Consider the following 72,089-nt stretch of genomic DNA (forward strand, 5'->3'; position numbering starts at 1 on the left):
GGGAATGTGCACGCGTGGATAGCAACAGTTCTAACTTTTGCACAGACATTAGATAGGGACGGCCATCATATGCCATCTTAAGCCCACATGTCCAGGCAATAATATGCCAAATGCAGCCTCAAGTGCCCCAGTAGTGCCATCTTATACCTGTTATGGACATCTTAAGTAAGGGTGCTCACACCTCTCTAAAACAGTGCAGCGGGGAAGCAAACCACTTTTTTGTGTGCTTTCCAATGGGGCAAACACCGTCTTTGATTTAGGGGCAGGATTCAATTCCTGTGGCGCAATCGAGATGCTCGAAAATCAAAAAGGGAGTTTGACCAGCAAACTATCTAAAAAAAAAAAAAAAGCCCCAGATCACTTCCGGTTCATGTTCAAGAGTGGCCACGACAAGCTCACACACGAGATCGCTTTTGGGGGAGGTTTGGTGTGTTATTGGATACGTTTGGCGTGTTTGTGGCTTTTGCTAGTGGGTTTAGTTGTTTGCCATGTTGAATGACCCTCCTTTTAAACCCCTTTGTTTGTGTGCATTTTTATAGGCCCCCGATCTAATCTTAAATTTTTAACTCTTATATAAAAATAAAATGAAAACAAAATCCTCTCGTACTTTCCTCTTCTTTTTCCCTTTCTGTCAAGCTTAAAACACAAAAATTGATTGTTCCTGTAATGTTGGCTCTTTGTATAAAAAAACATGGGTCACTAACCCCGTTCCATTTTACCCAACCCGTGAATTACTAGAAATCTTTTGTGAGCCTGAGAATCCTTACTCTGTGGTGTGTGTGTGTTTCTTATATGAATCCCTTTGTTTGTCTTGGATACGTGTCTTTTTTTGGGCGTCGTTTGCCGCCATGTTCTTTTACGTGGTGCGTGAGCAGAGGGTTACATGAGGTGCTGGACTACTCCATGTGAGAGTAAGAAGTACATCCTTGTGTATTCATCCTAGTTTGTGAAAAGGGGGAATAGTGAGTTGAAGGAGGTGGAGGGAATTGAGAAAGGCAGGGAGAAGGTGCCTTTGGAGGGTGCCATCGAGGAGAAAAAGAAGTAGAAGAGTCAGGCACCTTGGTGTGAATCATGTCGGCAATGAGCCCTCCTGGGCCTGTTAGGCACACCATGTGAAACCATTGTGCGGCAGCACTTCACTTACCTGGCGGGCCTTGGTGCCTGTACCGCGCTGGCGGCTCCTCCAGTGGGTGGCTGCCCTGGGGCGACAAGGCAGAGCACAGCAGCCCCACGACCATCGGGGTGGCAGGCTTGGCGGGCAGTGCAGGTGCCGCCATGATAGTTAGGTCATGGTATGGTGGAGGCCCTGTCCCTCAGTTACGGGAAATGCAACTCAACTCCTTCCAGATGTTATGGAAATGTTTCCCGTGTTAGGACGTGGAGAGAACCTCTTTTGGATATAAAAGCCATGTCAGAGGTGGAGGTGGGTGTGTCTTAACGGTGACTGCCGGCCCAGTGATTTCCTTGTGCCTGCTCTGTTTTCTCTTCTCTCCTTGCCCGTCTCCATTCCTGCCTGGTCCTAGTCAGCATCCTGCCTCTGTTCTGGGCTTTTCCGGGCGTGTTCTTCCATTTCTCCTTTGGGGTTCCATTGGTCTTCCATTCCTTTCTGGCCACATTCTTTTCCGCCTTCCTCACCTTTCCAGCCTTCTACCCCTATTGGTGTCTGCTTCTCCTTTTGCAGCATCATTTGGGCTCCTGCTGTTAGAGGTCCCTGTGCCTCTAAGGCACAGCAGGGACGTAAGGCAGGAAGCAGGAGGAAAAAGGAAGGGGAGGAGTTAGATAGAAGAAGGGCAGTCCCTGTATGATACGCAAAGAGGAGAGTAATAAAATATATTCCTCCTTCCTACCGGTGTCACGTCCTTACTTGGGGGATGCCCAACAACTGGTGATGAGGTTACTGATCCCGCACACCTGCCCCAGACTGCTTTCCAGGGCAGTGATCCCACCGTGCCCATCTCTTCCAAGGTGTTCCCGCCTACAATGCTCCTTACACCAGAACAGACCTGCGATCCCGCTGCATACACACTATGAGGCTCTCCGCCTCCTCCAACAGTGCAGCGATCCTGCCTGCAGCTGTCCCTCCTCCACAGCATTCAATAAGATGAAGTGAACAGGGCCAGAGATACCTCGACAAACACACTCAACTCAGACATGAAACGAAATACTCAATGATTGTAAGTTATATTCACAATTTACTATACATCATAGCAGGGTGCTCTGTGTTTATACAGAATGAACCACAAAAGAAACCGTTAGTACATATCCAGATTGATATGTCATCTGGTTAAATGGCAGGTACATACCCTGAAACGACTCACAAGGGTCACATGGGAAATACAATATCACACAGTACAAAGTGCTTAAGTGCAATCACAATTGAAACCAGTGTGGAAAGAGCACTGAGTCACATGGTCTACACAGCAGTGTTTCGGCCTAATAGTGTTCTATTGGCAGCTGATCTTGGGTCCGCCTTCATCAGGACGGGATAAGGTGCGTGGGAGAGCTTCCTGCGGGTTCTGTCAAGAAAATGAGACAGAAGGGGGTATTAAGAGTGTGTGTGGGCATCTCAGTTAGAGGTATTATTATTTATTTACAGACAATCAATGCATTACTGTTCAGAAAACTCCATAGGAGTAGAGATCTGCGATTTCTTACCGTGATGTGGAAATACCATGATGGGTGGTGGCAGATTAATGGGACTATCTCAATGTGTCCTCGACCGTAGCATGGTGTGAATCCATGACATGGGTCATATCTGTTGGAAAAGACCACTGCTGTTACTACAGCTGGATTGGGTCTAATGTAAAAGCTACAAACAATATATGCCGGGACATTCTAGGTAGTCTTACCTAGTCGGCTCACATCAATCTTATGTGGGTCAAATGGCGGAGTGAATAATCTTCACCGTTGACAAAATATTCAGAGGTTTCAATAGAAGTCGCAACACCTGCGAGATGTTGCCTGTAAGAGAAAGACCCTCTATCAAAGAAATGGTCTGGGTGCGTTTAACAATATGCGGAATGATAACAATGGATACCATGGTGTCAGATTCCATATTACCTACTCGAGCGGCAATGCTTCTTGTAGCCAAATTCTTTTGCAGTGGGGTTGAAGCAACGCGGCACCGCATATGTAGTAAGCGTATGTCCGCGAAAAAAGAGCCTATGAGATGGAGACAGGAAACAGAATGACAACACCATAAGGCTGGGATCAAAGGGAAATGATTGTATGCCAGACGTAATACTGGCGTGTTAGTGAGCCAAGACCTTTCCAAGTTTGCGTGTAAACCAACGTGCATCTATATGAGCGTGTATCTTACCTCGCAATGAGAACAGGCAATCGTGTCTACTTGGGTCGAGAGCCTACGGCTGACTGAGCTGTAGAAAGTAGCATTGTCATGACAACCGCTGTGTTTATAGCAGGATCCATTTTGCTGACTGCTTACGTGGCAGTCAATCGGAGCGTGCTGGATCTGCAAAAAGTCTATGCTGAGGTATCATACTATTGAATAATTATGCTGATAACTCGGTAGCAGACCCTAATGCTAAATATTAAATAAAATTATTTTAGGAGAAATGTGTATAAGGACCCGGGCCTGTTGTCATGGCAATGCTGTGAAGCATCGGGGGGAGGGATTAATGAAGACATGCCTATATCTATGTAAAAATGCACAGTAGAACGTGTAAGTCTAATGGAAAGTCATGCAAAACATCTTGAGATTCTCATCCATGACTATTGGTACAGCCAATGAGTCATAATACAATTAGCCAATACAAGTCTCATGTGTACCTATGGGAAGCACACATAGTTGATTTCTTCACTGATTCCCCCTGGTTTCGAGGAGTCCAGTCGATCGATCCACTATAACAACGAGCCCCCATCTCTGGCCATGAGGGATGAGAAGCCAAGACTCACTGCCAATTATGATTTTTATGACTTTTCGGATAACACTGATACAGGGTTAATTGTAACGATTGGACGCGAGATAAAGGTGACTTTGCTTCAGATCTATTGAGAATCTAGGTAACATCTCTCCGGTGCTTATTTGGGTACACTATCAACGGCAGGCTTCCCGCAGACGTGCCTCCTTTGACCCTGCGGGCCAGGAGACAAGGGCGACACTTGTGCCGCCACTTGTCCCGTTCTGCCTCCTATGATATTGACACAGACTTGAGACTGATATCACACATTATGATTATTTGCAGTAAGCATCATAATTTCCATCACATAGAACAACGAATGACACATTTATTGAATAGGTAAACATGTTCGAGCGGCTGTCTAGCAACACCACGAGGAATGGCTTCCCGACGGCGACCTTCCGTGGATTTCATAACACTTTGGTATAACGTCCAACACCAAATCATCATTACCATTAACATCAGCTAGATTTTGCACACAATACAATGTTTCACATTGCACATACAAGCACGCACGCCCGGTTGCTTAGCAACACTACATGGCATTGCTTCCCGTTGCAGACGGTGACTTTCTGATGATTCCATAACGCTTTTGATACATACTCAATATACTATTGTTAATTAAAACATATAGGTCTGGATCCAGACCAATAGAATGGAAAACAGTACATCAGTAACTCAGACTGGCACGTACGCAAACCCGAGAGCGCATGCGTAGGTTGCTTGGCGACCAGCGTACACGGATATAAGAACGCCCGATGCCAAAGAAGCCGGCGTCTTTGGCATCGGGCGTTCTTATATCCGTGTTACATTTACATTTTTAAAGCGGGAGATCAGGTAGGTCCCGATTAAGCATAATGGACAAACAGTCTTATGCGGAATATGGTTAGATGAATGACAGGCTATTATGTCCATTTACTTTACAGAACTACCGCTATATTAGCTGATGCTGGTCTCCCAGGTATGCACCAGCCTTGAATTATTTTATTATTATAATTGTGGCACTGAGCACGGGGTGTGCAACACTCATTTGAACTTATTAATGTACTTTTTGACAATCTTAGGTGTTTGACGCCCTTAAGACCACACGCTACGGTCACATATTGTGACATTCATACAGGTACTGATCTACATGCTACTTAGGAAACAGAAATACGTTAATTTAGATTACACCTGAACATACATGTGCATACTTTGTTTATGTTGTTCTCTCTTAACTTTTCTTCACAATAAACACCTATCACTTGTGGACTTATGGTATGTTGAGTACGTAATTCTTGTTTAATTTATTTCATGACTGAACAATGTTTACTGATCACGCACTGTTGGTTTATTGGTGACTTGCTTGAATTGATTGCTTATATGTGATTCTGATTGAATAATGAATATGATGATGATCTTTATGAATTATGAATAGTGCCTTGAAGTCCTGATGACGGACCATGTCCGAAATGCATTGGCACACATAGATATTGGCACTGAATAGTCAGGCGTACTTCAATGCCTCTGGAATACATTTTGGAAAGTGGTTATACCACTTATAACAGACTTTCTTGACTCAGACCGTTATTCTGAAGGTTTAACAACATCCATATTTTTTTGTGTGCAACTCTGTATGAAGGGCGTCCAGTGAGCGCACTTAGAATCAGATTCATTTCTGATTTTCTCTTTTTTCTAGTAGACCAATAAACACGAATAAAGTCATCATTTGTTTACTCGTATTGTTTTGGTCCATTGTCAAAAAAGGGATTGGCAAAGTAAATATGTCACTGACAACGTGAAGGAATGAATCCCAGGCCTTATGAGACAGAGATGGACGTGTGTGATAGGTTTTGACTTGAGGATGGGATTCAGTTTCCTTTGAGGCACAGTGATGCATGGCAGACAGTAGAATCCATGCCTTGTCCATTTCATATCCCAATGTCTTTCAAATATGTCCCTCTTTCGAACGTTCTCTCTACTTCTAACTGCACCCCACTATGTCGCTGTAAATGTCTTTCTCCACTGTCCTATCTCTCTCCACACTGTCATGTTGTCACATGATTAGTTGTGTTCTGTGCTCTTCCTACATTGCTATGTGGGAGGCGGGGTTTGGGCGGGGGCAGGAGCTGTGGGGAAGGAAGTGATGGGTGTGGGGAGAGGAAGAGTTAGTCAAGTTAATAAAGGAGTTGAGACCGGTACTGCTGTGTGGGCCTCCTCATTGTGTGAATGCTGCATGGGTGCTGATACGGCTACGAGCCGTTTACGTGCAAGCACCTTTCATATTTGACAATGGCGACGAGGAAGAGGGACCCTGTGCGGTCCTCCGGAGACTTAATTTCCCTGATCTGAGCATAAGCAGGAGGCGCGGGCCGCCTCCACCAGCCACGTGGACCCAGGGCAGCAGTGGTGATTCCACTCCTATGGTGCGGCCGCAATTATAAGCGGTCCGCACAGCAGGCCCTCAACCCGGGCCACAGCAGTGATTACCGATGCAACATGGCCAGTGCAGTTCCCCCAGTGGCCACGCTGAGATAAGAGTGCACTCACAATTCACGAGGAGGGGAAGAGCCTGGGCCTGAAAAGCTCCCCCTCCCCCGGAGAGCATGCATCGCAGAGCAGGGCAAGCAGGTCCGGGATGCCCAACTGTTTGGAACATTGGGATGAGGCCCACTCACACGTGCTACCAGCGCACATCAGCACTCCACGCAGCAAGTAGAAGCGCAGTGTGATCAACAATGTCGGAGGAGGACATCCCGGCCACTGTGCCTGCAAGACTTTCAGAGGCTTTTCCACATGACCAGGGCGACATTACCCTGTGACAACTACCCCAGGCATTCAACCTCAGAGACACAGGTAACCTGGGCCCCAGTGGGTCTGATGGACGAAAGATTTCAAGGTGTATCTGGGGGTGATGGGCCCATGGATGAAGGAAGAAGAAAAAACATTCTTACCTTAGCAGTGGAGGCCGCTATCAGAGACATGCTCTACGAGTTGGTTGACGAGGAAAAGGCGACGTATCAGGAAATTCAAGAAGCGCTTGGCACCTACTTTTCCCCACACACCAACGTGGACTACGAGAGACATATCTTTCATACGACCATGCAGGAGAAAGGGTAAACCATGGACAACTAAGTCAGGCGGCTGCGCATCCGCATGAAGCACTGTGCCTTCCATCAGTACTGAAATGACAAAGCCCTGCGATCCAAAGTCATCGTGGGGTGTCAATCTGCAGACTTCAAACAGAATTTCTCAATAAACAGAGGACCCTCGACGAAATCCTAGTGATGGCCCGCACCGACTCAGAAGTCATGCAGCAGATGGTCAGTTTAGGAAGAGTAAAGATCTCGTCAGACACCAGGGACCAGGAGGTCATCAAGAAACTAATGCCAACCATACCCGACAAACCCAGCCAGTCAGTGACCTCATGCTACAGATGCGGCTATGAATTCCCCCATGAGGGCACGTGCCTGGCAATTGGCCAGAAGTGCGCAGCATGCGTGGTTGACAACCACTTCAGGGCAGAAATGCACCAGCGCCCGTTATCCAGGCTGCCTCCCCGAGAAGCAGCAGACGAAACTCTAATTACAGACCAGATGACAGAGGATCAAGCCGTGAACACAGGAGATACCGCGGAAGGTGAAAGCAGCCGTCAACAGTCCAGAAAATCGCTCCGATCCCCAGACAGGAGAACTACCTACAGACCCCAAAGGAACATCCGCTATGTGGAGATACGATGACCGTCAGGCAGCAATTCCTCGTTCTCGCTCGACAGCCAGAGTAGAAAAGAATACATGTGGGTGCTTGGCAATGAGACGGCAAAGGAACACAGCCACATTCATACACTTCAGGTACACAGCATACCAACAGAATTTCTCATTGGCACAAGGGCTACTGTCAACGTACTGAGCGAAGAAGCAAACAATCGCATCCCACACCCGCCAAAACTGCGGCCCTCGCAGGTTGACATTTTCCTGTAGGGCTCGAACACTCCACTGCCGTGCAAGGGTACTTTTACCACAGTCTGTGCATGCAAATCGCACACGGCCCGCATACGGCGGCATGTCCTCACTACAGAAGCCAACAGCGGATGCACCTTGAGCTTCAAAATGGCCATCGACATGGGACTAGTCCATATCTTATACAACCTGATGGCCGACAAATATCTGGCCCCAGAAGGTGACATCATAAAGCATTTCTGAACCTCTTCAAGGGCCGAGGCAAGCTCTGTGACTGCAAAGTGAGACTACACATCGATCCAGAAATCAAACCCGCTGCCCAGCAGTATAGACGCATCTCGATCAATATTCTAAAACAGGTGCAGGAAGAACTAAGGCACCTACTAGACCTCCATATCATTGAGCCTGCAGAGGGACCCACCCCCTGTGTCTCTCCGATCGTACCAGTTCCCAAGAAATCGGCAGAAGGCTCCATCTGCCTGTGCGTAGACATGCATCGCCCCAACATGGCCATCCAGCGTGAACATCATCAAGCCCCGAGAATAACGGACATGATCCACCTCCTCAATGGGGCAACCGTATTCTCGAAGCTCGACCTCAGGAAGTGCTACTATCAACTGGAGCTAGCCCGGGAGTCCAGGTACATCACCACCTTTGCGACTCACATGAGGCTATATCGTTACAAGCACCTGAATGTTGGCATATCTTCGGTGGCGGATATTTTCCAGGAGGAGATCCACCAAGTGATCAAGCACATCCCAGGGTGTCTGAACTACAGCAACGACATCCTGGTGTTTGGCAAGTCGACCCAAGAACACAAAAAACCCTTTCACAAGGTGTGCAGGGCCCTAGAGGCTACAAATGTCACACTCAACAAGGACAAGTGTGAGTTGTGAGTTTCGCAAGCAAACTCTCAAATTCTTTGCCTGCATATTTTCAGACCAAGGGATGCGGCCGGATCCAGAAAAGGTCAAAGCACTACAGGAAGCTCTCCACCCAACAGATGTATCAGACCTCAGGACATTCCTGGGGCTCGCAAGCTACTGCTCGTGTTACCTGGAAAACTTCACGACAGTGAGTGCCCCGCTCAGAGAGTTGACCAAGAATGGACAAGACTTTATCTGGTCTGAGGAATGTGAGGCTGCTTTCCTCGCTTTGCCTTTTCCTCAGACATGGCATATTTTAGCTCGGCCAAAGATACCAAAGATACCAAAGTGACCGTGGAGGCCAGCCCGGTATGACCAGGTGCTATACTGGCACAATACGACCCTGCACATTAAGAAGGTTGTATCTTACACAAGTCACAGGCTATCTGCCATGGAGCAGAAGTATTTGCAAGCAGAAAAAGAAAGCCTGGCGGTTGTCTGGGCCTGCAAGCACTTCCATCTATTTCTATTTGAAAATGATTTACGGTGGTCACCGACCATTAAGCTCTTCTCACCATTTACTGCAACCCTCAAGCTAGGATACCGCTGAGAATAGAAAGACGGGGCTTTTGTCTGCAGGACTATACATTCGCCATTCGTCACAGGCCAGACAAGGACAAGAACCCTGCCGACTACCTCACCCGTCATCCCACAAGGTCATCCCTTCCAGGACACTCCATCGCAGATGCATATTTGCAGTATGTCATCCACCAACTAAAACTATTCCCAATAGCATGGAAGACGCTTCAGCAAGAGTCAGAAAGCGATCCATTACTGGCCATCATATCACAATGCATCAACCAAGGCAAGTTGAAACACGCAAGGGATAGAGCTCAACACCTATAGGAGACATTACAGAGTGGTGTCAAGGTGATGGTGCTGGTGCAAGAAGACCAAATAGTCATGAAAGGCTGCAGAATTGTCTTGCCCAAGTCGTTATGCCAACAGGTAGTTCACCTAGCCCACGAAGGCCACAGAGGAGTGACATCAACAAAGAAACTACTGAGACAGAAGATCTGGTTCCCCGGGCTGGAAAAGAAGTTGAGGACACCTTAAAGAATTGCACAATCTGCAGCGCCATAGCAACAACCCAAAACCCAAACTCTCTGATGATGTCCCCACTCCTTGGTGGCGTATGGGAGGAACTGTTGGTTGACTTCTTTGGGCCCTTTTGAGATGGCGCCTACTCTCTGGTCGTAATTGACAAATACTCGAGGTACCCCGAGGTCCAAATAGTGATGTCTACCGTGGCCACAGCGGTCATTCCAGATTTGGACCTCATACTCACGGCATATGGCATTCCCCAGACGATCAAATCCGACAATGGCCCACCGCTTACCAATCTTGTCTGCGCCAACTTCACCCAGTACATGGGTTTCAAGCACTGTAAAATTGCGCCTCTCTGGCCCCAGGGCAATGGCATGGCTGAGCGCTTTATGGGGAACTTCAAGAGAGCGCTTCAGATGGTGCACCTGTCTAACAAACCCTTCGAGCAGACATTACACAAACTTCTACGTGACTACCAACACACCCCTCACAGCACCACAGGTATATGCCCAGCTGACCTCCTATTTGGCCGCAGGCTGCGGACACGACTGCCACAAGAACCCCCAGAGGGCAACATCGACCGGGTGGATGACGAGATCCAGGCGAGGGACGGCCAAGAAAAACAGAAAATGAAGGCTGCCGCAGACAAGAGGAGAGGAGAGCGGGACCTCCGTTTTGAGGAGGGTGACGGAGTGCTGGTGCGCCAGACCCAGAGAAGAAAGGAAGACTCTTGTTTCGTGCCTAGCCCTCTCACAGTCATAAAAGTAAAAAGTACCATGGTCACGACTGTGGACGATGAGGGTCAGAAAATAACAAGAAACGTTTTCCACTTCAAGGAATGCCCTGGCGAAGTGACTCCCTGGGAAGCCTCAGAAGGGGAACAAGATGACCCTGTGGACATTTGGGCCCGGGAAGATTCTGACGACCCATACTGGGGAGATGAAAAAGTTTCAGGTGGTGAGGCTAGAGACGTTGACGGTGGGTGGAATGTGGACAGACCCCCTTCCCACAGCCCAGAACTGCCAAGGGAGAGCCGACCTATGCGGGCGAAGACTAAACCCATAAAACTCAATGAAGAGATGGCTAATTCCTGCCTAAGTGTTTAAAAAGGGGTAAGGTTGTCATGTTGTCACATTATTAGTTATGTTCTGTGTTCTTCCCACATTGTTATGTGGGAGGCGGGGTTTGGGTGGGGGCAGGAACTGGTTGAAAAGGAAGTGACAGGGGCGTGGGGGGAGGAAGAGTTAGTCAAGTTAATAAAGGAGTTGAGACTGGTACTGCCGTGTGGGCCTCCTCATTGTGTGAATGCCGTATGGGTGCTGATACGGCTTCGAGCCGTGTACGTACGAGCCCCTTTCATATTTGACACCCACGTCACTGTGTCTTTACTGCCTAACCCCTTCCTGCAGTGCACCCCATGCAGAACTCTGATCCTGCTCTAGCCACTGGTTCGAATGGCAGGAGATAGAGCAGTCATGCTGCTGCTCCCTGCAGCAAGTGCAACTGAGCTGCTAGAGAGGTCCCTGTGACAACCCTCTACAACTCGTATATGTTGCCCATTATTCCCTTTTCTATGCCTGCTCGATAGCCGTAGCTCTTGAGGCACTATACTTTGCTAACATAGCAGATTATGGGCCTCATCACGAGTTGGGCGGTAACGCCGGTGCTATTAGCGCCGAGGCTAATAGCCCTACCGCCGAACCCCCGGCGCAAATAGCGCCGGATCACGGGTTTGGGGGAACAGGTATTGTCCATTCCCCATGGAGCCCTTTCGGGAATTCCCCATTCCCCATTGGGCTCAATGGGGAAATTTCGTGCTCTTACCATCGGCGGATTTCCCGCCGGCGGTAAGAGCGCGACATTTCAGTGGATTTCCCCCAGCTAAGAGCTGGGGGGAAATCAGACGAAGCGTGATTTGGCGGACCCTTAAATGAGGCGGTAATAGCGCAACCGTCGCATTTAAGGGTTACCACCAAACTCGTGATGAGGCCCATGTGTTAAGCAGGGCACAGTCTTCCCAAGCTGTGTGTTTATGTCCCAGAAGAATTCCATTCAGTGCTTTGGGAAGAGCAGTATATAATGTCTGCTATGGGCCTCATTTCCTCAATGAGCTACAATTTATGCAAATGTATTGCATTGAGTGGTTCCACTCTGGTCTTTGGAGGTAATCCTGAGATGAGAATCAAAGGATTCTAAAAACAGGTGTGTAGCGGTGAGGGGAAATGGTTGGAAAGACACTGCAAATGGCTGGTATGACCAGCAATGTAAGGAGTATGAAGTCAAGTTAGTAGGTGTATTGAAGGAAGCGGTGTATAGCGATTGTGAGAAAATAAAATTGCTATCGGATGAGTAAAATATTATGATAATAAGGAAGAAAACAAGATCTTGGATCTAAAATAGCGAGAAACTAAAGCAAGCTTGAGTAAACAAAGTAAATCCTTTTGGCAAATTGCCTCGCAAGGTGGCAAGTGTGATTCGTTTTGTGTAGAAGGTCATATTCCAGCTGAAACTTGGCGAGAGTATTATGAAAATCTGTATTACAAGCCACTCATAAAGAGCCTTGTACCCAATTCTTATAGCCCAATCTCGTATACGACTTTGTCACCTGATTCCCAACGTGATAATATAGCAATGGCCCAGATTATATTCCTATAGATTCATATCAATCCGAAACAGAAATGTGGGCACTTTATTTAATATGATAACTTCAAATGAGTAGATCCTTCCTAGCGGGAGTGGGGCTGGGATAACCCCCGTTTTTTAAAAAGGCTGATGGCAATGTTGCATCTAATTATCGTTCAACAGCCATTATGCCTACTGCTAGTCGACCTAAGAACAGCCTGCGTCGCTGTCCTGCTGGATAACCCTTGGTTAAGTTTAGCAAAGCAAGGGGTTCCTCTGGATGAATTCCTGTCGATTCGTAGGGTATATGCTGAGAACCTTATTGCAGTCCGTGATGGATGTACAGCTCCACCAGCAGTAACTGGGGGAGTAGGACAGTGGTTCGCGTTGGCACCCCTGCTATTCTCGGCATATACTAATGAGTTAGCAGTATGTTTGCAGGACAATTACACCCTTGAAGATCCCAAGGTATCTGGAGAGCAGATCAGTATTTCATTCTTTGCTGATGGTGCCATGTCAATCAATAAAATTCCAGGGGCTCTCCAAAAAATAACTTGATCTGGATGACTGGTGTGTGTGATGGATTGGGATTCAAAATTGATAGATCTAAAACAAAATGTAAGGTATGACACCCAAATAAAAATGTAAAAATTGGCACTCAAGCCTCAAGCAATGCTAACTAAAACGCTTTATAGTCAAAGGGTCAAATACAAAAGGAACGAATGCAATACTTTCGAACCAAAAGGATATAAAAAAAAAAAATTGAATGCACTTTTTTGTTTGTGGCGGGGGGGGGCCCGAAACCAATGTTTTTGGGGGAAATACCACCAATTTTTTCTACACGAAACCAAAAAATAAATACATTAAAAAAGGCATTCAAACTTTTTTTCCTTCAATCCTTTTGTTTCGAAAATATTGCATTTCTAAACTATGTATTCGTTACTTTGACTGGACACCAATTGAAACACTAGATTAGTTTGATTTCATGGGGATGCGTTTTAGTAATAAAGGGGCCTGGTCTGCATAATTGGACAAAAGGGCTTTGATATTTTCTAGACAAGGTGGGGTTATTAGTCTTTTTTCTTCACAGTTTGGAGGGAGGGCAATTGCCCCCACTTTGGACATTGATCGGGCTCTGACTGTTGCAGCATCATTTTATGGAGTTGACCTGAGGGGAAACGAAAAGGTAGACCTCCTTGTTAGAGCAAAGCATGCTCTGATTACTTACTTGTAAGCTTCATTACTCCTAGTTCTACTCTTCCTTATCACAGCACTTACCTCATGAGGCCCCGCCTCCGATAGAGGACCTTCTTTATTTCTTTCTTCATATAACTCACCCTCACCCAGTACTCCATTTCATTATAACCAAGCCGGAGCATGGGACTCTCCCCGCAGGGAGGGAGAGGAGGGTCCTCCAGTACTGTGATAAGGAGTGGACTAGGAGTAATGAGGATTACTGGTTAGTAATCAGAGCATTACCTCCATGTCCACTCTTCCTCGTACCAGTACTTACCTCATGAGGAATACCAGTGCAGCAAAGTGGAGAGGTCTCAAAGAGACACAGAGAGACTGAAGTGCAGTAACAAAAAGCACAACTTTAATGACCGCAAACTCACACTCCAACAGACAAAACTCCAACCCCAAAAGACCCATAAACGTAGTGGGAGACATTCAACCAGTAGTGGGTGATAAAGGTATCCTGATCAGCCCAGGTAGCAGCCCAACACATTTCCTGCAGGGACCCCCTCGCGCTTCTGCCCAGGAAGCAGCCACACCCCTGGTGGAACGATTCTGAACATGGTTGGGCACAGGCAAACCAGAAGCCAGGTATACCATGGATCCACCTGCTAATGGAAACCACAGAGGCTTTCTGGCCAGCACCTGCAGCGCCAAAAGTAACCAAGAGGCTATCATATTGCCTACCCGGGGCAGTCCGAGCCAAGTACTCCAGAACTGACTGCCGCACATCAATGGAATTCCAGGCCACCTCCTCTGGCACCTACGCATCCTGAAAAAATGCTGAAAAACCAGATCTTGCGACATGTGAGACCTAGACACGACCTTGGGCAAAAACCTAGGATCACATCTCAACACAACAGAATCAGGAAGAATTCTGAAAAAAGGGGCTTGACACAAACAAAGCCCCAAGCTCCCCCAACCTACGGCCAGACATAATCGCTATCTGAAAAGCAGTCTTCAACATGAGGTGCTTGAGATCAGTCTCAGACAGGGGCTCAAAGGGAGGCCCTTGAAGGGCCCGTAAGACAAGAGGAAGATCCTAGGGGGGCAGACCCTTATAGACACACGGCTGGGAGATACAGAGACTCCATAGAAACTTACCCAGCAAGACCTCCCCTTCCAGACGGCCATCAGGACCCCCCAAGAGGACTTCGATGAAGGCCCATTGAGAGCGAAGAGTGGAGACAGCCAGGCCTTTGTCAAAACCCTCCTGGAGAAACTGAGGAACCGCCTGTAACACACACTGGAGGGGAGGGGGTCCCAGAGTGACCACACCAAGACCTAAAATGATCCCAATGCCTCCCACATGCTTTCAGAGTCGAAGGCCTCTGAGCCTTAAGAATTGAGTCTACCACAGGACCCAAGAAACCCTGGGAAACTAACTGGGACCTTGCCATCGCCAAACTGCCCATTGAATCTGCCTGACCTTGAACCCCAAACCCGCCTGCAGGGGACAAGGCCACTTCATAATCAACCAAAGAGCCTGAGACCGAAGTTCCAGAAGGGAGGGAAACCAGCTGCACTGAGGACAATAAGGAGCGACCAACAGCACCGTCGCCTCTCTGTCCCTGATGCGCTCAACCACCCGGGGAAGGAGGGGAAGAAGAGGAAAAGCATAAAGGAGACCCTTAGGCCATGCAATATTCAGGGCATCCACACCCCATGCCCCCCTGGTCAGAAATCGGGAGCAGAAGAGAGGGATTTTTGCAGAGACCTGAGAAGCAAAGAGATCCAGCACTGGGTGCCCCTACCTGTTGCAGATATCGGCAAACACCCGGCCCGACAGAACCAATTCCACTGAGGAGCAGAAATGACGGCTGAGCTGGTCCACCTGGAGATTGTCCACCCCTCTGATCTAACAAGAGCGACCCTCAGGGACAGCTGACGTGCCTCTCCCAAAGCCCCTATCTGGGCAGCCAGAGCATTCAAGGAGCAGCCGGGCCCACTCTTGCGGTTGACATAGGCCAATGCTGTGGTATTGTACGTCGGAACCACCACTTCATGACCCTCCAGGAACTTCTAAAAAATAAAGGGCTCTGAGAATGCCACAAAACTTTCCAGGTGATACTAACGTTATTTAAAGCCAGAATTCTAAAAGGTAATCGCTTAATTGCAGCTGGAAATTAGCTCCTGGCATGATCAAAATGTCTTAACCAAGTGTGACATCATCCCCTTCATTTATAGAAAAGCGGAAATAAGAGGCCAATTCAAGACACGGAACCGATAGAAGATAAGACAGACTGCAGCTGCCATTGCTGTGTTAGGAAGAATATGTTGAGTGTTCAAGCAAGGAGGCATGTATTAAGCAAGCAAGCAGTGAGACAAGGGAGAGGCAAAGAAAGGCCAGAGGGGCTCTTTGAATAATGTAACAGGGCAGAGGACCCATGCTCTGTCGTCCTAGAAACATATGAGATAATCAAATAGATCAGCCTTTGCAGCAAATGTTAAACGGGAAAGGAACAGAGTCCAGCTCTGCATTCAGAATAACAAAGGCAAAGAAAGGCTAGGCTCTGAAGCCAGCATGAGATGGAATAAGAGGGACCAGACTCATCGTGAGAGGCTGGCCTGGCCCTCGCAGGGGCGCTAGTGGGGCAGCCCACATAGCGGGCTGCCCCTCTGGCCACCCCCCTGGGTCCACATACACCCCACCCACTAGGCATCCCCTGGGTCCGACACATCCGGCCGCGGACCTGGGGAGTGCTTATAAGGGGGTGGGCTTGCGATCGCTCATCCTCCTTGTTTGCTGTACCCACCCCAGAGGACAGTCAAAGCAGCAACATTACACATCAGGTCCCTCTACTCCCATTGCAGGGCTTACTCAGAGGTACAAACAAGATTTCCTCTTTCTTTGAAACCCCCATCCTTCCATTCCGAGAGACACACACGTCCCCTTGCCCCACACACAAAAAAGTAGCAACTTGCAGTTGGTAGAAAAGGCTTCAACTCCTTTATTTGGCAGGAGTCCCCTTACAGGTGATCTGCCTCTTAACGAGCTGGCGTCCTAGCTGTGGTCCACTGGAAGTAATTGTTATTTCACCTCTCTTACCATGAGCTCATAGTCAGATGAAAAATCCAGAAATGCAACATACAAAGACATGTTCTTTGCTGCTGCATCCTTTAATTTTCTTCTGTTTTCTTTTCTTCTTATCTCTTGTTTTATACAGTGATATTTGTATTTTAATACGTACTGCTATTTTAATTCTAATTTTGTGAAAAGTCGAGTTCTTTGACTAAAACACAATAAATAAATAAATAAATAAAACAAGTCCCCAAGATGTCCCCTATCCCCCCCAGATTTTATGTGTCTCCTACGCCCCTCACCATCCCTTCTTTTTCCTACTTTCTCCAGTTGTGTGCGCTACTGTGTCTCCATGAGTATGAATCTAGGACTGTGGGACTCGTGGTGCTCTCCTGTTCAATTATCTCCGTTCATGTGCCTGCTCGACCATTGGCATCCCCCTTGTTGGCAGGGTGAAACCGGTGAGTGATGGACCAGGTTTCTATCTTTGAGGCTCATTTTACTAGGGGCTATGGCATCTAAGACCTTCTGGGCTGGGGCTAGAGTGGAGGATGTTCTTTGTCTCATGCAGGGATATTGTACTGCTTTTATTGCAAGCCTATTGCGCATGCTTCCTGAGCTGTCTTGGAAAGGCAGTGAATGTTTACATCTGTGCCATGCCATAGAATGTCGACTGCTCCAGCATGTGACGCAGAGTCATGATTCTATTAATGGCATAGAGGCTAGTATGATCCCTCCTGCGAGTACCGTCCGTAATGCTTTTGTTAGTCTCTTCCGACAGAGGGATTCTTCACTAGCTGAGGTGAGCATGGCTCTTAGGGTGGTCACGTTGGGGTTGTGTGGGCTTGGCGAGATGCTTACGGTTCTCCCTCAAGGCTCTATGGTGAATTGCTGATGGTGTTGCAGGATGGAGAGAGGATGGACTTCACTGGGACAGATGATTTAAAGGACTACACTCATGGGGAATAGATGTTGGGTGAAAGGGATTATGGTATTTGTATTTTTGTATTATATTTCCAGCTGACGTGGAGCTAAATAAAGCATTTTGTAATGCATAATACTCGCCTCCTTGCAATTATTGGACTCACAACTCTCCATCCCAGGCCAGGAGCAATCAACGTTGCTTAGAAATACTGGATAGGTGCCTGGTCCGGTCTGATGATCCTGGAAATTGAAGGTGTGATGTCTAATGTGCCACACTCGGTTGCTTGCCACCTAGGTTGGCATTACAGAAAATAAAATACAGAATAAATAACAAATAAATGGTGGGTTAGATTTAGGCACTAAAAGGAGACAGTGGTAAAAGTGACATAGGTGGGGAAAGTTCAAAGCACCAGGAGTTAAAGTAAATGACTGAAATGCAAATAATGACAACATATAGTGGCAAAGGAGTAGCATAAACACGCCCAAGAAGTTCATGACCTAATCATAAGGGATTCAGTGAATGTGGAATGCATAACCGAGACATGGTTACAGGAACCCAGTGGGCCTACATGCTCTATAGCAGTACCACAAGGCTATGTGATATACCACAAAGACAGGGAATCAGGCACAGGGGGATGAGTTCCCATGATAGTTAGAGACAACATTTGTATGTTTCCATCTACGACCACGAGCGCAGGCTGCAAAATATTGCATCTTAAACACTCTCCACAGCAAACAGCAGCATTAACATAATTCTAATATACAGACCTATATACATCACTTGTCTCGGATTTCAATGATGACATCACCCAACAACTTAATGCGCTGAAAGGTAAAAACACAGCAATTTGGCCCTAGGGGATGTCAACATCTGGTATGGAAACAAAAAAGACAAAGACGCACTCCTGCTCGAAAAAACTTTAAATAACATTGACTTCCAAGTTAAGAACTCTGACCCAACCATATTTAATTCACAGGCAAAGCAACTAATGAACTTAAAAGCCCCCCTGAGAAACAGATTACTAAGACCCAATAAAAACCACCAGAAATGGTTTAACACAAAACTGGTCGAGCTCAAAAGAGAAAAGAGGAGGAGAGAAGCAAAATGGCAAAAAAAAAACAACACAAGAAAACAAAGCCAGTTTGAAAGATAGTGATAAAAACTACAGAAAAGGTATCTGCGACAGCAAGAGAAATTATTACAATGATCAAATAAAAACAGCAGAAAACTCAACTAGCAAACTATTTGAAATCCTCAAGACAATAGAAAAACCCAAATCACTAACCCCCCGTTCTCTCTGTCCAGTAAAGATTCCGACAAAGTTCAAATAGCGTTTGCAGATAAAATAAGGAAAGCTCAGAGAGGCACAAATAAACCAGGTGGAACTAGTAAACGGAGAGAATGCTATAACACAGCAAGTAATCTTTAAATTCCATGAAATCAAGATAGAAGATATGCTCAAAACTCTCAAACCAATGAAACCCACTACATGTGCAGAAAACATTATCCCACCCAAACAGATACTGGAGAATGCCAATATTTTCACCCCCTTTCTTACCAAAATGGTGAACAGCTCCTTTCGGGAAGGCCGGGTACCAACTGACATCAAAACAGTCACAATCACACTTCAGCAAAAAAAAACAGAATTAGACCAAAGTGATCCGGGGAATCTAAGACCCATCACCAACTGTAACTTTTCTACTAAAGGTATTAGACAAATTCGCCACAAACCAATGTCAGGCATTCGTTGAAATGAATGAGATCCTTCAAAGCCAATAGTCAGGTTTCCGGGAGGCACATAGTACCGAGACGGCAATGCTAGATCTCCAATCCTACATGCTAAACATAGTGGAGAATGAAAAAACAGGGCTCCATATACTATTAGATCTTAGCGCAGCCTTTGACCTACTGGACCACAGCCAACTCAAACTTGCATTAGAGAGAGGAGCAGACGGTTCCAAAGAGACAATCCACTGGATATCCTCCTTTCTCTCGGACAGGGAGTCAAAGATCCACTGGAGGGATAACTTCTCTATTGCAGAAAAAATTTGCTGCGGTGTACCGCAAGGAGCCAGTCTGTCACCACTTCTTTTTAACTTGTATATTAGGTTTCTTTGTATGATCCTGTAAAAAATTGGCGTTTTTTTCACCAATTACACCGATGATACCCAACTGGTAATAAAACGTAGCGGTGACTACACCCATGACAGTTCCAATGTAAAAAAAGTTACAGGTTTATTGAAAAATGGATGACCAACAACTGGCTTTGTCTCAATGCCAAAAAGACAGAACTAATGATTTTTGGGACTAACGCAGCCAGAGCAAGACTGAACCATCAATGCAAGTGTTTCAATATCAATGAGACCCAAAAAAAAGTTGTGAACAAAGTCAAAACTCTGGGGATGCACATGGAAGCATCACTGAGCGCAGAGTCCCAGGTTATGCAACTGACAAAGAACTGCTCATATTACCCGAGGCTTCTACACAGAATATGCCTCTATCTAAGTGAGGAAAATTGCATCACAGTAGCAAGAGCCACAATATTGTCCAGGTTAGATTACGGCAATGCCCTGCTACTAGGAGCAAACAAAAGGCAAATTGCAAAATGTCAAAAAATACAAAATAGGGCTGTGAGAATCATCAAAGGAAAAAGGAAAACAGAACACATCAGTGAAGATAGGAGAAATCTACACTGGCTTACTATCGAAGATAGTATACAGTTCAAAACCCTGATGCCAGCCCACAGGTGCGTCCATGGGAAAGCCCCAGAATACCTCAAGAAGAAACCGGTTACATATGTACCAAGGTTTCTTCGTGGGCACTCAGGTCTGAAGCACAGGGCAACCTCGTAACCACCAGTTTCAGGAAAACCAACGGACTCAATAAAGCCTTTCACACCAAAGCTGCAACGTTATGGAATAACCTCCCACCACAAATAAAACTTGTTTAGATAACTCCCTTAATCTAAGCTAAAACCCACCTGAAAATCCGTAGATTCAGGTTGTCCCGTGACTTGTTTGTATAATGGGACTCTGCGTGTAAATGTGGCACCCTGATGCCTGCAGCTCCGACGCAGTAGAAATAAAGAAATGAAGAAAAGACGTAGAACCAATGCATTTTCAATGCGTGAAGTTATCCAAAAAACGTGATGGGTGGAAAGTTTTGAATTAAGCGTAACCACTGGCAGCCCCCTGGGCAGCTTTCCGTAGCACCGTTTTTTTAGTCCATCTACTCCATTGCATAAGATATGTAAATTAGTCTGGTACTGCGTCTATGTCCCCTCTGTATGCAAATAGAAGCAACCCAGACATGTTTCTGCACTGATGGGCTTCATCAGTGGACTGCGGCTTGGTTTTCTGTGGCACAGTGAGATAGGGACCCAAGTCTGGGGATATGCTCTCTCACATAGATAGAGAGCACATAGCCAAATAATGTGTGGAAGGTTTTGAATGAAGCTTAACTACCTGCAGTATTCTGGGCAATCTTCTGCGGTAGCAATTTTTAGCCCGTCTGCACCACTGCAGATGGGGACCAGCCATATGCAAATCAGTCTGGTACTGCCACCAATGGAAGTAGCAAAGCCCACACTGCCAGGGCATGTCCCAGCTGTGTGAATATATGCACAATGTGTGGGTGCTTGCCCAGTGTGCGTGCATATGTGTAGTGTGTGGGCTTATGCACAGTGTGAGAGCGTGTGCATTGTGGGCCTGTAGGTGAAGTGTGAGGGTGTGTGTGAAGCATCAGGGAAGATGTATATAGCGTGGAGGGATGGATGTGTTGTCACTCTCCGTCGTTCTACGAAAATGAAGGATTGCAGCAAAACAGTGGTCTGAAGCACAGGGCAACCTCCTAACCACCAGTTTCAGGAAAACCAACGGACTCGGTAAAGCCTTTCACACCAAAGCTGCAACGTTATGGAATAACCTCCCATCACAAATATAACGGGAAATCTCATACATTACCTTCGGAAAGAAACTCAAGACTCACTTGTTTAGATAACTCCCTTAATCTAAGCTAAAACCCACCTGAAAATCCGTAGATTCAGGTTGTCCCGTGACTTGTTTGTATAATGGGACTCTGCATGTAAATGTGGCACCCTGATTCCTGCAGCTCCGGCGCAGTAGAAATAAAGAAATGAAGAAAAGACGTAGAACCAATGCATTTTCAATGCGTGAAGTTATCCAAAAAACGTGATGGGTGGAAAGTTTTGAATTAAGCGTAACCACTGGCAGCCCCCTGGGCAGCCTTCCGTAGCACCGTTTTTTTAGTCCATCTACTCCATTGCATAAGATATGTAAATTAGTCTGGTACTGCGTCTATGTCCCCTCTGTATGCAAATAGAAGCAACCCAGACATGTTTCTGCACTGATGGGCTTCATCATTAGACTGCGGCTTGGTTTTCTGTGGCACAGTGAGCCAGGGACCCAAGTCTGGGGATATGCTCTCTCACATAGATAGAGAGCACATAGCCAAAAATGTGTGGAAGGTTTTGAATGAAGCTTAACCACCTGCAGTATTCTGGGCAATCTTCTGCGGTAGCAATTTTTAGCCCGTCTGCACCACTGCAGATGGGGACCAGCCATATGCAAATCAGTCTGGTACTGCCACCAATGGAAGTAGCAAAGCCCACACTGCCAGGGCATGTCCCAGCTGTGTGAATATATGCACAATGTGTGGGTGCTCGCCCAGTTTGCGTGCATATGTGTAGTGTGTGGGCTTATGCACAGTGTGAGAGCGTGTGCATTGTGGGCCTGTAGGTGAAGTGTGAGGGTGGGTGTGAAGCATCAAGGAAGATGTATATAGCGTGGAGGGATGGATGTGTTGTCACTCTCCGTTGTTCTACGAAAATGAAGGATTGCAGCAAAACAGTGGTCACTTGTCACACTTCACCCTGTGCGCATGCGGCGGTTCGGCTTCCCCGTGCTCCTGGATAAACACTCTTGCGGGCGCCGTGTGACTGCGCACAGAACTGTGGCCATCCCGCATGGTGAGCGCCGTTTTGTTGCACCGTTTTTTGCTAGATGGTGTCTTCGGCGTCACTAGACAACAGGTGCCTGTATTGGGACAACATCTCCCAAGCTGCCATGCTTGTGTCAGGTGACCTATGTTTTCCAGTCATGGAGAAGCTCTGCCTACTTAAGCAGCTGTGAAACGTTCCTCGCTGCTTCTATTTGAAGTTACTCCTTGAAGTCACGTCTTCCTTGCTTCCGTGCCAATTTGATTCCTGCTTTCGTTTACGGACTTCCCTGCTTTGCGATTCTGTTCCTGGCATTTCAACTTGTGTACCAGACCTCTTGCTACCCTCACGGACTGAGTTAGATTACGATTCTGTCCTTGGCTTCCCGTACCGTGTACCAGACCCTGCTACTCCCACGGACTGCTTCTGATTACGATTTTTGTTATTGGCTTGTCCGCTTGTGTACCAGACCTTTGGCTACTCTCACGGACTGCACCACATAACGATTGCCGTGACATCCCATCTTCAGCAACTTGCTATACATCCTCTGGATCTGAGTCCTCCGGTAATGTGAGTGTTCCTTTTCCTGTCTTTGTAGTTAATTTTCCACTCGCTAATTAGTGACTTATTGCTGTTATTGGACTGCCTATCCTAAACTTCCGTTTTCCAACCTGTAGTGGCATTTCTCCTGTTGATGATTACTTACATGCACTTGGGACGCTATGCTGATTGTGCACCAACCCAGAACTAGAGCGCCCCTCGTTCCGTCCGGGTATAGTTTCCCTACTAATCACTAATTCCCTTTTTTTATTTTATACCTGTCGTTGTTTCCCTGGAAGTCGAGCCAGTACTTTCATTGGTAAGATCTGACATCATCCTTTTTGGGTACTTCATCAAGAGTTTATATTCCAGCTTATCACATTGGTATTTCTTTTGTTTTGTACCATTAGGTGGGAAGGTGTCTATGTGTTTCTAGCCACTAATCAGGGGGGAGGATTTATCAGGTATATACCAGAGCAAGGCTATAGTTTATGTCATCTTACCTGTCACCCGTTACTCACGGTCTCTTTTTTCCTTGCAGCTGGTACCGTGGCGGTGTGTTCTCCCTGCTCTTTTGAGTGATCGGGTCCTTTGTACTGTTCACCAGTAGAGGGCCATATCGTTAAAAAGATCTTTATCCCTCACAGAGAGGAGGCTCGGGTGGAGGCTCCAACCCGAGCTCTTCAAGCAAATCACCAACCATACAGACGAAGTTGCCAATCCAGGCCACCCCTGTACGGTGAGTGACATCACTGGAGATGCTGCAATGTGAAAGGAACTGCCTACCACATTGAGGGCACAAGAGAATTGCTTTCTGTTTTAAGACATTCTTATCCTTGAACATTTGCCACGTGCCTCTCGAAGGTGGACTCTGATGGATGTCTGGCTCATTGGTGACCCACCCTTAACTTCCGTACTCTCCTAACGCGCTGCAGTGACCTAGCTTGTACCTGCCCACACTTGTTCATGTTTAAACGCAGTTGGCCCTTACTCGCTTGCATTGTGCCTTGCACTTCCTCACACTCGACCTATCTAAATATTCCAATGCTGTGACTAGCATGTCCCCCATGCCCTCTCCTCTGGAGGTGGCGACTGTACTGACAGTGGCACCGTGTCATTTATCAATCAATAAATAGAATGAGGCAGCACGAATAATGGGAATGTGCACGCGTGGATAGCAACAGTTCTAACTTTTGCACAGACATTAGATAGGGACGGCCATCATATGCCATCTTAAGCCCACATGTCCAGGCAATAATATGCCAAATGCAGCCTCAAGTGCCCCAGTAGTGCCATCTTATACCTGTTATGGACATCATAAGTAAGGGTGCTCACACCTCTCTAAAACAGTGCAGCGGGGAAGCAAACCACTTTTTGTGTGCTTTCCAATGGGGCAAACACCGCCTTTGATTTAGGGGCAGGATTCAATTCCTGTGGCGCAATCGAGATGCTCGAAAATCAAAAAGGGAGTTTGACCAGTAAACTATCTAAAAAAAAAAAAGCCCCAGATCACTTCCGGTTCATGTTCAAGAGTGGCCACGACAAGCTCACACACGAGATCGCTTTTGGGGGAGGTTTGGTGTGTTATTGGATACGTTTGGCGTGTTTGTGGCTTTTGCTAGTGGGTTTAGTTGTTTGCCATGTTGAATGACCCTCCTTTTAAACCCCTTTGTTTGTGTGCATTTTTATAGGCCCCCGATCTAATCTTAAATTTTTAACTCTTATATAAAAATAAAATGAAAACAAAATCCTCTCGTACTTTCCTCTTCTTTTTCCCTTTCTGTCAAGCTTAAAACACAAAAATTGATTGTTCCTGTAATGTTGGCTCTTTGTATAAAAAAACATGGGTCACTAACCACGTTCCATTTTACCCAACCCGTGAATTACTAGAAATCTTTTGTGAGCCTGAGAATCCTTACTCTGTGGTGTGTGTGTGTTTCTTATATGAATCCCTTTGTTTGTCTTGGATACGTGTCTTTTTTTGGGGGTCGTTTGTCACCATGTTCTTTTACGTGGTGCGTGAGCAGAGGGTTACATGAGATGCTGGACTACTCCATGTGAGAGTAAGAAGTACATCCTTGTGTGTTCATCCTAGTTTGTGAAAAGGGGGAATAGTGAGCTGAAGGAGATGGAGGGAATTGAGAAAGACAGGGAGAAGGTGCCTTTGGAGGGTGCCATCGAGGAGAAAAAGAAGTAGAAGAGTCAGGCACCTTGGTGTGAATCATGTCGGCAATGAGCCCTCCTGGGCCTGTTAGGCACACCACGTGAAACCATTGTGCGGCAGCACTTCACTTACCTGGCGGGCCTTGGTGCCTGTACCGCGCTGGTGGCTCCTCCAGTGGGTGGCTGCCCTGGGGCGACAAGGCAGAGCACAGCAGCCCCACGACCATCGGGGTGGCAGGCTTGGCGGGCAGTGCAGGTGCCGCCATGATAGTTAGGTCATGGTATGGTGGAGGCCCTGTCCCTCAGTTACGGGAAATGCAACTCAACTCCTTCCAGATGTTATGGAAATGTTTCCCGTGTTAGGACGTGGAGAGAACCTCTTTTGGATATAAAAGCCATGTCAAAGGTGGAGGTGGGTGTGTCTTAACGGTGACTGCCGGCCCAGTGATTTCCTTGTGCCTGCTCTGTTTTCTCTTCTCTCCTTGCCCGTCTCCATTCCTGCCTGGTCCTAGTCAGCATCCTGCCTCTGTTCTGGGCTTTTCCGGGCGTGTTCTTCCATTTCTCCTTTGGGGTTCCATTGGTCTTCCATTCCTTTCTGGCCACATTCTTTTCCGCCTTCCTCACCTTTCCAGCCTTCTACCCCTGTTGGTGTCTGCTTCTCCTTTTGCAGCATCATTTGGGCTCCTGCTGTTAGAGGTCCCTGTGCCTCTAAGGCACAGCAGGGACGTAAGGCAGGAAGCAAGAGGAAAAAGGAAGGGGAGGAGCTAGATAGAAGAAGGGCAGTTCCTGTATGATACGCAAAGAGGAGAGTAATAAAATATATTCCTCCTTCCTACCGGTGTCACGTCCTTACTTGGGGGATGCCCAACAACTGGTGATGGGGTTACTGATCCCGCACACCTGCCCCAGACTGCTTTCCAGGGCAGTGATCCCACCGTGCCCATCTCTTCCAAGGTGTTCCCGCCTACAATGCTCCTTACACCAGAACAGACCTGCGATCCTGCTGCATACACACTATGAGGCTCTCCGCCTCCTCCAACAGTGCAGCGATCCTGCCTGCAGCTGTCCCTCCTCCACAGCATTCAATAAGATGAAGTGAACAGGGCCAGAGATACCTCGACAAACACACTCAACTCAGACATGAAACGAAATACTCAATGATTGTAAGTTATATTCACAATTTACTATAAATCATAGCAGGGTGCTCTGTGTTTATACAGAATGAACCACAAAAGAAACCGTTAGTACATATCCAGATTGATATGTCATCTGGTTAAATGGCAGGTACATACCCTGAAACGACTCACAAGGGTCACATGGGAAATACAATATCACACAGTACAAAGTGCTTAAGTGCAATCACAATTGAAACCAGTGTGGAAAGAGCACTGAGTCTCATGGTCTACACAGCAGTGTTTCGGCCTACTAGTGTTCTATTGGCAGCTGATCTTGGGTCGGCCTTCATCAGGACGGGATAAGGTGCGTGGGAGAGCTTCCTGCGGGTTCTGTCAAGAAAATGAGACAGAAGGGGGTATTAAGAGTGTGTGTGGGCATCTCAGTTAGAGGTATTATTATTTATTTACAGACAATCAATACATTACTGTTTAGAAAACTCCATAGGAGTAGAGATCTGCGATTGCTTACTGTGATGTGGAAATACCACGATGGGTGGTGGCAGATTAATGGGACTATCTCAATGTGTCCTCGACCGTAGCATGGTGTGAATCCATGACATGGGTCATATCTGTTGGAAAAGACCACTGCTGTTACTACAGCTGGATTGGGTCTAATGTAAAAGCTACAAACAATATATGCCGGGACATTCTAGGTAGTCTTACCTAGTCGGCTCACATCAATCTTATGTGGGTCAAATGGCGGAGTGAATAATCTTCACCGTTGACAAAATATTCAGAGGTTTCAATAGAAGTCGCAACACCTGCGAGATGTTGCCTGTAAGAGAAAGACCCTCTATCAAAGAAATGGTCTGGGTGCGTTTAACAATATGCGGAATGATAACAATGGATACCATGGTGTCGGATTCCATTTTACCTACTCGAGCGGCATTGCTTCTTGTAGCCAAATTAATGTTGCAGTGGGGTTGAAGCAACGCGGCACCGCATATGTAGTAAGCGTATGTCCGCGAAAAAAGAGCCTATGAGATGGAGACAGGAAACAGAATGACAACACCATAAGGCTGGGATCAAAGGGAAATGATTGTATGCCAGACGTAATACTGGCGTGTTAGTGAGCCAAGACCTTTCCAAGTTTGCGTGTAAACCAACGTGCATCTATATGAGCGTGTATCTTACCTCGCAATGAGGACAGGCAATCGTGTCTACTGGGGTCGAGAGCCTACGGCTGACTGAGTTGTAGAAAGTAGCATTGTCATGACAACCGCTGTGTTTATAGCAGGAGCCATTTTGCTGACTGCTTACGTGGCAGTCAATCGGAGCGTGCTGGATCTGCAAAAAGTCTATGCTGAGGAATCATACTATTGAATAATTATGCTGATAACTCGGTAGCAGACCCTAATGCTAAATATTAAATAAAATTATTTTAGGAGAAATGTGTATAAAGACCCGGGCCTGTTGTCATGGCAATGCTGTGAAGCATCGGGGGGAGGGATTAATGAAGACATGCCTATATCTATGTAAAAATGCACAGTAGAACGTGTAAGTCTAATGGAAAGTCATGCAAAACATCTTGAGATTCCCATCCATGACTATTGGTACAGCCAATGAGTCATAATGCAATTAGCCAATACAAGTCTCATGTGTACCTATGGGAAGCACACATAGTTGATTTCTTCATTGATTCCCCCTGGTTTCGAGGAGTCCAGTCGATCGATCCACTATAACAACAAGCCCCCATCTCTGGCCATGAGGGATGAGAAGCCAAGACTCACTGCCAATTATGATTTTTATAACTTTTCGGATAACACTGATACAGGGTTAATTGTAACGATTGGACGCGAGATAAAGGTGACTTTGCTTCAGATCTATTGAGAATCTAGGTAACATCTCTCCGGTGCTTATTTGGGTACACTATCAACGGCAGGCTTCCCGCAGACGTGCCTCCTTTGACCCTGCGGGCCAGGAGACAAGGGCGACACTTGTGCCGCCACTTGTCCCGTTCTGCCTCCTATGATATTGACACAGACTTGAGACTGATATCACGCATTATGATTATTTGCAGTAAGAGTCATAATTTCCATCACATAGAACAACGAATGACACATTTATTGAATAGGTAAACATGTTCGAGCGGCTGTCTAGCAACACCACGAGGAATGGCTTCCCGACGGCGACCTTCCGTGGATTTCATAACACTTTGGTATAACGTCCAACACCAAATCATCATTACCATTAACATCAGCTAGATTTTGCACACAATACAATGTTTCACATTGCACATACAAGCACGCACGCCCGGTTGCTTAGCAACACTACATGGCATTGCTTCCCGTTGCAGACGGTGACTTTCTGATGATTCCATAACGCTTTTGATACATACTCAATATACTATTGTTAATTAAAGCATATAGGTCTGGATCCAGACCAATAGAATGGAAAACAGTACATCAGTAACTCAGACTGGCACGTACGCAAACCCGAGAGCGCATGCGTAGGTTTCTTGGCGACCAGCGTACACGGATATAAGAACGCCCGATGCCAAAGAAGCCGGCGTCTTTGGCATCGGGCGTTCTTATATCCGTGTTACATTTACATTTTTAAAGCGGAAGCTCAGGTAGGTCCCGATTAAGCATAATGGACAAACAGTCTTATACGGAATATGGTTAGATGAATGACAGGCTATTATGTCCATTTACTTTACAGAACTACCGCTATATTAGCTGATGCTGGTCTCCCAGGTATGCACCAGCCTTGAATTATTTTATTATTATAATTGTGGCACTGAGCACGGGGTGTGCAACACTCATTTGAACTTATTAATGTACTTTTTGACAATCTTAGGTGTTTGACGCCCTTAAGACCACACGCTACGGTCACATATTGTGACATTCATACAGGTACTGATCTACATGCTACTTAGGAAACAGAAATACGTTAATTTAGATTACACCTGAACATACATGTGCATACTTTGTTTATTTTGTTCTCTCTTAACTTTTCTTCACAATAAACACCTATCACTTGTGGACTTATGGTATGTTGAGTACGTAATTCTTGTTTAATTTATTTCATGACTGAACAATGTTTACTGATCACGCACTGTTGGTTTATTGGTGACTTGCTTGAATTGATTGCTTATATGTGATTCTGATTGATTAATGAATATGATGATGATCTTTATGAATTATGAATAGTGCCTTGAAGTCCTGATGACGGACCATGTCCGAAATGCATTGGCACACATAGATATTGGCACTGAACAGTCAGGCGTACTTCAATGCCTCTGGAATACATTTTGGAAAGTGGTTATACCACTTATAACAGACTTTCTTGACTCAGACCGTTATTCTGAAGGTTTAACAACATCCATATTTTTTTGTGTGCAACTCTGTATGAAGGGCGTCCAGTGAGCGCACTTAGAATCAGATTCATTTCTGATTTTCTCTTTTTTCTAGTAGACCAATAAACACGAATAAAGTCATCATTTGTTTACTCGTATTGTTTTGGTCCATTGTCAAAAAAGGGATTGGCAAAGTAAATATGTCACTGACAACGTGAAGGAATGAATCCCAGGCCTTATGAGACAGAGATGGACGTGTGTGATAGGTTTTGACTTGAGGATGGGATTCAGTTTCCTTTGAGGCACAGTGATGCATGGCAGACAGTAGAATCCATGCCTTGTCCATTTCATGTCCCAATGTCTTTCAAATATGACCCTCTTTCGAACGTTCTCTCTACTTCTAACTGCACCCCACTATGTCGCTGTAAATGTCTTTCTCCACTGTCCTATCTCTCTCCACACTGTCATGTTGTCACATGATTAGTTGTGTTCTGTGCTCTTCCTACATTGCTATGTGGGAGGCGGGGTTTGGGCGGGGGCAGGAGCTGTGGGGAAGGAAGTGATGGGTGTGGGGAGAGGAAGAGTTAGTCAAGTTAATAAAGGAGTTGAGACCGGTACTGCTGTGTGGGCCTCCTCATTGTGTGAATGCTGCATGGGTGCTGATACGGCTACGAGCCGTTTACGTGCAAGCACCTTTCATATTTGACAATGGCGACGAGGAAGAGGGACCCTGTGCGGTCCTCCGGAGACTTAATTTCCCTGATCTGAGCATAAGCAGGAGGCGCGGGCCGCCTCCACCAGCCACGTGGACCCAGGGCAGCAGTGGTGATTCCACTCCTATGGTGCGGCCGCAATTATAAGCGGTCCGCACAGCAGGCCCTCAACCCGGGCCACAGCAGTGATTACCGATGCAACATGGCCAGTGCAGCTCCCCCAGTGGCCACGCTGAGATAAGAGTGCACTCACAATTCACGAGGAGGGGAAGAGCCTGGGCCTGAAAAGCTCCCCCTCCCCCGGAGAGCATGCATCGCAGAGCAGGGCAAGCAGGTCCGGGATGCCCAACTGTTTGGAACATTGGGATGAGGCCCACTCACACGTGCTACCAGCGCACATCAGCACTCCACGCAGCAAGTAGAAGCGCAGTGTGATCAACAATGTCGGAGGAGGACATCCCGGCCACTGTGCCTGCAAGACTTTCAGAGGCTTTTCCACATGACCAGGGCGACATTACCCTGTGACAACTACCCCAGGCATTCAACCTCAGAGACACAGGTAACCTGGGCCCCAGTGGGTCTGATGGACGAAAGATTTCAAGGTGTATGTGGGGGTGATGGGCCCATGGATGAAGGAAGAAGAAAAAACATTCTTACCTTAGCAGTGGAGGCCGCTATCAGAGACATGCTCTACGAGTTGGTTGACGAGGAAAAGGCGACGTATCAGGAAATTCAAGAAGCGCTTGGCACCTACTTTTCCCCACACACCAACGTGGACTACGAGAGACATATCTTTCATACGACCATGCAGGAGAAAGGGTAAACCATGGACAACTAAGTCAGGCGGCTGCGCATCCGCATGAAGCACTGTGCCTTCCATCAGTACTGAAATGACAAAGCCCTGCGATCCAAAGTCATCGTGGGGTGTGAATCTGCAGACTTCAAACAGAATTTCTCAATAAACAGAGGACCCTCGACGAAATCCTAGTGATGGCCCGCACCGACTCAGAAGTCATGCAGCAGATGGTCAGTTTAGGAAGAGTAAAGATCTCGTCAGACACCAGGGACCAGGAGGTCATCAAGAAACTAATGCCAACCATACCCGACAAACCCAGCCAGTCAGTGACATCATGCTACAGATGCGGCTATGAATTCCCCCATGAGGGCACGTGCCTGGCAATTGGCCAGAAGTGCGCAGCATGCGTGGTTGACAACCACTTCAGGGCAGAAATGCACCAGCGCCCGTTATCCAGGCTGCCTCCCCGAGAAGCAGCAGACGAAACTCTAATTACAGACCAGATGACAGAGGATCAAGCCGTGAACACAGGAGATACCGCGGAAGGTGAAAGCAGCCGTCAACAGTCCAGAAAATCGCTCCGATCCCCAGACAGGAGAACTACCTACAGACCCCAAAGGAACATCCGCTATGTGGAGATACGATCACCGTCAGGCAGCAATTCCTCGTTCTCGCTCGACAGCCAGAGTAGAAAAGAATACATGTGGGTGCTTGGCAATGAGACGGCAAAGGAACACAGCCACATTCATACACTTCAGGTACACAGCATACCAACAGAATTTCTCATTGGCACAAGGGCTACTGTCAACGTACTGAGCGAAGAAGCAAACAATCGCATCCCACACCCGCCAAAACTGCGGCCCTCGCAGGTTGACATTTTCCTGTAGGGCTCGAACACTCCACTGCCGTGCAAGGGTACTTTTACCACAGTCTGTGCATGCAAATCGCACACGGCCCGCATACGGCGGCATGTCCTCACTACAGAAGCCAACAGCGGATGCACCTTGAGCTTCAAAATGGCCATCGACATGGGACTAGTCCATATCTTATACAACCTGATGGCCGACAAATATCTGGCCCCAGAAGGTGACATCATAAAGCATTTCTGAACCTCTTCAAGGGCCGAGGCAAGCTCTGTGACTGCAAAGTGAGACTACACATCGATCCAGAAATCAAACCCGCTGCCCAGCAGTATAGACGCATCTCGATCAATATTCTAAAACAGGTGCAGGAAGAACTAAGGCACCTACTAGACCTCCATATCATTGAGCCTGCAGAGGGACCCACCCCCTGTGTCTCCCCGATCGTACCAGTTCCCAAGAAATCGGCAGAAGGCTCCATCTGCCTGTTCGTAGACATGCATCGCCCCAACATGGCCATCCAGCGTGAACATCATCAAGCCCCGAGAATAACGGACATGATCCACCTCCTCAATGGGGCAACCGTATTCTCGAAGCTCGACCTCAGGAAGTGCTACTATCAACTGGAGCTAGCCCGGGAGTCCAGGTACATCACCACCTTTGCGACTCACATGAGGCTATATCGTTACAAGCACCTGAATGTTGGCATATCTTCGGTGGCGGATATTTTCCAGGAGGAGATCCACCAAGTGATCAAGCACATCCCAGGGTGTCTGAACTACAGCAACGACATCCTGGTGTTTGGCAAGTCGACCCAAGAACACAACAAACCCCTTCACAAGGTGTGCAGGGCCCTAGAGGCTACAAATGTCACACTCAACAAGGACAAGTGTGAGTTGTGAGTTTCGCAAGCAAACTCTCAAATTCTTTGCCTGCATATTTTCAGACCAAGGGATGCGGCCGGATCCAGAAAAGGTCAAAGCACTACAGGAAGCTCTCCACCCAACAGATGTATCAGACCTCAGGACATTCCTGGGGCTCGCAAGCTACTGCTCGCGTTACCTGGAAAACTTCACGGCAGTGAGTGCCCCGCTCAGAGAGTTGACCAAGAATGGACAAGACTTTATCTGGTCTGAGGAATGTGAGGCTGCTTTCCTCGCTTTGCCTTTTCCTCAGACATGGCATATTTTAGCTCGGCCAAAGATACCAAAGATACCAAAGTGACCGTGGAGGCCAGCCCGGTATGACCAGGTGCTATACTGGCACAATACGACCTAAGACCCTGCACATTAAGAAGGTTGTATCTTACACAAGTCACAGGCTATCTGCCATGGAGCAGAAGTATTTGCAAGCAGAAAAAGAAAGCCTGGCGGTTGTCTGGGCCTGCAAGCACTTCCATCTATTTCTATTTGAAAATGATTTACGGTGGTCACCGACCATTAAGCTCTTCTCACCATTTACTGCAACCCTCAAGCTAGGATACCGCTGAGAATAGAAAGACGGGGCTTTTGTCTGCAGGACTATACATTCGCCATTCGTCACAGGCCAGACAAGGACAAGAACCCTGCCGACTACCTCACCCGTCATCCCACAAGGTCATCCCTTCCAGGACACTCCATCGCAGATGCATATTTGCAGTATGTCATCCACCAACTAAAACTATTCCCAATAGCATGGAAGACGCTTCAGCAAGAGTCAGAAAGCGATCCATTACTGGCCATCATATCACAATGCATCAACCAAGGCAAGTTGAAACACGCAAGGGATAGAGCTCAACACCTATAGGAGACATTACAGAGTGGTGTCAAGGTGATGGTGCTGGTGCAAGAAGACCAAATAGTCATGAAAGGCTGCAGAATTGTCTTGCCCAAGTCGTTATGCCAACAGGTAGTTCACCTAGCCCACGAAGGCCACAGAGGAGTGACATCAACAAAGAAACTACTGAGACAGAAGATCTGGTTCCCCGGGCTGGAAAAGAAGTTGAGGACACCTTAAAGAATTGCACAATCTGCAGCGCCATAGCAACAACCCAAAACCCAAACTCTCTGATGATGTCCCCACTCCTTGGTGGCGTATGGGAGGAACTGTTGGTTGACTTCTTTGGGCCCTTTTGAGATGGCGCCTACTCTCTGGTCGTAATTGACAAATACTCGAGGTACCCCGAGGTCCAAATAGTGATGTCTACCGTGGCCACAGCGGTCATTCCAGATTTGGACCTCATACTCACGGCATATGGCATTCCCCAGACGATCAAATCCGACAATGGCCCACCGCTTACCAATCTTGTCTGCGCCAACTTCACCCAGTACATGGGTTTCAAGCACTGTAAAATTGCGCCTCTCTGGCCCCAGGGCAATGGCATGGCTGAGCGCTTTATGGGGAACTTCAAGAGAGCGCTTCAGATGGTGCACCTGTCTAACAAACCCTTCGAGCAGACATTACACAAACTTCTACGTGACTACCAACACACCCCTCACAGCACCACAGGTATATGCCCAGCTGACCTTCTATTTGGCCGCAGGCTGCGGACACGACTGCCACAAGAACCCCCAGAGGGCAACATCGACCGGGTGGATGACGAGATCCAGGCGAGGGACGGCCAAGAAAAACAGAAAATGAAGGCTGCCGCAGACAAGAGGAGAGGAGAGCGGTTCCTCCGTTTTGAGGAGGGTGACGGAGTGCTGGTGCGCCAGACCCAGAGAAGAAAGGAAGACTCTTGTTTCGTGCCTAGCCCTCTCACAGTCATAAAAGTAAAAAGTACCATGGTCACGGCTGTGGACGATGAGGGTCAGAAAATAACAAGAAACGTTTTCCACTTCAAGGAATGCCCTGGCGAAGTGACTCCCTGGGAAGCCTCAGAAGGGGAACAAGATGACCCTGTGGACATTTGGGCCCGGGAAGATTCTGACGACCCATACTGGGGAGATGAAAAAGTTTCAGGTGGTGAGGCTAGAGACGTTGACGGTGGGTGGAATGTGGACAGACCCCCTTCCCACAGCCCAGAACTGCCAAGGGAGAGCCGACCTATGCGGGCGAAGACTAAACCCATAAAACTCAATGAAGAGATGGCTAATTCCTGCCTAAGTGTTTAAAAAGGGGTAAGGTTGTCATGTTGTCACATTATTAGTTATGTTCTGTGTTCTTCCCACATTGTTATGTGGGAGGCGGGGTTTGGGTGGGGGCAGGAACTGGTTGGAAAGGAAGTGACAGGGGCGTGGGGGGAGGAAGAGTTAGTCAAGTTAATAAAGGAGTTGAGACTGGTACTGCCGTGTGGGCCTCCTCATTGTGTGAATGCCGTATGGGTGCTGATACGGCTTCGAGCCGTGTACGTACGAGCCCCTTTCATATTTGACACCCACGTCACTGTGTCTTTACTGCCTAACCCCTTCCTGCAGTGCACCCCATGCAGAACTCTGATCCTGCTCTAGCCACTGGTTCGAATGGCAGGAGATAGAGCAGTCATGCTGCTGCTCCCTGCAGCAAGTGCAACTGAGCTGCTAGAGAGGTCCCTGTGACAACCCTCTACAACTCGTATATGTTGCCCATTATTCCCTTTTCTATGCCTGCTCGATAGCCGTAGCTCTTGAGGCACTATACTTTGCTAACATAGCAGATTATGGGCCTCATCACGAGTTGGGCGGTAACGCCGGTGCTATTAGCGCCGAAGCTAATAGCCCTACCGCCGAACCCCCGGCGCAAATAGCGCCGGATCACGGGTTTGGGGGAACAGGTATTGTCCATTCCCCATGGAGCCCTTTCGGGAATTCCCCATTCCCCATTGGGCTCAATGGGGAAATTTCGTGCTCTTACCATCGGCGGATTTCCCGCCGGCGGTAAGAGCGCGACATTTCAGTGGATTTCCCCCAGCTAAGAGCTGGGGGGAAATCAGACGAAGCGTGATTTGGCGGACCCTTAAATGAGGCGGTAATAGCGCAACCGTCGCATTTAAGGGTTACCACCAAACTCGTGATGAGGCCCATGTGTTAAGCAGGGCACAGTCTTCCCAAGCTGTGTGTTTATGTCCCAGAAGAATTCCATTCAGTGCTTTGGGAAGAGCAGTATATAATGTCTGCTATGGGCCTCATTTCCTCAATGAGCTACAATTTATGCAAATGTATTGCATTGAGTGGTTCCACTCTGGTCTTTGGAGGTAATCCTGAGATGAGAATCAAAGGATTCTAAAAACAGGTGTGTAGCGGTGAGGGGAAATGGTTGGAAAGACACTGCAAATGGCTGGTATGACCAGCAATGTAAGGAGTATGAAGTCAAGTTAGTAGGTGTATTGAAGGAAGCGGTATATAGCGATTGTGAGAAAATAAAATTGCTATCGGATGAGTAAAATATTATGATAATAAGGAAGAAAACAAGATCTTGGATCTAAAATAGCGAGAAACTAAAGCAAGCTTGAGTAAACAAAGTAAATCCTTTTGGCAAATTGCCTCGCAAGGTGGCAAGTGTGATTCGTTTTGTGTAGAAGGTCATATTCCAGCTGAAACTTGGCGAGAGTATTATGAAAATCTGTATTACAAGCCACTCATAAAGAGCCTTGTACCCAATTCTTATAGCCCAATCTCGTATACGACTTTGTCACCTGATTCCCAACGTGATAATATAGCAATGGCCCAGATTATATTCCTATAGATTCATATCAATCCGAAACAGAAATGTGGGCACTTTATTTAATATGATAACTTCAAATGAGTAGATCCTTCCTAGCGGGAGTGGGGCTGGGATAACCCCCGTTTTTTAAAAAGGCTGATGGCAATGTTGCATCTAATTATCGTTCAACAGCCATTATGCCTACTGCTAGTCGACCTAAGAACAGCCTGCGTCGCTGTCCTGCTGGATAACCCTTGGTTAAGTTTAGCAAAGCAAGGGGTTCCTCTGGATGAATTCCTGTCGATTCGTAGGGTATATGCTGAGAACCTTATTGCAGTCCGTGATGGATGTACAGCTCCACCAGCAGTAACTGGGGGAGTAGGACAGTGGTTCGCGTTGGCACCCCTGCTATTCTCGGCATATACTAATGAGTTAGCAGTATGTTTGCAGGACAATTACACCCTTGAAGATCCCAAGGTATCTGGAGAGCAGATCAGTATTTCATTCTTTGCTGATGGTGCCATGTCAATCAATAAAATTCCAGGGGCTCTCCAAAAAATAACTTGATCTGGATGACTGGTGTGTGTGATGGATTGGGATTCAAAATTGATAGATCTAAAACAAAATGTAAGGTATGACACCCAAATAAAAATGTAAAAATTGGCACTCAAGCCTCAAGCAATGCTAACTGAAACGCTTTATAGTCAAAGGGTCAAATACAAAAGGAACGAATGCAATACTTTCGAACCAAAAGGATCTAAAAAAAAAAAATTGAATGCACTTTTTTGTTTGTGGCGGGGGGGGGGGCCCGAAACCAATGTTTTTGGGGGAAATACCACCAATTTTTTCTACACGAAACCAAAAAATAAATACATAAAAAAAGGCATTCAAACTTTTTTTCCTTCAATCCTTTTGTTTCGAAAATATTGCATTTCTAAACTATGTATTCGTTACTTTGACTGGACACCAATTGAAACACTAGATTAGTTTGATTTCATGGGGATGCGTTTTAGTAATAAAGGGGCCTGGTCTGCATAATTGGACAAAAGGGCTTTGATATTTTCTAGACAAGGTGGGGTTATTAGTCTTTTTTCTTCACAGTTTGGAGGGAGGGCAATTGCCCCCACTTTGGACATTGATCGGGCTCTGACTGTTGCAGCATCATTTTATGGAGTTGACCTGAGGGGAAACGAAAAGGTAGACCTCCTTGTTAGAGCAAAGCATGCTCTGATTACTTACTTGTAAGCTTCATTACTCCTAGTTCTACTCTTCCTTGTCACAGCACTTACCTCATGAGGCCCCGCCTCCGATAGAGGACCTTCTTTATTTCTTTCTTCATATAACTCACCCTCACCCAGTACTCCATTTCATTATAACCAAGCCGGAGCATGGGACTCTCCCCGCAGGGAGGGAGAGGAGGGTCCTCCAGTACTGTGATAAGGAGTGGACTAGGAGTAATGAGGATTACTGGTTAGTAATCAGAGCATTACCTCCATGTCCACTCTTCCTCATACCAGTACTTACCTCATGAGGAATACCAGTGCAGCAACGTGGAGAGGTCTCAAAGAGACACAGGGAGACTGAAGTGCAGTAACAAAAAGCACAACTTTAATGACCGCAAACTCACACTCCAACAGACAAAACTCCAACCCCAAAAGACCCATAAACGTAGTGGGAGACATTCAACCAGTAGTGGGTGATAAAGGTATCCTGATCAGCCCAGGTAGCAGCCCAACACATTTCCTGCAGGGACCCCCTCGCGCTTCTGCCCAGGAAGCAGCCACACCCCTGGTAGAACGACCCTGAACAGGTATACCATGGATCCACCTGCTAATGGAAACCACAGAGGCTTTCTGGCCAGCACCTGCAGCGCCAAAAGTAACCAAGAGGCTATCATATTGCCTACCCGGGGCAGTCCGAGCCAAGTACTCCAGAACTGACTGCCGCACATCAATGGAATTCCAGGCCACCTCCGCCTGCAGGGGACAAGGCCACTTCATAATCAACCAAAGAGCCTGAGACCGAAGTTCCAGAAGGGAGGGAAACCAGCTCCACTGAGGACAATAAGGAGCGACCAACAGCACCGTCGCCTCTCTGTCCCTGATGCGCTGAACCACCCGGGGAAGGAGGGGAAGAAGAGGAAAAGCATAAAGGAGACCCTTAGGCCATGCAATATTCAGGGCATCCACACCCCATGCCCCCCTGGTCATAAATCGGGAGCAGAAGAGAGGAATTTTTGCAGAGACCTGAGAAGCAAAGAGATCCAGCACTGGGTGCCCCTACCTGTTGCAGATATCGGCAAACACCCGGCCCGACAGAACCAATTCCACTGAGGAGCGGAAATGACGGCTGAGCCGGTCCACCTGGAGATTGTCCACCCCTCTGATCTAACAAGAGCGACCCTCAGGGACAGCTGACGTGCCTCTCCCAAAGCCCCTATCTGGGCAGCCAGAGCATTCAAGGAGCAGCCGGGCCCACTCTTGCGGTTGACATAGGCCAATGCTGTGGTATTGTCCGTCGGAACCACCACTTCATGACCCTCCAGGAACTTCTAAAAAATAAAGGGCTCTGAGAATGCCACAAAACTTTCCAGGTGATACTAACGTTATTTAAAGCCAGAATTCTAAAAGGTAATCGCTTAATTGCAGCTGGAAATTAGCTCCTGGCATGATCAAAATGTCTTAACCAAGTGTGACATCATCCGCTTCATTCATAGAAAAGCGGAAATAAGAGGCCAATTCAAGACACGGAACCGATAGAAGATAAGACAGACTGCAGCTGCCATTGCTGTGTTAGGAAGAATATGTTGAGTGTTCAAGCAAGGAGGCATGTATTAAGCAAGCAAGCAGTGAGACAAGGGAGAGGCAAAGAAAGGCCAGAGGGGCTCTTTGAATAATGTAACAGGGCAGAGGACCCATGCTCTGTCGTCCTAGAAACATATGAGATAATCAAATAGATCAGCCTTTGCAGCAAATGTTAAACGAGAAAGGAACAGAGTCCAGCTCTGCATTCAGAATAACAAAGGCAAAGAAAGGCTAGGCTCTGAAGCCAGCATGAGATGGAATAAGAGGGACCAGACTCATCGTGAGAGGCTGGCCTGGCCCTCGCAGGGGCGCTAGAGGGGCAGCCCACATAGCGGGCTGCCCCTCTGGCCACCGCCCTGGGTCCACATACACCCCACCTACTAGGCATCCCCTGGGTCCGACACATCCGGCCGCGGACCTGGGGAGTGCTTATAAGGGGGTGGGCTTGCGATTGCTCATCCTCCTTGTTTGCTGTACCCACCCCAGAGGACAGTCAAAGCAGCAACATTACACACCAGGTCCCTCTACTCCCATTGCAGGGCTTACTCAGAGGTACAAACAAGATTTCCTCTTTCTTTGAAACCCCCATCCTTCCATTCCGAGAGACACACACGTCCCCTTGCCCCACACACAAAAAAGTAGCAACTTGCAGTTGGTAGAAAAGGCTTCAACTCCTTTATTTGGCAGGAGTCCCCTTACAGGTGATCTGCCTCTTAACGAGCTGGCGTCCTAGCTGTGGTCCACTGGAAGTAATTGTTATTTCACCTCTCTTACCATGAGCTCATAGTCAGATGAAAAATCCAGAAATGCAACATACAAAGACATGTTCTTTGCTGCTGCATCCTTTAATTTTCTTCTGTTTTCTTTTCTTCTTTTCTCTTGTTTTATACAGTGATATTTGTATTTTAATACGTACTGCTATTTTAATTCTAATTTTGTGAAAAGTCGAGTTCTTTGACTAAAACACAATAAATAAATAAATAAATAAATAAATAAAACAAGTCCCCAAGATGTCCCCTGTCCCCCCCAGATTTTATGTGTCTCCTACGCCCCTCACCATCCCTTCTTTTCCTACTTTCTCCAGTTGTGTGCGCTACTATGTCTCCATGAGTATGAATCTAGGACTGTGGGACTCGTGGTGCTCTCCTGTTCAATTATCTCCGTTCATGTGCCTGCTCGACCATTGGCATCCCCCTTGTTGGCAGGGTGAAACCGGTGAGTGATGGACCAGGTTTCTATCTTTGAGGCTCATTTTACTAGGGGCTATGGCATCTAAGACCTTCTGGGCTGGGGCTAGAGTGGAGGATGTTCTTTGTCTCATGCAGGGATATTGTACTGCTTTTATTGCAAGCCTATTGCGCATGCTTCCTGAGCTGTCTTGGAAAGGCAGTGAATGTTTACATCTGTGCCATGCCATAGAATGTCGACTGCTCCAGCATGTGACGCAGAGTCATGATTCTATTAATGGCATAGAGGCTAGTATGATCCCTCCTGCGAGTACCCTCCGTAATGCTTTTGTTTGTCTCTTCCGACAGAGGGATTCTTCACTAGCTGAGGTGAGCATGGCTCTTAGGGTGGTCACGTTGGGGTTGTGTGGGCTTGGCGAGATGCTTACGGTTCTCCCTCAAGGCTCTATGGTGAATTGCTGATGGTGTTGCAGGATGGAGAGAGGATGGACTTCACTGGGACAGATGATTTAAAGGACTACACTCATGGGGAATAGATGTTGGGTGAAAGGGATTATGGTATTTGTATTTTTGTATTATATTTCCAGCTGATGTGGAGCTAAATAAAGCATTTTGTAATGCATAATACTCGCCTCCTTGCAATTATTGGACTCACAACTCTCCATCCCAGGCCAGGAGCAATCAACGTTGCTTAGAAATACTGGATAGGTGCCTGGTCCGGTCGGATGATCCTGGAAATTGAAGGTGTGATGTCTAATGTGCCACACTCGGTTGCTTGCCACCTAGGTTGGCATTACAGAAAATAAAATACAGAATAAATAACAAATAAATGGTGGGTTAGATTTAGGCACTAAAAGGAGACGGTGGTAAAAGTGACATAGGTGGGGAAAGTTCAAAGCACCAGGAGTTAAAGTAAATGACTGAAATGCAAATAATGACAACATATAGTGGCAAAGGAGTAGCATAAACACGCCCAAGAAGTTCATGACCTAATCATAAGGGATTCAGTGAATGTGGAATGCATAACCGAGACATGGTTACAGGAACCCAGTGGGCCTACATGCTCTATAGCAGTACCACAAGGCTATGTGATATACCACAAAGACAGGGAATCAGGCACAGGGGGATGAGTTCCCATGATAGTTAGAGACAACATTTGTATGTTTCCATCTACGACCACGAGCGCAGGCTGCAAAATATTGCATCTTAAACACTCTCCACAGCAAACAGCAGCATTAACATAATTCTAATATACAGACCTATATACATCACTTGTCTCGGATTTCAATGATGACATCACCCAACAACTTAATGCGCTGAAAGGTAAAAACACAGCAATTTGGCCCTAGGGGATGTCAACATCTGGTATGGAAACAAAAAAGACAAAGACGCACTCCTGCTCGAAAAAACTTTAAATAACATTGACTTCCAAGTTAAGAACTCTGACCCAACCATATTTAATTCACAGGCAAAGCAACTAATGAACTTAAAAGCCCCCCTGAGAAACAGATTACTAAGACCCAATAAAAACCACCAGAAATGGTTTAACACAAAACTGGTCGAGCTCAAAAGAGAAAAGAGGAGGAGAGAAGCAAAATGGCAAAAAAAAAACAACACAAGAAAACAAAGCCAGTTTGAAAGATAGCGATAAAAACTACAGAAAAGGTATCTGCGACACCAAGAGAAATTACAATGATCAAATAAAAACAGCAGAAAACTCAACTAGCAAACTATTTGAAATCCTCAAGACAATAGAAAAACCCAAATCACTAACCCCCCGTTCTCTCTGTCCAGTAAAAATTCCGACAAAATTCAAATAGCGTTTGCAGATAAAATAAGGAAAGCTCAGAGAGGCACAAATAAACCAGGTGGAACTAGTAAACGGAGAGAATGCTATAACACAGCAAGTAATCTTTAAATTCCATGAAATCAAGATAGAAGATATGCTCAAAACTCTCAAACCAATGAAACCCACTACATGTGCAGAAAACATTATCCCACCCAAACTGATACTGGAGAATGCCAATATTTTCACCCCCTTTCTTACCAAAATGGTGAACAGCTCCTTTCGGGAAGGCCGGGTACCAACTGACATCAAAACAGTCACAATCACACTTCAGCAAAAAAAAACTGAATTAGACCAAAGTGATCCGGGGAATCTAAGACCCATCACCAACTGTAACTTTTCTACTAAAGGTATTAGACAGATTCGCCACAAACCAATGTCAGGCATTCGTTGAAATTAATGAGATCCTTCAAAGCCAATAGTCAGGTTTCCGGGAGGCACATAGTACCGAGACGGCAATGCTAGATCTCCAATCCTACATGCTAAACATAGTGGAGAATGAAAAAACAGGGCTCCATATACTATTAGATCTTAGCGCAGCCTTTGACCTACTGGACCACAGCCAACTCAAACTTGCATTAGAGAGAGGAGCAGACAGTTCCAAAGAGACAATCCACTGGATATCCTCCTTTCTCTCGGACAGGGAGTCAAAGATCCACTGGAGGGATAACGTCTCTATTGCAGAAAAAATTTGCTGCGGTGTACCGCAAGGAGCCAGTCTGTCACCACTTCTTTTTAACTTGTATATTAGGTTTCTTTGTATGATCCTGTAAATAATTGGCGTTTTTTTCACCAATTACACCGATGATACCCAACTGGTAATAAAACTTAGCGGTGACTACACCCATGACAGTTCCAATGTAAAAAAAGTTACAGGTTTATTGAAAAATGGATGACCAACAACTGGCTTTGTCTCAATGCCAAAAAGACAGAACTAATGATTTTTGGGACTAACGCAGCCAGAGCAAGACTGAACCATCAATGCAAGTGTTTCAATATCAATGAGACCCAAAAAAAAGTTGTGAACAAAGTCAAAACTCTGGGGATGCACATGGAAGCATCACTGAGCGCAGAGTCCCAGGTCATGCAACTGACAAAGAACTGCTCATATTACCCGAGGCTCCTACACAGAATATGCCTCTATCTAAGTGAGGAAAATTGCATCACAGTAGCAAGAGCCACAATATTGTCCAGGTTAGATTACGGCAATGCCCTGCTACTAGGAGCAAACAAAAGGCAAATTGCAAAATGTCAAAAAATACAAAATAGGGCTGTGAGAATCATCAAAGGAAAAAGGAAAACAGAACACATCAGTGAAGATAGGAGAAATCTACACTGGCTTACTATCGAAGATAGTATACAGTTCAAAACCCTGATGCCAGCCCACAGGTGCGTCCATGGGAAAGCCCCAGAATACCTCAAGAAGAAACCGGTTACATATGTACCAAGGTTTCTTCGTGGGCACTCAGGTCTGAAGCACAGGGCAACCTCGTAACCACCAGTTTCAGGAAAACCAACGGACTCAGTAAAGCCTTTCACACCAAAGCTGCAACGTTATGGAATAACCTCCCACCACAAATAAAACGGGAAATCTCATACATTACCTTCGGAAAGAAACTCAAGACTCACTTGTTTAGATAACTCCCTTAATCTAAGCTAAAACCCACCTGAAAATCTGTAGATTCAGGTTGTCCCGTGACTTGTTTGTATAATGGGACTCTGCGTGTAAATGTGGCACCCTGATGCCTGCAGCTCCGGCGCAGTAGAAATAACGAAATGAAGAAAAGACGTAGAACCAATGCATTTTCAATGCGTGAAGGTATCCAAAAAACGTGATGGGTGGAAAGTTTTGAATTAAGCGTAACCACTGGCAGCCCCCTGGGCAGCTTTCCGTAGCACCGTTTTTTTAGTCCATCTACTCCATTGCATAAGATATGTAAATTAGTCTGGTACTGCGTCTATGTCCCCTCTGTATGCAAATAGAAGCAACCCAGACATGTTTCTGCACTGATGGGCTTCATCAGTGGACTGCGGCTTGGTTTTCTGTGGCACAGTGAGATAGGGACCCAAGTCTGGGGATATGCTCTCTCACATAGATAGAGAGCACATAGCCAAATAATGTGTGGAAGGTTTTGAATGAAGCTTAACTACCTGCAGTATTCTGGGCAATCTTCTGCGGTAGCAATTTTTAGCCCGTCTGCACCACTGCAGATGGGGACCAGCCATATGCAAATCAGTCTGGTACTGCCACCAATGGAAGTAGCAAAGCCCACACTGCCAGGGCATGAAATAAAAAAAGAATAATTCTTCCAAAAGAACTGTGTGAATATATGCACAATGTGTGGGTGCTCGCCCAGTGTGCGTGCATATGTGTAGTGTGTGGGCTTATGCACAGTGTGAGAGCGTGTGCATTGTGGGCCTGTAGGTGAAGTGTGAGGGTGTGTGTGAAGCATCAGGGAAGATGTATATAGCGTGGAGGGATGGATGTGTTGTCACTCTCCCTCGTTCTACGAAAATAAAGGATTGCAGCAAAACAGTGGTCTGAAGCACAGGGCAACCTCCTAACCACCAGTTTCAGGAAAACCAACGGACTCGGTAAAGCCTTTCACACCAAAGCTGCAACGTTATGGAATAACCTCCCATCACAAATAATACGGGAAATCTCATACATTACCTTCGGAAAGAAACTCAAGACTCACTTGTTTAGATAACTCCCTTAATCTAAGCTAAAACCCACCTGAAAATCCGTAGATTCAGGTTGTCCCGTGACTTGTTTGTATAATGGGACTCTGCATGTAAATGTGGCACCCTGATGCCTGCAGCTCCGGCGCAGTAGAAATAAAGAAATGAAGAAAAGACGTAGAACCAACGCATTTTCAATGCGTGAAGTTATCCAAAAAACGTGATGGGTGGAAAGTTTTGAATTAAGCGTAACCACTGGCAGCCCCCTGGGCAGCCTTCCGTAGCACCGTTTTTTTAGTCCATCTACTCCATTGCATAAGATATGTAAATTAGTCTGGTACTGCGTCTATGTTCCCTCTGTATGCAAATAGAAGCAACCCAGACATGTTTCTGCACTGATGGGCTTCATCATTAGACTGCGGCTTGGTTTTCTGTGGCACAGTGAGCCAGGGACCCAAGTCTGGGGATATGCTCTCTCACATAGATAGAGAGCACATAACCAAATAATGTGTGGAAGGTTTTGAATGAAGCTTAACCACCTGCAGTATTCTGGGCAATCTTCTGCGGTAGCACTTTTTAGCCCGTCTGCACCACTGCAGATGGGGACCAGCCATATGCAAATCAGTCTGGTACTGCCACCAATGGAAGTAGCAAAGCCCACACTGCCAGGGCATGTCCCAGCTGTGTGAATATATGCACAATGTGTGGGTGCTCGCCCAGTGTGCGTGCATATGTGTAGTGTGTGGGCTTATGCACAGTGTGAGAGCGTGTGCATTGTGGGCCTGTAGGTGAAGTGTGAGGGTGGGTGTGAAGCATCAAGGAAGATGTATATAGCGTGGAGGGATGGATGTGTTGTCACTCTCTGTTGTTCTACGAAAATGAAGGATTGCAGCAAAACAGTGGTCACTTGTCACACTTCACCCTTTGCGCATGCGGCGGTTCGGCTTCTCCGTGCTCCTGGATAAACACTCTTGCGGGCGCCGTGGGACTGCGCACAGAACTGTGGCCATCCCGCATGGTGAGCGCCGTTTTGTTGCACCGTTTTTTGCTAGATGGTGTCTTCGGCGTCACTAGACAACAGGTGCCTGTATTGGGACTACATCTCCCAAGCTGCCATGCTTGTGTCAGGTGACCTATGTTTTCCAGTCATGGAGAAGCTCTGCCTACTTAAGCAGCTGTGAAACGTTCTTCGCTGCTTCTATTTGAAGTTACTCCTTGAAGTCACTTCTTCCTTGCTTCCGTGCCAATTTGATTCATGCTTTCGTTTACGGACTTCCCTGCTTTGCGATTCTGTTCCTGGCATTTCAACTTGTGTACCAGACCTCTTGCTACCCTCACGGACTGAGTTAGATTACGATTCTGTCTTTGGCTTCTCGTACCGTGTACCAGACCCTGCTACTCCCACGGACTGCTTCTGATTACGATTTTTGTTATTGGCTTGTCCGCTTGTGTACCAGACCTTTGGCTACTCTCACGGACTGCACCACATAACGATTGCCGTGACATCCCATCTTCAGCAACTCGCTATACATCCTCTGGATCTGAGTCCTCCGGTAATGTGAGTGTTCCTTTTCCTGTCTTTGTAGTTAATTTTCCACTCGCTAATTAGTGACTTATTGCTGTTATTGGACTGCCTATCCTAAACTTCCCTTTTCCAACCTGTAGTGGCATTTCTCCTGTTGATGATTACTTACATGCACTTGGGACGCTATGCTGATTGTGCACCAACCCGGAACTAGAGCGCCCCTCGTTCCGCCCGGGTATAGTTTCCCTACTAATCACTAATTCCCTTTTTTTATTTTATACCTGTCGTTGTTTCCCTGGAAGTCGAGCCAGTACTTTCATTGGTAAGATCTGACATCACATCATCCTTTTTGGGTACTTCATCAAGAGTTTATATTCCAGCTTATCACATTGGTATTTCTTTTGTTTTGTACCATTAGGTGGGAAGGTGTCTATGTGTTTCTAGCCACTAATCAGGGGGGAGGACTTATCAGGTATACACCAGAGCAAGGCTATAGTTTATGTCATCTTACCTGTCACCCGTTACTCACGGTCTCTTTTTTCCTTGCAGCTGGTACCGTGGCGGTATGTTCTCCCTGCTCTTTTGAGTGATCGGGTCCTTTGTACTGTTCACCAGTAGAGGGCCATATCGTTAAAAAGATCTTTATCCCTCACAGAGAGGAGGCTCGGGTGGAGGCTCCAACCCGAGCTCTTCAAGCAAATCACCAACCATACAGACGTAGTTGCCAATCCAGGCCACCCCTGTACGGTGAGTGACATCACTGGAGATGCTGCAATGTGAAAGGAACTGCCTACCACATTGAGGGCACAAGAGAATTGCTTTCTGTTTTTAGACATTCTTATCCTTGAACATTTGCCACGTGCCTCTCAAAGGTGGACTCTGATGGATGTCTGGCTCATTGGTGACCCACCCTTAACTTCCGTACTCTCCTAACGCACTGCAGTGACCTAGCTTGTATCTGCCCACACTTGTTCATGTTTAAACGCAGTTGGCCCTTACTCGCTTGCATTGTGCCTTGCACTTCCTCACACTCGACCTATCTAAATATTCCAATGCTGTGACTAGCATGTCCCCCATGCCCTCTCCTCTGGAGGTGGCGACTGTACTGACAGTGGCACCGTGTCATTTATCAATCAATAAATAGAATGAGGCAGCACGAATAATGGGAATGTGCACGCGTGGATAGCAACAGTTCTAACTTTTGCACAGACATTAGATAGGGACGGCCATCATATGCCATCTTAAGCCCACATGTCCAGGCAATAATATGCCAAATGCAGCCTCAAGTGCCCCAGTAGTGCCATCTTATACCTGTTATGGACATCATAAGTAAGGGTGCTCACACCTCTCTAAAACAGTGCAGCGGGGAAGCAAACCACTTTTTGTGTGCTTTCCAATGGGGCAAACACCGCCTTTGATTTAGGGGCAGGATTCAATTCCTGTGGCGCAATCGAGATGCTCGAAAATCAAAAAGGGAGTTTGACCAGCAAACTATCTAAAAAAAAAAAAAGCCCCAGATCACTTCCGGTTCATGTTCAAGAGTGGCCACGACAAGCTCACACACGAGATCGCTTTTGGGGGAGGTTTGGTGTGTTATTGGATACGTTTGGCGTGTTTGTGGCTTTTGCTAGTGGGTTTAGTTGTTTGCCATGTTGAATGACCCTCGTTTTAAACCCCTTTGTTTGTGTGCATTTTTATAGGCCCCCGATCTAATCTTAAATTTTTAACTCTTATATAAAAATAAAATGAAAACAAAATCCTCTCGTACTTTCCTCTTCTTTTTCCCTTTCTGTCAAGCTTAAAACACAAAAATTGATTGTTCCTGTAATGTTGGCTCTTTGTATAAAAAAACATGGGTCACTAACCCCGTTCCATTTTACCCAACCCGTGAATTACTAGAAATCTTTTGTGAGCCTGAGAATCCTTACTCTGTGGTGTGTGTGTGTTTCTTATATGAATCCCTTTGTTTGTCTTGGATACGTGTCTTTTTTTGGGGGTCGTTTGTCACCATGTTCTTTTACGTGGTGCGTGAGCAGAGGGTTACATGAGGTGCTGGACTACTCCATGTGAGAGTAAGAAGTACATCCTTGTGTGTTCATCCTAGTTTGTGAAAAGGGGGAATAGTGAGTTGAAGGAGGTGGAGGGAATTGAGAAAGACAGGGAGAAGGTGCCTTTGGAGGGTGCCATCGAGGAGAAAAAGAAGTAGAAGAGTCAGGCACCTTGGTGTGAATCATGTCGGCAATGAGCCCTCCTGGGCCTGTTAGGCACACCACGTGAAACCATTGTGCGGCAGCACTTCACTTACCTGGCGGGCCTTGGTGCCTGTACCGCGCTGGCGGCTCCTCCAGTGGGTGGCTGCCCTGGGGCGACAAGGCAGAGCACAGCAGCCCCACGACCATCGGGGTGGCAGGCTTGGCGGGCAGTGCAGGTGCCGCCATGATAGTTAGGTCATGGTATGGTGGAGGCCCTGTCCCTCAGTTACGGGAAATGCAACTCAACTCCTTCCAGATGTTATGGAAATGTTTCCCGTGTTAGGACGTGGAGAGAACCTCTTTTGGATATAAAAGCCATGTCAAAGGTGGAGGTGGGTGTGTCTTAACGGTGACTGCCGGCCCAGTGATTTCCTTGTGCCTGCTCTGTTTTCTCTTCTCTCCTTGCCCGTCTCCATTCCTGCCTGGTCCTAGTCAGCATCCTGCCTCTGTTCTGGGCTTTTCCGGGCGTGTTCTTCCATTTCTCCTTTGGGGTTCCATTGGTCTTCCATTCCTTTCTGGCCACATTCTTTTCCGCCTTCCTCACCTTTCCAGCCTTCTACCCCTGTTGGTGTCTGCTTCTCCTTTTGCAGCATCATTTGGGCTCCTGCTGTTAGAGGTCCCTGTGCCTCTAAGGCACAGCAGGGACGTAAGGCAGGAAGCAAGAGGAAAAAGGAAGGGGAGGAGCTAGATAGAAGAAGGGCAGTTCCTGTATGATACGCAAAGAGGAGAGTAATAAAATATATTCCTCCTTCCTACCGGTGTCACGTCCTTACTTGGGGGATGCCCAACAACTGGTGATGAGGTTACTGATCCCGCACACCTGCCCCAGACTGCTTTCCAGGGCAGTGATCCCACCGTGCCCATCTCTTCCAAGGTGTTCCCGCCTACAATGCTCCTTACACCAGAACAGACCTGCGATCCTGCTGCATACACACTATGAGGCTCTCCGCCTCCTCCAACAGTGCAGCGATCCTGCCTGCAGCTGTCCCTCCTCCACAGCATTCAATAAGATGAAGTGAACAGGGCCAGAGATACCTCGACAAACACACTCAACTCAGACATGAAACGAAATACTCAATGATTGTAAGTTATATTCACAATTTACTATACATCATAGCAGGGTGCTCTGTGTTTATACAGAATGAACCACAAAAGAAACCGTTAGTACATATCCAGATTGATATGTCATCTGGTTAAATGGCAGGTACATACCCTGAAACGACTCACAAAGGTCACATGGGAAATACAATATCACACAGTACAAAGTGCTTAAGTGCAATCACAATTGAAACCAGTGTGGAAAGAGCACTGAGTCTCATGGTCTACACAGCAGTGTTTCGGCCTAATAGTGTTCTATTGGCAGCTGATCTTGGGTCGGCCTTCATCAGGACGGGATAAGGTGCGTGGGAGAGCTTCCTGCGGGTTCTGTCAAGAAAATGAGACAGAAGGGGGTATTAAGAGTGTGTGTGGGCATCTCAGTTAGAGGTATTATTATTTATTTACAGACAATCAACGCATTACTGTTTAGAAAACTCCATAGGAGTACAGATCTGCGATTGCTTACCGTGATGTGGAAATACCACGATGGGTGGTGGCAGATTAAAGGGACTATCTCAATGTGTCCTCGACCGTAGCATGGTGTGAATCCATGACATGGGTCATATCTGTTGGAAAAGACCACTGCTGTTACTACAGCTGGATTGGGTCTAATGTAAAAGCTACAAACAATATATGCCGGGACATTCTAGGTAGTCTTACCTAGTCGGCTCACATCAATCTTATGTGGGTCAAATGGCGGAGTGAATAATCTTCACCGTTGACAAAATATTCAGAGGTTTCAATAGAAGTCGCAACACCTGCGAGATGTTGCCTGTAAGAGAAAGACCCTCTATCAAAGAAATGGTCTGGGTGCGTTTAACAATATGCGGAATGATAACAATGGATACCATGGTGTCGGATTCCATTTTACCTACTCGAGCGGCATTGCTTCTTGTAGCCAAATTAATGTTGCAGTGGGGTTGAAGCAACGCGGCACCGCATATGTAGTAAGCGTATGTCCGCGAAAAAAGAGCCTATGAGATGGAGACAGGAAACAGAATGACAACACCATAAGGCTGGGATCAAAGGGAAATGATTGTATGCCAGATGTAATACTGGCGTGTTAGTGAGCCAAGACCTTTCCAAGTTTGCGTGTAAACCAACGTGCATCTATATGAGCGTGTATCTTACCTCGCAATGAGGACAGGGAATCATGTCTACTGGGGTCGAGAGCCTACGGCTGACTGAGCTGTAGAAAGTAGCATTGTCATGACAACCGCTGTGTTTATAGCAGGAGCCATTTTGCTGACTGCTTACGTGGCAGTCAATCGGAGCGTGCTGGATCTGCAAAAAGTCTATGCTGAGGAATCATACTATTGAATAATTATGCTGATAACTCGGTAGCAGACCCTAATGCTAAATATTAAATACAATTATTTTAGGAGAAATGTGTATAAGGACCCGGGCCTGTTGTCATGGCAATGCTGTGAAGCATCGGGGGGAGGGATTAATGAAGACATGCCTATATCTATGTAAAAATGCACAGTAGAACATGTAAGTCTAATGGAAAGTCATGCAAAACATCTTGAGATTCCCATCCATGACTATTGGTACAGCCAATGAGTCATAATACAATTAGCCAATACAAGTCTCATGTGTACCTATGGGAAGCACACATAGTTGATTTCTTCATTGATTCCCCCTGGTTTCGAGGAGTCCAGTCGATCGATCCACTATAACAACAAGCCCCCATCTCTGGCCATGAGGGATGAGAAGCCAAGACTCACTGCCAATTATGATTTTTATAACTTTTCGGATAACACTGATACAGGGTTAATTGTAACGATTGGACGCGAGATAAAGGTGACTTTGCTTCAGATCTATTGAGAATCTAGGTAACATCTCTCCGGTGCTTATTTGGGTACACTATCAACGGCAGGCTTCCCGCAGACATGCCTCCTTTGACCCTGCGGGCCAGGAGACAAGGGCGACACTTGTGCCGCCACTTGTCCCGTTCTGCCTCCTATGATATTGACACAGACTTGAGACTGATATCACGCATTATGATTATTTGCAGTAAGAGTCATAATTTCCATCACATAGAACAACGAATGACACATTTATTGAATAGGTAAACATGTTCGAGCGGCTGTCTAGCAACACCACAAGGAATGGCTTCCCGACGGCGACCTTCCGTGGATTTCATAACACTTTGGTATAACGTCCAACACCAAATCATCATTACCATTAACATCAGCTAGATTTTGCACACAATACAATGTTTCACATTGCACATACAAGCACGCACGCCCGGTTGCTTAGCAACACTACATGGCATTGCTTCCCGTTGTAGACGGTGACTTTCTGATGATTCCATAACGCTTTTGATACATACTCAATATACTATTGTTAATTAAAACATATAGGTCTGGATCCAGACCAATAGAATAGAAAACAGTACATCAGTAACTCAGACTGGCACGTACGCAAACCCGAGAGCGCATGCGTAGGTTGCTTGGCGACCAGCGTACACGGATATAAGAACACCCGATGCCAAAGAAGCCGGCGTCTTTGGCATCGGGCGTTCTTATATCCGTGTTACATTTACATTTTTAAAGCGGGAGCTCAGGTAGGTCCCGATTAAGCATAATGGACAAACAGTCTTATGCGGAATATGGTTAGATGAATGACAGGCTATTATGTCCATTTACTTTACAGAACTACCGCTATATTAGCTGATGCTGGTCTCCCAGGTATGCACCAGCCTTGAATTATTTTATTATTATAATTGTGGCACTGAGCACGGGGTGTGCAACACTCATTTGAACTTATTAATGTACTTTTTGACAATCTTAGGTGTTTGACGCCCTTAAGACCACACGCTACGGTCACATATTGTGACATTCATACAGGTACTGATCTACATGCTACTTAGGAAACAGAAATACGTTAATTTAGATTACACCTGAACATACATGTGCATACTTTGTTTATTTTGTTCTCTCTTAACTTTTCTTCACAATAAACACCTAGCACTTGTGGACTTATGGTATGTTGAGTACGTAATTCTTGTTTAATTTATTTCATGACTGAACAATGTTTACTGATCACGCACTGTTGGTTTATTGGTGACTTGCTTGAATTGATTGCTTATATGTGATTCTGATTGAATAATGAATATGATGATGATCTTTATGAATTATGAATAGTGCCTTGAAGTCCTGATGACGGACCATGTCCGAAATGCATTGGCACACATAGATATTGGCACTGAATAGTCAGGCGTACTTCAATGCCTCTGGAATACATTTTGGAAAGTGGTTATACCACTTATAACAGACTTTCTTGACTCAGACCGTTATTCTGAAGGTTTAACAACATCCATATTTTTTTGTGTGCAACTCTGTATGAAGGGCGTCCAGTGAGCGCACTTAGAATCAGATTCATTTCTGATTTTCTCTTTTTTCTAGTAGTCCAATAAACACGAATAAAGTCATCATTTGTTTACTCGTATTGTTTTGGTCCATTGTCAAAAAAGGGATTGGCAAAGTAAATATGTCACTGACAACGTGAAGGAATGAATCCCAGGCCTTATGAGACAGAGATGGACGTGTGTGATAGGTTTTGACTTGAGGATGGGATTCAGTTTCCTTTGAGGCACAGTGATGCATGGCAGACAGTAGAATCCATGCCTTGTCCATTTCATATCCCAATGTCTTTCAAATATGTCCCTCTTTCGAACGTTCTCTCTACTTCTAACTGCACCCCACTATGTTGCTGTAAATGTCTTTCTCCACTGTCCTATCTCTCTCCACACTGTCATGTTGTCACATGATTAGTTGTGTTCTGTGCTCTTCCTACATTGCTATGTGGGAGGCGGGGTTTGGGCGGGGGCAGGAGCTGTGGGGAAGGAAGTGATGGGTGTGGGGAGAGGAAGAGTTAGTCAAGTTAATAAAGGAGTTGAGACCGGTACTGCTGTGTGGGCCTCCTCATTGTGTGAATGCTGCATGGGTGCTGATACGGCTACGAGCCGTTTACGTGCAAGCACCTTTCATATTTGACAATGGCGACGAGGAAGACGGACCCTGTGCGGTCCTCCGGAGACTTAATTTCCCTGATCTGAGCATAAGCAGGAGGCGCGGGCCGCCTCCACCAGCCACGTGGACCCAGGGCAGCAGTGGTGATTCCACTCCTATGGTGCGGCCGCAATTATAAGCGGTCCGCACAGCAGGCCCTCAACCCGGGCCACAGCAGTGATTACCGATGCAACATGGCCAGTGCAGCTCCCCCAGTGGCCACGCTGGGATAAGAGTGCACTCACAATTCACGAGGAGGGGAAGAGCCTGGGCCTGAAAAGCTCCCCCTCCCCCGGAGAGCATGCATCGCAGAGCAGGGCAAGCAGGTCCGGGATGCCCAACTGTTTGGAACATTGGGATGAGGCCCACTCACACGTGCTACCAGCGCACATCAGCACTCCACGCAGCAAGTAGAAGCGCAGTGTGATCAACAATGTCGGAGGAGGACATCCCGGCCACTGTGCCTGCAAGACTTTCAGAGGCTTTTCCACATGACCAGGGCGACATTACCCTGTGACAACTACCCCAGGCATTCAACCTCAGAGACACAGGTAACCTGGGCCCCCGGTGGGTCTGATGGATGAAAGATTTCAAGGTGTATGTGGGGGTGATGGGCCCATGGATGAAGGAAGAAGAAAAAACATTCTTACCTTAGCAGTGGAGGCCGCTATCAGAGACATGCTCTACGAGTTGATTGACGAGGAAAAGGCGACGTATCAGGAAATTCAAGAAGCGCTTGGCACCTACTTTTCCCCACACACCAACGTGGACTACGAGAGACATATCTTTCATACGACCATGCAGGAGAAAGGGTAAACCATGGACAACTAAGTCAGGCGGCTGCGCATCCGCATGAAGCACTGTGCCTTCCATCAGTACTGAAATGACAAAGCCCTGCGATCCAAAGTCATCGTGGGGTGTGAATCTGCAGACTTCAAACAGAATTTCTCAATAAACAGAGGACCCTCGACGAAATCCTAGTGATGGCCCGCACCGACTCAGAAGTCATGCAGCAGATGGTCAGTTTAGGAAGAGTAAAGATCTCGTCAGACACCAGGGACCAGGAGGTCATCAAGAAACTAATGCCAACCATACCCGACAAACCCAGCCAGTCAGTGACATCATGCTACAGATGCGGCTATGAATTCCCCCATGAGGGCACGTGCCTGGCAATTGGCCAGAAGTGCGCAGCATGCGTGGTTGACAACCACTTCAGGGCAGAAATGCACCGGCGCCCGTTATCCAGGCTGCCTCCCCGAGAAGCAGCAGACGAAACTCTAATTACAGACCAGATGACAGAGGATCAAGCCGTGAACACAGGAGATACCGCGGAAGGTGAAAGCAGCCGTCAACAGTACAGAAAATCGCTCCGATCCCCAGACAGGAGAACTACCTACAGACCCCAAAGGAACATCCGCTATGTGGAGATACGATCACCGTCAGGCAGCAATTCCTCGTTCTCGCTCGACAGCCAGAGTAGAGAAGAATACATGTGGGCGCTTGGCAATGAGACGGCAAAGGAACACAGCCACATTCATACACTTCAGGTACACAGCATACCAACAGAATTTCTCATTGGCACAAGGGCTACTGTCAACGTACTGAGCGAAGAAGCAAACAATCGCATCCCACACCCGCCAAAACTGCGGCCCTCGCAGGTTGACATTTTCCTGTAGGGCTCGAACACTCCACTGCCGTGCAAGGGTACTTTTACCACAGTCTGTGCATGCAAATCGCACACGGCCCGCATACGGCTGCATGTCCTCTCTACAGAAGCCAACAGCGGATGCACCTTGAGCTTCAAAATGGCCATCGACATGGGACTAGTCCATATCTTATACAACCTGATGGCCGACAAATATCTGGCCCCAGAAGGTGACATCATAAAGCATTTCTGAACCTCTTCAAGGGCCGAGGCAAGCTCTGTGACTGCAAAGTGAGACTACACATCGATCCAGAAATCAAACCCGCTGCCCAGCAGTACAGACGCATCTCGATCAATATTCTAAAACAGGTGCAGGAAGAACTAAGGCACCTACTAGACCTCCATATCATTGAGCCTGCAGAGGGACCCACCCCCTGTGTCTCCCCGATCGTACCAGTTCCCAAGAAATCGGCAGAAGGCTCCATCTGCCTGTGCGTAGACATGCATCGCCCCAACATGGCCATCCAGCGTGAACATCATCAAGCCCCGAGAATAACGGACATGATCCACCTCCTCAATGGGGCAACCGTATTCTCGAAGCTCGACCTCAGGAAGTGCTACTATCAACTGGAGCTAGCCCGGGAGTCCAGGTACATCACCACCTTTGCGAACTCACATGAGGCTATATCGTTACAAGCACCTGAATGTTGGCATATCTTCGGTGGCGGATATTTTCCAGGAGGAGATCCACCAAGTGATCAAGCACATCCCAGGGTGTCTGAACTACAGCAACGACATCCTGGTGTTTGGCAAGTCGACCCAAGAACACAACAAACCCCTTCACAAGGTGTGCAGGGCCCTAGAGGCTACAAATGTCACACTCAACAAGGACAAGTGTGAGTTGTGAGTTTCGCAAGCAAACTCTCAAATTCTTTGCCTGCATATTTTCAGACCAAGGGATGCGGCCGGATCCAGAAAAGGTCAAAGCACTACAGGAAGCTCTCCACCCAACAGATGTATCAGACCTCAGGTCATTCCTGGGGCTCGCAAGCTACTGCTCGCGTTACCTGGAAAACTTCACGACAGTGAGTGCCCCGCTCAGAGAGTTGACCAAGAACGGACAAGACTTTATCTGGTCTGTCATGATCTCTGCTTCCAAAAGGTCAGGGTTTTCCCAACTCCCTTGGAAGCAGATCCATAAATCAGGTTCCGAGTGCCAACCAGTCCCAATTGGGACCTTTTGGACCCAGTCCTGGCGCCAGTGGCACCAGGCTCATAAATATGCCCAGTCCCAGCGCTGGAAGCGCCGGGCTCATAATGCTTGGGTGGACTTACCTGCAGCAGACCATGCTGCTTACTTGCCTGCCAGTTGAGCCTCTGATCCTCTTCTGTTTGGAACTACTTTTCCTGTTGGGTGGGGCTGGAGCCACTCCCTAGATTCAGAACACTGGAACTCTTCTGGAAGGCAGGAACTCTTTTTTTACCAGGAACTCTTTTCTTACTTAGGCGTGGCTGTGGAAGGAGACACCTAAGCACTACAGGAGGCTATTTAAACCACACCCGGTGGATGAATCTTGCTTTGCGTTATTCTGCACCCTCTGCAGCAGAACGCTCATCGTGTCTTCTGCATCCGGTCCTGGGCCTAAGGAAAAAGGCTTACCATCCTGAATCCAGTCTTCAGCAACACCTATAAAGACAAGAAAGAACAGGTTAGCATTCCAGCATCTGAAAGGCAAAGGCTTACCTACTCTTCGTGCGCTCCGGAGGTCTTCACACTGCATTCCGGCATCTGAAAGACAAAAGCTTACCAACTCTTCGCACGCTCCGGAGGCCGTCGGCGCTGCATCTCGCATCTGAAAGACAAAACAAGGTGCGTTTAAAGACATTGGGGAACTTTAATACTCACGTGCCATTACTCCTTTCCACATCTAACCCAGTGGGTATCCCGGCACCCTGCAGCCGCTCCGAACTTGTACCTGCAAAATAAAAAGACAGTTAGAGCGCTTTGTGAAGCTGGCAACAAGCGCTTACTTACGTGCTTCCAGGCGCTTCTATTCATCACACGGGCTCCATCTTCAACTCACTTCAGCCCGTCATCCGCCATCGCCGGAACCCTGCAAAACAAGAGACATCATTATTAAAGACTTTAAAGACATTTGAGTTACTCGAAACTTACCGTTCGTGCAGTAAACGACGGACAGCAGTCCTCTGAAGTCAAGAGGCCTGCGCTACCTATCCAGTGAAGAAACTGGCTACAGCACCCTGCCCCGAGGCAGATGGAGAGCTCGGCATTCACTTACCTAAGACATCTTACTCTGCACGTCAGGCATACAGGGCACAGAGGTCCAGCCCAAAGAGCCAATCGGGTACTGCACATCACCTTTGAAGATACGGTAGTCGCCCAGTCAAGACCGGCGCCTCTGCGAGAATCAGGTGAGCGTTACAGAACGCAAAGCCTACCGCAAAACTCTCGCCCAGGCGCTATGGAAACCTCGGATACTGACCACCTAGCCCGGTTATTTGGGGAACTAAGGGCAGAAGTGCATGCAGCTCGTCAGGAAACGAACGCTCTAAGAAGGGAACTAATTATTTCCAAGGAGAGAACAGATGATCTTGCTAGACAATTGCTACAGTCACAAGCCGGACAGACCCCGCTACCCGCATCAGGGGCAAATCTTCCTTCAACATCCTCTATGAATCCAGTGCAGATCAACCTACCTGGGAATGTACCTCTGGCTCCGCCCAAACGATTTTCTGGTGACCCAAAGAGGTTTGCGGTATTTATCAATCAGTGCCGGTTGCACTTCTTATGCCGGCCAGCAGCCTTTCCAACTGATCAAGCTAAAGTAGCTTTTGTACTTTCGTACCTTAGTGGCAATGCGGCAGACTGGTCGATCCCTCTAGTTAATCAAGATGATCCGGTTCTCCATGATTTTCAAGCCTTTCAGCTTAGTATGGAAAAACTGTTCGCAAGACATGCACAGGGGCAGGCCTTGGACAATGAGCTTCTTTCGTTGCGACAGGGTAATCAAGACCTTTTGGCTTATATTGCATCTTTCAATAGACTAATAGTGGAAACTCAATGGCCTGAGGACAAAAGGATTACGCTGTTTTATAGAGGTCTACGTGGAGAGCTCAAAGACGTTTTAGCCCAAGTAGTGAATCCCCCACAAGACTGTTCGGATTATATAGACTTGGTCGTTCAAATAGATCACAGACTGCAGAACAGGAAGGCCGATCGTTCCAAGTTTGATGCTCGAGTATTTTCCAAACCGCCAACTCCTTCCAAAGGAGTAGACTCCGGGGAACCCATGCAAATAGGGGGTCTGAAAGGTCCTCTAACACAAAGGGAGCGGGAAAGGAGAAAACAGTTGCAATTATGCCTATATTGCGGAAACTCAGGGCACTTTCTTCGAGACTGTCCGGTGAAACCTGCCAAGAAGGCAGTAGGAGCTGCAGTTACCACAGTTACAAACTCTGAGCAGGGAAACGACCTCGCCCGACAAGAATAGAGGTCCTCTTGCCGAGCGTGAAAACCAGTTCGTGACCTCGCATTTCGTGATACCTATGGTCCTCATTAGCCCTGATAATCCGGGTCGATTACATGCAATTGAAGCTTACGTCGACAGCGGTGCCATCGGCAATTATGTGGATCATGAAATGGTTTTGAGGATGAATCTAACTCTTTGTCCCAAGGCTGTAAAGGACGTCATTACTATGGTGGATGGTACGGAGATAGCCTCCGGGCCAGTAACGCACACCACTCAAGAGGTGACGCTAGTAAGTCAAGATGGACACCATGAGAAGATCGTGTTCGATGTGATCAAGGCCCCTCAGTTCCAGATTATTCTAGGAATACCTTGGTTAGAGAAACACAATCCTCTGATCGATTGGCGAGCAAGAACGGTCCAGTTTCCAGAATGTGTCTCTACGTGTCACCCTCCACCTGGTGTTGCACTGGCAGCAATTTCTTCAGAGACTCCCCAGTTACCTCCCGAATACCTAGAATACCAAGATGTTTTCCGGAAGGAGCAGGCTAACTCTCTACCTCCTCATAGGTCTTATGACTGCCAGATAGACCTGATACCTGGATCTACTCCTCCTTGTAGTAGAATTTATGCCCTCACCGAGCCTGAGAACCTTCACCTTCGACAATACCTGGATCAATACTTGGCAAATGGGTTTATTCGTCCCTCCAAGTCCCCTGCCTCTTCAGCTTTGTTCTTCGTTCCAAAAAAGGAAGGAGACCTTAGAACTTGTATCTATTATCGCTCCCTGAACCAGATCACCGTTAAGAATAGATATCCGTTACCTTTGATCCCTGAACTCCTGGACCAAGTCAGAAAAGCATGCATATATACAAAGCTGGATCTTAGAGGAGCTTACCACTTGGTACGAGTAAAAGAGGGCGATGAATGGAAGATGGCCTTCCGCACCAAGTATGGGCTATTTGAATATCAGGTCATGCCCTTCGGACTTTGCAATGCCCCGGCCGCCTTTCAATATTTTATGAACGATGTCCTCAGAGAGCTCATAGATGTGTGTGTTGTTATTTACATCGACGACATTCTCGTTTATTCTTCATCGGAATCTGAACATCGGAAACACGTGAAAATGGTCCTCGAAAGATTGCGTCAACACAAACTTTTCGCTAAGTTGGAAAAATGTGTTTTCAACGTGACTGAAGTTGAATTCTTGGGATTCATATTATCACCTGGCGGAGTGCGTATGGATTCAAAGAAGGTCGATGCAGTTCTCAAATGGCCATCACCATCCTCCGTAAAAGGTGTGCAAAGCATGTTAGGCTTCGCTAACTTTTACCGCAGGTTTATCCACGAGTTCTCTCGAATAGTCCAGCCCATCACTGCCTTGTTAAAGAAAAACAAACGTTTTGAATGGTCTACCGAGGCGGAACAAGCTTTCCAGGATTTGAAGACTAAATTTATCTCTGCACCAATCTTAAAACACCCTCGCCCCGAACTCCCCTATATCGTGGAAACTGATGCTTCAAGCCTTGCCATGGGGGCAGTTCTATCACAAAAGGACCCGGTAACCAATCAGTTGCATCCCGTGGCATTTTGGTCCCGCAAATTCTCGCCTCCTGAAGTCAATTACACGATTACTGACAAGGAACTTCTGGCTATCAAGTCTGCCTTTAAGGCTTGGCAGCATTATCTGCTGGGGGCCCGACACACCGTTACTGTGATTACGGATCACCGAAACCTGCAATATTTGAAAACCGCAAAAGCCCAATCCTCTAGACAACTCCGTTGGGCATTATTCTTTGCCGAGTTTGACTTCATAATTACCTATCGACCTGGTACCAAGAACGGTAAAGCCGATGCCCTTTCTCGGATGGGAGTGGAAGAACACTTGATCAACCCTAAACCTGTACCAATCATTCCCGAACAAAGAATTCTGGGTGTAATCACCACAGAATCCATAGAGGAAGTTAAGGATAAAGCCAGGCAACTTGTAACTCCAGCAGACATACAGAATTGGCATCTGCAGGGAAAAGACTTTGCAGTAAAGGACAATTTATTGTATTTCCAAGAACGATTATACCTACCCAGCACAGATTTACAGAAAAAAGTAATCTCTTGTTATCACGACTCTTTAATGGAAGGTCATCCCGGTATAGCCAAGACCTCAGAAAAGATCAAGCGCTACTTCTGGTGGCCGTCTTGGAAAAAAGATATCAGAGACTTTATAATGTCCTGTGGAGTATGCGCCCAAAACAAGAGTCAAGAGGAAAGACCAGCAGGCCTCTTACGCCCTATTGACATCCCACCTCGCCCTTGGCATACGCTTTCTATGGACTTCATCACCGATCTACCTCCATGCTCCGGATACAATACGATTCTAGTAATCGTGGACTTATTCTCCAAGATGGCGCATTTCATTCCGCTCAAAGGCTTGCCAACAGCAGCAACTCTGGCCCGAGAATTTCTCGAAAACATCGTCCGACTGCACGGTTTTCCTTCGGTTGTAATTTCGGATCGAGGTAGTCAATTTATTTCTCATTTTTGGCGAAGTTGCTGTCGGTCGGCTCAAATTGATGTGAGACTATCGACCAGTCACCACCCTCAGACCGACGGACAAACCGAGAGGACCAATCAAACTCTGGAACAGTATTTACGCTGCATGCTGCAACAAACTGAAAAAACTTGGAAAGATATCCTTTGGATAGCCGAGTATGCCTACAATAACTCTGTCCATTCGGGAACTGGGAAAACCCTGTTTTTTCTTTTGTACGGCAGTCACCCTCGAACCTCGGAGTTGGATCCCCTCCAAGATCTTGAAACACCAGCAGTAGACTACCTGCATTCTACAATCACCCAAGCCTTTAAGGAAGCTGTTTCTCACCTTCAAAGGGCTAAAGAACAATACAAGAAAGGAGCAGATCAACATCGGAAGGAAGCCCCTCACTATCAAGTAGGGGATCAAGTCTGGTTATCCACCAGATATCTATCTCTAAAAGGGCCACGCACATTCAACCCAAGATACCTTGGTCCCTATTCCATCACTACCATAGTAAACCCAGTAGCGGTCAAGTTGGACTTGCCCCCGCACAAGAAGATACATCCGGTCTTCCACGTCTCTCTATTAAAACCCGTGCAACCTCAAACCCGACTAACCAAATCTCCAAAACCTATCCTAGTTGATGGAGAACTCGAGTTTGAAGTCAAAAGCATTCTGGACTCCAAGATCTCCAAATCTAAACTATTCTACCTAATTGACTGGAAAGGCTACGGCCCCCAAGAGAGATCCTGGGAACCTGCTGAATATGTCCACGCTCCTCGCCTAATCAAAAGATTTCACCAAACATTTCCTGACAAGCCAAAACCCCCGGAGAAGCCCGGTTTGGGAGGGGCCTTGAGGGGGGGTACTGTCATGATCTCTGCTTCCAAAAGGTCAGGGTTTTCCCAACTCCCTTGGAAGCAGATCCATAACCCAGGTTCCGAGTGCCAACCAGTCCCAATTGGGACCTTTTGGACCCAGTCCTGGCGCCAGTGGCACCAGGCTCATAAATATGCCCAGTCCCAGCGCTGGAAGCGCCGGGCTCATAATGCTTGGGTGGACTTACCTGCAGCAGACCATGCTGCTTACTTGCCTGCCAGTTGAGCCTCTGATCCTCTTCTGTTTGGAACTACTTTTCCTGTTGGGTGGGGCTGGAGCCACTCCCTAGATTCAGAACACTGGAACTCTTCTGGAAGGCAGGAACTCTTTTTTTACCAGGAACTCTTTTCTTACTTAGGCGTGGCTGTGGAAGGAGACACCTAAGCACTACAGGAGGCTATTTAAACCACACCCGGTGGATGAATCTTGCTTTGCGTTATTCTGCACCCTCTGCAGCAGAACGCTCATCGTGTCTTCTGCATCCGGTCCTGGGCCTAAGGAAAAAGGCTTACCATCCTGAATCCAGTCTTCAGCAACACCTATAAAGACAAGAAAGAACAGGTTAGCATTCCAGCATCTGAAAGGCAAAGGCTTACCTACTCTTCGTGCGCTCCGGAGGTCTTCACACTGCATTCCGGCATCTGAAAGACAAAAGCTTACCAACTCTTCGCACGCTCCGGAGGCCGTCGGCGCTGCATCTCGCATCTGAAAGACAAAACAAGGTGCGTTTAAAGACATTGGGGAACTTTAATACTCACGTGCCATTACTCCTTTCCACATCTAACCCAGTGGGTATCCCGGCACCCTGCAGCCGCTCCGAACTTGTACCTGCAAAATAAAAAGACAGTTAGAGCGCTTTGTGAAGCTGGCAACAAGCGCTTACTTACGTGCTTCCAGGCGCTTCTATTCATCACACGAGCTCCATCTTCAACTCACTTCAGCCCGTCATCCGCCATCGCCGGAACCCTGCAAAACAAGAGACATCATTATTAAAGACTTTAAAGACATTTGAGTTACTCGAAACTTACCGTTCGTGCAGTAAACGACGGACAGCAGTCCTCTAAAGTCAAGAGGCCTGCGCTACCTATCCAGTGAAGAAACTGGCTACAGCACCCTGCCCCGAGGCAGATGGAGAGATCGGCATCCACTTACCTAAGACATCTTACTCTGCACGTCAGGCATACAGGGCACAGAGGTCCAGCCCAAAGAGCCAATCGGGTGCTGCACATCACCTTTGAAGATACGGTAGTCGCCCAGTCAAGACCGGCGCCTCTGCGAGAATCAGGTGAGCGTTACATGGTCTGAGGAATGTGAGGCTGCTTTCCTCGCTTTGCCTTTTCCTCAGACATGGCATATTTTAGCTCGGCCAAAGATACCAAAGATACCAAAGTGACCGTGGAGGCCAGGCCGGTATGACCAGGTGCTATACTGGCACAATACGACCTAAGACCCTGCACATTAAGAAGGTTGTATCTTACACAAGTCACAGGCTATCTGCCATGGAGCAGAAGTATTTGCAAGCAGAAAAAGAAAGCCTGGCGGTTGTCTGGGCCTGCAAGCACTTCCATCTATTTCTATTTGAAAATGATTTACGGTGGTCACCGACCATTAAGCTCTTCTCACCATTTACTGCAACCCTCAAGCTAGGATACCGCTGAGAATAGAAAGACGGGGCTTTTGTCTGCAGGACTATACATTCGCCATTCGTCACAGGCCAGACAAGGACAAGAACCCTGCCGACTACCTCACCCGTCATCCCACAAGGTCATCCCTTCCAGGACACTCCATCGCAGATGCATATTTGCAGTATGTCATCCACCAACTAAAACCATTCCCAATAGCATGGAAGACGCTTCAGCAAGAGTCAGAAAGCGATCCATTACTGGCCATCATATCACAATGCATCAACCAAGGCAAGTTGAAACACGCAAGGGATAGAGCTCAACACCTATAGGAGACATTACAGAGTGGTGTCAAGGTGATGGTGCTGGTGCAAGAAGACCAAATAGTCATGAAAGGCTGCAGAATTGTCTTGCCCAAGTCGTTATGCCAACAGGTAGTTCACCTAGCCCACGAAGGCCACCGAGGAGTGACATCAACAAAGAAACTACTGAGACAGAAGATCTGGTTCCCCGGGCTGGAAAAGAAGTTGAGGACACCTTAAAGAATTGCACAATCTGCAGCGCCATAGCAACAACCCAAAACCCAAACTCTCTGATGATGTCCCCACTCCTTGGTGGCGTATGGGAGGAACTGTTGGTTGACTTCTTTGGGCCCTTTTGAGATGGCGCCTACTCTCTGGTCGTAATTGACAAATACTCGAGGTACCCCGAGGTCCAAATAGTGATGTCTACCGTGGCCACAGCGGTCATTCCAGATTTGGACCTCATACTCACGGCATATGGCATTCCCCAGACGATCAAAACCGACAATGGCCCACCGCTTACCAATCTTGTCTGCGCCAACTTCACCCAGTACATGGGTTTCAAGCACTGTAAAATTGCGCCTCTCTGGCCCCAGGGCAATGGCATGGCTGAGCGCTTTATGGGGAACTTCAAGAGAGCGCTTCAGATGGTGCACCTGTCTAACAAACCCTTCGAGCAGACATTACACAAACTTCTACGTGACTACCAACACACCCCTCACAGCACCACAGGTATATGCCCAGCTGACCTCCTATTTGGCCGCAGGCTGCGGACACGACTGCCACAAGAACCCCCAGAGGGCAACATCGACCGGGTGGATGACGAGATCCAGGCGAGGGACGGCCAAGAAAAACAGAAAATGAAGGCTGCCGCAGACAAGAGGAGAGGAGAGCGGGACCTCCGTTTTGAGGAGGGTGACGGAGTGCTGGTGCGCCAGACCCAGAGAAGAAAGGAAGACTCTTGTTTGGTGCCTAGCCCTCTCACAGTCATAAAAGTAAAAAGTACCATGGTCACGGCTGTGGACGATGAGGGTCAGAAAATAACAAGAAACGTTTCCCACTTCAAGGAATGCCCTGGCGAAGTGACTCCCTGGGAAGCCTCAGAAGGGGAACAAGATGACCCTGTGGACATTTGGGCCCGGGAAGATTCTGACGACCCATACTAGGGAGATGAAAAAGTTTCAGGTGGTGAGGCTAGAGACGTTGACGGTGGGTGGAATGTGGACAGACCCCCTTCCCACAGCCCAGAACTGCCAAGGGAGAGCCGACCTATGCGGGCGAAGACTAAACCCATAAAACTCAATGAAGAGATGGCTAATTCCTGCCTAAGTGTTTAAAAAGGGGTAAGGTTGTCATGTTGTCACATTATTAGTTATGTTCTGTGTTCTTCCCACATTGTTATGTGGGAGGCGGGGTTTGGGTGGGGGCAGGAACTGGTTGGAAAGGAAGTGACAGGGGCGTGGGGGGAGGAAGAGTTAGTCAAGTTAATAAAGGAGTTGAGACTGGTACTGCCGTGTGGGCCTCCTCATTGTGTGAATGCCGTATGGGTGCTGATACGGCTACGAGCCGTGTACGTACGAGCCCCTTTCATATTTGACACCCACGTCACTGTGTCTTTACTGCCTAACCCCTTCCTGCAGTGCACCCCATGCAGAACTCTGATCCTGCTCTAGCCACTGGTTCGAATGGCAGGAGATAGAGCAGTCATGCTGCTGCTCCCTGCAGCAAGTGCAACTGAGCTGCTAGAGAGGTCCCTGTGACAACCCTCTACAACTCGTATATGTTGCCCATTATTCCCTTTTCTATGCCTGCTCGATAGCCGTAGCTCTTGAGGCACTATACTTTGCTAACATAGCAGATTACGGGCCTCATCACGAGTTGGGCGGTAACGCCGGTGCTATTAGCGCCGAGGCTAATAGCCTACCGCCGAACCCCCGGCGCAAATAGCGCCGGATCACGGGTTCGGGGGAACAGGTATTGTCCATTCCCCATGGAGCCCTTTCGGGAATTCCCCATTCCCCATTGGGCTAAATGGGGAAATTTCGTGCTCTTACCATCGGCGGATTTCCCGCCGGCGGTAAGAGCGCGACATTTCAGTGGATTTCCCCCAGCTAAGAGCTGGGGGGAAATCAGACGAAGCGTGATTTGGCGGACCCTTAAATGAGGCGGTAATAGCGCAACCGTCGCTCTTAAGGGTTACCACCAAACTCGTGATGAGGCCCATGTGTTAAGCAGGGCACAGTCTTCCCAAGCTGTGTGTTTATGTCCCAGAAGAATTCCATTCAGTGCTTTGGGAAGAGCAGTATATAATGTCTGCTATGGGCCTCATTTCCTCAATGAGCTACAATTTATGCAAATGTATTGCATTGAGTGGTTCCACTCTGGTCTTTGGAGGTAATCCTGAGATGAGAATCAAAGGATTCTAAAAACAGGTGTGTAGCGGTGAGGGGAAATGGATGGAAAGACACTGCAAATGGCTGGTATGACCAGCAATGTAAGGAGTATGAAGTCAAGTTAGTAGGTGTATTGAAGGAAGCGGTATATAGCGATTGTGAGAAAATAAAATTGCTATCGGATGAGTAAAATATTATGATAATAAGGAAGAAAACAAGATCTTGGATCTAAAATAGCGGAGAAACTAAAGCAAGCTTGAGTAAACAAAGTAAATCCTTTTGGCAAATTGCCTCGCAAGGTGGCAAGTGTGATTCGTTTTGTGTAGAAGGTCATATTCCAGCTGAAACTTGGCGAGAGTATTATGAAAATCTGTATTACAAGCCACTCATAAAGAGCCTTGTACCCAATTCTTATAGCCCAATCTCGTATACGACTTTGTCACCTGATTCCCAACGTGATAATATAGCAATGGCCCAGATTATATTCCTATAGATTCATATCAATCCGAAACAGAAATGTGGGCACTTTATTTAATATGATAACTTCAAATGAGTAGATCCTTCCTAGCGGGAGCGGGGCTGGGATAACCCCCGTTTTTTAAAAAGGCTGATGGCAATGTTGCATCTAATTATCGTTCAACAGCCATTATGCCTACTGCTAGTCGACCTAAGAACAGCCTGCGTCGCTGTCCTGCTGGATAACCCTTGGTTAAGTTTAGCAAAGCAAGGGGTTCCTCTGGATGAATTCCTGTCGATTCGTAGGGTATATGCTGAGAACCTTATTGCAGTCCGTGATGGATGTACAGCTCCACCAGCAGTAACTGGGGGAGTAGGACAGTGGTTCGCGTTGGCACCCCTGCTATTCTCGGCATATACTAATGAGTTAGCAGTATGTTTGCAGGACAATTACACCCTTGAAGATCCCAAGGTATCTGGAGAGCAGATCAGTATTTCATTCTTTGCTGATGGTGCCATGTCAATCAATAAAATTCCAGGGGCTCTCCAAAAAATAACTTGATCTGGATGACTGGTGTGTGTGATGGATTGGGATTCAAAATTGATAGATCTAAAACAAAATGTAAGGTATGACACCCAAATAAAAATGTAAAAATTGGCACTCAAGCCTCAAGCAATGCTAACTGAAACGCTTTATAGTCAAAGGGTCAAATACAAAAGGAACGAATGCAATACTTTCGAACCAAAAGGATCTAAAAAAAAAAAATTGAATGCACTTTTTTGTTTGTGGCGGGGGGGGGGGGCCCGAAACCAATGTTTTTGGGGGAAATACCACCAATTTTTTCTACACGAAACCAAAAAATAAATACATTAAAAAAGGCATTCAAACTTTTTTTCCTTCAATCCTTTTGTTTCGAAAATATTGCATTTCTAAACTATGTATTCGTTACTTTGACTGGACACCAATTGAAACACTAGATTAGTTTGATTTCATGGGGATGCGTTTTAGTAATAAAGGGGCCTGGTCTGCATAATTGGACAAAAGGGCTTTGATATTTTCTAGACAAGGTGGGGTTATTAGTCTTTTTTCTTCACAGTTTGGAGGGAGGGCAATTGCCCCCACTTTGGACATTGATCGGGCTCTGACTGTTGCAGCATCATTTTATGGAGTTGACCTGAGGGGAAACGAAAAGGTAGACCTCCTTGTTAGAGCAAAGCATGCTCTGATTACTTACTTGTAAGCTTCATTACTCCTAGTTCTACTCTTCCTTATCACAGCACTTACCTCATGAGGCCCCGCCTCCGATAGAGGACCTTCTTTATTTCTTTCTTCATATAACTCACCCTCACCCAGTACTCCATTTCATTATAACCAAGCCGGAGCATGGGACTCTCCCCGCAGGGAGGGAGAGGAGGGTCCTCCAGTACTGTGATAAGGAGTGGACTAGGAGTAATGAGGATTACTGGTTAGTAATCAGAGCATTACCTCCATGTCCACTCTTCCTCGTACCAGTACTTACCTCATGAGGAATACCAGTGCAGCAAAGTGGAGAGGTCTCAAAGAGACACAGAGAGACTGAAGTGCAGTAACAAAAAGCACAACTTTAATGACCGCAAACTCACACTCCAACAGACAAAACTCCAACCCCAAAAGACCCATAAACGTAGTGGGAGACATTCAACCAGTAGTGGGTGATAAAGGTATCCTGATCAGCCCAGGTAGCAGCCCAACACATTTCCTGCAGGGACCCCCTCGCGCTTCTGCCCAGGAAGCAGCCACACCCCTGGTAGAACGACCCTGAACAGGTATACCATGGATCCACCTGCTAATGGAAACCACAGAGGCTTTCTGGCCAGCACCTGCAGCGCCAAAAGTAACCAAGAGGCTATCATATTGCCTACCCGGGGCAGTCCGAGCCAAGTACTCCAGAACTGACTGCCGCACATCAATGGAATTCCAGGCCACCTCCTCTGGCACCTACGCATCCTGAAAAAATGCCGAAAAACCAGATCGTGCGACATGTGAGACCTAGACACGACCTTGGGCAAAAACCTAGGATCACATCTCAACACAACAGAATCAGGAAGAATTCTGAAAAAAGGGGCCCGACACAAACAAAGCCCCAAGCTCCCCCAACCTACGGGCAGACATAATCGCTATCTGAAAAGCAGTCTTCAACATGAGGTGCTTGAGATCAGTCTCAGACAGGGGCTCAAAGGGAGGCCCTTGAAGGCCCGTAAGACAAGAGGAAGATCCTAGGGGGGCAGACCCTTATAGACACACGGCTGGGAGATACAGAGACTCCATAGAAACTTACCCAGCAAGACCTCCCCTTCCAGACGGCCATCAGGACCCCCCAAGAGGACTTTGATGAAGGCCCATTGAGAGCGAAGAGTGGAGACAGCCAGGCCTTTGTCATAACCCTCCTGGAGAAACTGAGGAACCGCCTGTAACACACACTGGAGGGGTGGGGGTCCCAGAGTGACCACACCAAGACCTAAAATGATCCCAATGCCTCCCACATGCTTTCAGAGTCGAAGGCCTCTGAGCCTTAAGAATTGAGTCTACCACAGGACCCAAGAAACCCTGGGCAACTAACTGGGACCTTGCCATCGCCAAACTGCCCATTGAATCTGCCTGACCTTGAACCCCAAACCCGCCTGCAGGGGACAAGGCCACTTCATAATCAACCAAAGAGCCTGAGACCGAAGTTCCAGAAGGGAGGGAAACCAGCTGCACTGAGGACAATAAGGAGCGACCAACAGCACCGTCGCCTCTCTGTCCCTGATGCGCTGAACCACCCGGGGAAGGAGGGGAAGAAGAGGAAAAGCATAAAGGAGACCCTTAGGCCATGCAATATTCAGGGCATCCACACCCCATGCCCCCCTGGTCAGAAATCGGGAGCAGAAGAGAGGGATTTTTGCAGAGACCTGAGAAGCAAAGAGATCCAGCACTGGGTGCCCCTACCTGTTGCAGATATCGGCAAACACCCGGCCCGACAGAACCAATTCCACTGAGGAGCGGAAATGACGGCTGAGCCGGTCCACCTGGAGATTGTCCACCCCTCTGATCTAACAAGAGCGACCCTCAGGGACAGCTGACGTGCCTCTCCCAAAGCCCCTATCTGGGCAGCCAGAGCATTCAAGGAGCAGCCGGGCCCACTCTTGCGGTTGACATAGGCCAATGCTGTGGTATTGTCCGTCGGAACCACCACTTCATGACCCTCCAGGAACTTCTAAAAAATAAAGGGCTCTGAGAATGCCACAAAACTCTTTCCAGTTGGAGGACCAATGAAGATCCTCCAGAGCCTACAAACCCTGAGCCGAGAGGACACCCATCTTGGCACCCCAACCATGCCCCCTGGTGACTGTAGTAAGAATGAGCTGTAAGGGCCAAACCAGGGCAACCCCCGCACAGAGATTCGGAACCTGCAACCACCACAGCAAGTTGGCTCTCAGATCCTGCAATACCATAATCATGGCCTCGTAAGCCCGAGACGTCCGAGGTCAACGGGCCAGTAGGTAAGACACCAGGGGACGCAAATGAAGATGAGCCCAAGGGACTAGAAACATGCAAGCGGCCATGTGCCCCTGCAGCATGAGCAACAGGCGAGCCAAGACATACTGCCACCGGAGAACCCTGCCTAGGATGGGTTAGGCCAAAATGACCGAGGTTAAAACGTCCGAGCACCAAAAGTCAGACCCCCAATTGTTTTTATAGATATATATGGGGGGTAAAGGTAATATAAAATGTATAGGCATAAGGTGGGGGGATGTGGGAGGTCTTCCCCCACATATATATATGCAAACAAATGGGGGGAAAAAATTCGGACTTTTGGTGGTCGGACTTTTAAACTCTAATTTCACACAGATCCGCCTAGGACAGACAGCAGGCACAGGACCCTCTCCGGAGCCAGAAACACCTGCCCCAACCTGGTACAGATCTGAGCCCTGAGGAAGATACTGGGAGGGCTCCAGGGGGGACTTCTGACGATTCCGCATAAACCCCCAGTCTTGCAAGACCTAGCAAACCAACCAAAGATGTGCCAGGACCGTTTGCCGAAAGTCCACCTTCATTAACGAATCGTCCAGGTAGGGAAAAATCTGGATGCCCCTCAGGTGGAGGTGCGCCACCAGGGGAGCCACCAGCTTGGGGAAGATCCTGGGGACAGATAGCAACCCAAATAGGAGCACTCTGAACTGAAAATGCACCCACAGCAACCCTGAAGAACTTCATATGGCAAGGCAGGAGAGACAAATGGTAATAGGCATCCTGGAGATCCAGGAACACCATCCAGTCCCCACGGCGCAACATTGGAAGAATGTTCTTCAAAGTCTCAATTTTGAACTGCTCCTTCTGGACAAAACAGTTCAGAGCCATGAGATCCAGGATGAGACGAAACTTCCCAAAGGTTTGGGCACCAGAAACACCCTCAAATAAAAACCGTGGCCCTGTTACCAAAGAGGAACAGGAATGACCTCCTCCTTGAGAAACAATTCCGACAGAGCCGATGTCATCGCCAACTTCTTTCCACAGGAGCGGGGAACAGCAGTCCGTACCAAACAAGCATGGACAGGGATCGACAAAAAATCGACACGATAACCCTTCTGTGCAGTGACCAGA

This window comes from Ambystoma mexicanum, chromosome 1q (assembly GCF_040938575.1).
Source record: "Ambystoma mexicanum isolate Mex_15411 chromosome 1q, UKY_AmexF1_1, whole genome shotgun sequence".
Classification (NCBI taxonomy): domain Eukaryota; kingdom Metazoa; phylum Chordata; class Amphibia; order Caudata; family Ambystomatidae; genus Ambystoma; species Ambystoma mexicanum.